General features: G+C 44.8%; 1 protein-coding gene and 1 pseudogene across 1 annotated transcript; both read right to left on the bottom strand.

Moving 5' to 3' along the window:
* Positions 1-8,941: 8,941 nt before the first annotated feature.
* On the bottom strand, positions 8,942-42,762 carry Erich6 (glutamate rich 6). The gene is made up of 14 exons (XM_048424927.3): positions 42,333-42,762; positions 41,655-41,712; positions 35,535-35,623; positions 33,833-33,895; positions 33,503-33,558; positions 33,292-33,408; positions 30,410-30,520; positions 21,241-21,398; positions 20,574-20,647; positions 19,289-19,425; positions 15,182-15,267; positions 12,702-12,857; positions 10,178-10,406; positions 8,942-9,205 (listed from the first exon to the last, which is right to left on the bottom strand). The coding sequence occupies exons 1-14, from the start codon at positions 42,754-42,756 to the stop codon at positions 8,942-8,944; spliced, it is 2,022 nt and encodes a 673-aa protein (XP_048280884.1). The 5' UTR covers positions 42,757-42,762.
* An 11,870-nt stretch (positions 42,763-54,632) lies between these two features.
* Positions 54,633-55,514, bottom strand: LOC125394068 (small ribosomal subunit protein eS1 pseudogene; annotated as a pseudogene).
* Between the last annotated feature and the right edge of the window lie 13,860 nt (positions 55,515-69,374).

The raw sequence follows: 69,374 nt of genomic DNA, 5'->3' as shown, positions 1-69,374 counted from the left end.
ATTATCAAGTTCCTTGAATAGATAATTGTCCTGGTGCTAAAGGGATTTCTCAGAGCTTTGGAGAACTTGTTGCTCTTGCAGAGGACCTGGATTCAATCCTAGCATCTATACGGTGGCTCACAAACATCTGTAAGTAACTCTAGGGCCAAGCTTTGGATACCCTCTTCTGGCCTCTTTGTACACCAGGCATACACACAGTGTGCATGTATACACGCAGGCAAAATATTCTGTTGGGGGAGGCTACTTGTTGAAAGTGACTGACAAACTGCCAATGTAGACAGAACTATCTTTGAAATTTCCTGCTTCATGGAAAAGTCTGCTGGATACTATGGGCCTGTAGGCTGAAAATGGATGCCCCAACGGAACAGAAAAAACTTTGGGTGACTGTACAGGCAGTGAGATGTCTCTGTCAATTCTAGAGTTTTGGAAGTTGCTTACAAGGCACTTCCTATTTATTTGGTAATATTATATCCTTCTGGTGTCTTTGATGGAGTTGAAGAATAGATATAGTTTTCCTTAGTTATGATAAAAGATAAAATAGGTATAAAATTGTAAGCATAATTCTTGCTTGATAACTGTTTTGTTAAATGTAATCTTACTATGTTAAAGTTAAAAACCTTCCTTTTTATTTAAACAGAAAAGGGGATATGGTGTAGGAAGTCCTTCTGTCTATGTGTTGCTTTTATTGGTTAATGAATAAATCTGTTTTGACCAGTGGCTTAGCAGAATAGAGTGAGGTAGGAAAACTAAACTGAATGTTGGGAGAAAGAAGGCAGAGTCAGTGAGATGCCATATAGCTGCTGCTGGGGACAGGACCCTGTGCTGGAGGCCACTGAAACTTTGCCGGTAGGCTACAACCTCATGGTGATATACAGATTAATGGAGACGGGTTAGTTTAGGATATAGGAGTAAGCCAGAAATACACTTAAGCGCCAAGCAGTATTACAAATATTATAGTTTCCAAGTGATTATTTTGGGAATCTGAGCAGCCAGGAATGAACTAACAGCCTCCCACCTACAAATATGATAACTGTTTTGGTATATGTAATTTTACTGTGTTAAAGTTAAAACCTGCCTTTTTATTTGCACAGAAAAGAGTAGCTGATGTGGAAGGTGATGTATGCTGTGAATATGTTTTATTGCCATTGGTTAATAAAGAAGCTGATTTTGGCTGAAGAGATATAGAGAGAGTAGGCGGAGTCAGGGAGATGCCATGTAACCAGGGCCAGGGCCAGATACCTGCACTGCAGCCCACCGAAGGTTTGCTGGTAGACCATGTGCTCGTGGTGATGCACAGATTAATGGAGATAGATTAGTTTAGGATATAAGAGTAAGCCAGAAATACGTTTAAGCTATTGGCCAAACAGTATTGCAAATAATATAGTTTCTGAGTGATTATTTTTTGGTCTGGACAGCCGGGAACAAACAAGCAGCTTCCCCAACAATACTCATACACATAAAATAATACGTAAACTCTAGACAAGAATAAATGTCTTGAAATATGATACCAATAGCTAGGTATAGATGCATATTGATTCTTGATTGTGATAGGGCTATTTACTTATATCCCATCACTAGTTGAACTATCTTAACATAAGTCAGACACGGTGGTACACACCACACCTGGGCTCGAGGCCAGGTAGGGCTACAAAGTAAGACCCTGTCTCAAAAAAAGAAATCCCCAAGTTGAAAATGCTTTAATTATGCCTAGCTCAGTCCAGCATGTTGTAAAAGTGCTCAGAACACTTGCATTAGCTTGCAGGGGATCCAACCTAACATGGAGTCAGTTTTATAATGAATTGCCTAAGAGCTTGTGTGCTCACATGGATCCACCCTTTGTAGATGTGGCTGAATGCAAACACACACCACAAAACACTGACAATATAACATGCCACAGAGCACAGGCAGATCGTGATGGTGTTTGACTCGGAGCTCCGACTTGCTGCCACTACCCAGCATCTTGAGAGGATCCCGTATAGTTTACTTACTGTTAGCCAAAAAAAAAAAAAAAAAAAAAAAAAGTAGATTCAAATCTCTAAGTATACGTTCTAACTGACCATGTTTTATTTTTGCAATAAAGCTGAAAAATTGTTAGCAAAAGCACTATAAGTTGGGACCATCTGTAAAGGTTTTCCACTTAAACTTATCATTTTTAATGAACTAATAAAGAAGGAGCATAACATGGAATTATTTTTTTAAAGACATTTTAAAATGATATTCGGTCCTTCAATGACTTGTTAAAAAATGTTTTTTTTTTATTCTGCCAATTTCAGCCTGAGACCTCATCCAGTATCTGCTGTGGGCTCGACAGCTTCCAAGTGGTTCCATAGGGTACAACGGTTTCTAGTAGGGGCTTCGTCACGCGTGTGTCATGCTAGCTCAGTTAGTCATCGTTTCTATTTCTGTTCATAGAAACTAGAAGTTCAAGAACCTAGGAAAAGCAAGGTGCTCAAGACAAAAATATAGGTATTTAGTTTCGATCAAGATGAATCAGAGGCCATGCACGAGGAACAAACAGCATCTTTGAAACTCATGGAATATGACCCGGCTGTCAACATTGACCCCGCTGGGTGACTCCTGGAAAGGCAGAACCCCAAGGACTATGTGTCCTCAGGACTTCATGCTGTTATTGAGCATAGCTCTGATTCTTGCCCTCACGGTCACCACATCTCTCATAATTAATGAGTTGTATGAATACTCTAAGGGGGTTTCTAGCTCCTCACTGGGCAGCTGTTACTGGTACTTACAATAACAGTGATTGGCTTTTTCCAAGCATTGCTGCTGGGGCAGATTAATGACTCAACTACTGTCCTTAGAATTTAGAGATGCAGACTGTTAGTAAAATTACGTTAAAATATGTTTGCTAATGGCTTTGATGTAGAAAATTTAGACCAACACGCTTTCAATAGTTGAGCAAAGGACTCGTTGAGGTCTGGGAACAAGAACAGAGACAGCTAGTTATTACTAGTTATTACTAGTTATTACTAGCTGTCAGGCCTTTCTTGCTAGGATGGGTTGGTGACCAAAGGTGATGATTAATTTCTTGTACCCATTTCTGCCCTCAGCTTCCTGATATGATTTAATAAAAAAATTGTTGATGAGTGTGCATTCACCCTGAGGATTTAAAGTATAGATGGCATTGTTTTTCATATATAAAAGTTTAGATTTGTGGTTCTTTTAACATTTTTTATAAGATTATCTTTTGAGATAAATAATAAAATGATTGATGGTTTCTTTGCAACCACAAAATGCAGCCTGCCAGTAAAGGAACTGACTGAGAAAATTACCTTGATGCTTACACTGTGTTAATCTATAACAAGCTGCCTGGACATGAATATGTGTGAGTCCTTGGGAATAGTTTGTTTTTCGCTTGTAATAAGTAAAATGTTCAATCATGTAAGAGACATGACAAACACACTGCTTTTTGCTTGTATTCCTTGTAATCATTCACTTAAAACATAGAATGTAACCACATTGTAATTTTTATATTGCTTGAAAGATTTTGCTGGGGTGTGTAAGCTGTAAGAGAAAAATAAAGAGAGTTGGGAGGAAAACACCAGGAGAAACATAGAAGGGAAGGTGTGAAAAGAAAATATTGGAGGGACGTAAAGGGGAAAAAGTAGAGAGACCCTGACGTGTTGAAGGGGTGTGTGGTGTAGCGAGGGGCTGCGGGCAGGTCTGCTTTTCATCCTGCCTGGCTCCCGCAGGCTTAGCCCCGGAAATAACAACACACAAATTGTATCCATTTAAACACTGCCTGGCCCATTATCTGTAGAGAGTTAGTTACTGGCTAACTCTCACATCTTGATTAACCCATTTCTAATAATCTGTATATCACCACGAGGTCATGGCTTACCGGGAGAGATTCAGCATGTCTGACCTGATGGCTGGCTCCATGGCGTCTACCTCACTTCCCTTCTTCCCAGCATTGTGTTCTGTTTACTCCGCGTACCTTATTTTCTGTCCTATCAAAGGGCCAAGGCAGTCTCTTTATTAACCAATGAGAATAACACATAGAAGGCCCACCGACATCAGTGTGGTCCCCCTTTGGTCAGCCCCAGAAAACTAAGTTTCTCTCTCTCAGAGAAAAATGCCGACTGTGTGATTAGCTGCCGACTCCACATCTCTTCTGTTCCTGACCTGTTGAAAGTCGGCCTTTCAGCAGCAAAGGTGTGAGCCAAGTTTGTATCCAATGCATGCTCAGGTGCAAATCATTAAATAAAGCTTTAAATTTTAACTGGTGAATCAATATTTGATCAATCATTGCCTTTACATTTATTAAATCATATATTTCTAATCCTATCTTTTTTTCTTTTTCAGTTTTACTTTTTTATTTTTTATTTTTTTTATTAATTTATAAAAATTTCCACTTCCGCCCCTCTTCCCAATACCCTCCCATTTCCCCCACTCCCTCTCCTCCTCCCTCTCCAGCCCTAAGAGCAATCAGTGTTTCCTGCCCTGTGGGAAGTTCAAGTTCCTCCCCCCTCCCTCCAGGTCTAGGAAGGTGGGTATCCAAACTGACTAGGATCCCAAAAATCCAGAACATGCGGAGGAAACAAGTCCTAGTGCCATTATCAATGGCTTCTCAGACAGTCCCTGTGCCAGTCACATTCAGAGAATCCGGCCACATTCAGAGAATCCGGTTTGATCACGTGCTCGTTCAGTCCCAGTCCAGCTGGCCTTGGTGAACTCTCATTAGATCAGTCCCCTTGTATCAGTGGGTGAACGCACTCATCACAGTCCCGCCTTTCTTGTTCATGTTCTCCCTCCTTCTGCTCCTCATTTGGACCTTGGGGGCTTAGTCCAGTGCTCCAATGTGGGTCTCTGTCTCATTCTCCATTCATCATTGGGTGTAGGTTCCCTCTGATCCTGCCTTCCTTGCTCAAGATCAACTCCAAAAAATCAATTGCCTTCCTATACACAAAGGATAAAGAAGCAGGGAGGGAAATCAGAGAATCCTCACCTTTCACGATAGCCACAAATAGTATAAAATATCTTGGGGTAACTCTAACCAAGGAAGTGAAAGACCTATTTGACAAGAACTTTAAGTCTTTGAAGAAAGAAATTGAAGGGAATACCAGAAAATGGAAAGATCTCCCCTGCTCTTGGATTGGGAGGATCAACATAGTTAAAATAGCAATTCTACCAAAAGCAGTCTACAGATTCAATGCAATCCCCATCAAAATCCCATCAAACTTCTTCACAGACCTTGAGAGAACAATAATCAACTTTATATGGAAAAACAAAAAACCCAGGATAGCCAAAACAATCTTATATAATAAAGGAACTTCTGGAGGTATAACCATCCCTGACTTCAAACTCTATTACAGAGCTACAGTATTGAAAACAGCTTGGTATTGGCATAAGAATAGAGAAGTCGACCTATGGAAATGAATAGAAGACCCAGATATTAACCCACAAACCTATGAACACTTGATTTTTGACAAGGAAGCTAAAGGTATACAATGGAAGAAGGAAAGCATCTTTAACAAATGGTGCTGGCATAACTGGATGTCAACCTGCAGAAGAATGAAAGTAGATCCATATCTATCACCATGCACAAAAATCAAAGTCTAAATGGATTAAAGACCTCAACATTAACCTAATCCTTTCTTGAAACTGGTTATTTTTGAAAAATATTTTTAATTATTTTTTTATTTATGTGTGCGTGAGTTTATGTGTGCCAAATGAAGGTGCCCACTGAGGCCAGAGTGTGTTGGATCTCCTGGGACTGGAGTTATAGGTGGTTGTGAGCCACCTGATATGGGTGCTGGGAATTAAACCCAAGTCTTCTGCAAGAGCAAATTCTCACCCTATAGTCAGGCTTTTTGGGGGGCCACCAGCTCACAAAAAAATGACATGGAGACTTATATTAATAATAAAAGCTTGGTCCTAGCTTAAGCTTATTTATAACTAGCTCTTATAACTTAACCCATTTCTGTTTATTCTCTTTCTGCCTCGTGGCTTTATTACCTATCTCCATACTGCCCAACCTGCTTGCTCTACATCTCCTGACATCGCTGACTTCTCCCCAGCATCCTCTCTGCCTGGAAATCCTGCCTTGCAGCTGGCTGTTCAAGCTTCTTATTAAACCAATCAGTGTCAGTCACATCTTCACAGTGGACAGAAAGATTATTCCACAACAGACCCTTACCTGGTGAGCCATGTCTCCAGCCCCTCTGGAGATATTTTAGAGCTAAAACTTCACAGTAACCTGCAATTTTGGTGTATATGTTTAGTTTTTTTTTGAGACATTGCATTGCTTTTGAAAATCTTGTATATTGTAAACGGTTTGATGCAAAATCTTGTCCACTTCAAATGGTCGGCTTTGACAACATACATACAAGTAATTTGATATGGACTGAACAGTTATATTTAGGAATATATATGTATATACATATATGCATACTGTGGAGGCCCAAAGAGGCCCAAGGTCAGAGAGTTCAGGACTTGTTTTTAGTTCGAGATTATTGTGCTTCTAACTCAAAGGGTCCCACTTAGTTGTAAAACAGGGTTCTGCTCTCTCAAGGCTGTTGTCAACAGGTGTGGCTGATTGTCAGACCTCCTGCTCCTGAAACAGGGAAGTAGTTGGTTTCTACCTAAAACAAAAGTCTAAGGGTCCAACTAGGTTCCCTTTATGGAAATAACTTGGGATTCCAGCCAGGGAGTGGTTTGCCCACACAGTGTTTGGATAGGGCGTGGGTCAAGGGCATGAGCGAGAATGGACCCCACGACTTTCAATTTGTCTGTTAATGCAGTCCTTTTATTCTGTTCCCGCTGTTTGAAATCAGGAGTATATTAAGCTGTTGGAAATTAAACAGGGACGAATTTTCAGTACTCACTGAAATTCCCTCCCCATACTATTCTATGTTTCTGCGTTTTATTATTTTTGTTTGTGTCTTTGTATTCTTTACAGTATTTCTAAATTCTCACTCCTCCACTCTGGAAGAAAGGTAATCTTGTCGAGGCTGGCCCCCCGACAGCATACAATAACAATTACTGAAAAAAGAGGCCACGAATTTGCAGGAGACTGGGGAGAGGCGTATGGAAGAGTTTGGAGGAAGGGGAGGGAAGGGAGAAATATCTTAATTATATTATAATCTCAAAATAAAAACTTAAAATAAAAAATAGTGGAAATTATATAGTTACAGCCATATGATTAAAAATATTAAAAGGTAAAAAAAAAAAAAGAAAGAAAAGACGTGACTCTAGGAGTCCCTTTCCCACAAAGACAAGCAGTGGGAATCAGCAAGACAGAAATAAACAGTGACAATACAACCCCAGTCGTCACAAGGTCCCCAGAATGCAAGCCAACGACAGATATTTGGGGGTGGGGGAAGCAGTTAATGAGTTAAGGGCAAGACCCAGGCTACTGTCAGCCACAGCCCGCTGGGATATACCACACTAACCTTAGAGTTAAATCTTTCCTGGCTGTAACTAAACTGTCTCACTGTGAGTTATGGGGAGAGTTCTTACACTTCTGTAGTCCGTCATCTTGGGGAAGTCGTGGCAGAATTTATATATTGGCAACTTGATCTGGGACTTAGAACCGGGCATCAACCTGGAGGCTGAGAGCTGGGGAGGGCCATCTGGCACCCACAGGCCTCCCCCCGACAGCTCTGTCTGCTAGGTCTCATGTTCTAAAGATTCTAAAAGCCCCAGCTATATCCTTTGCTGGGGATAAAATGTAGAAAATATTCAAGCCATGACAGATTCCATTGAGTTCTGCTAGAAAAACAACCTGATTTGATGGTCATTAATGGGGGGGGGGCGATAGACTTAACTCCCCTTTTGCCACATGGTGCCAAATTTGGTAATTAGGAATGTTACCTGAAACTTCTTCTCTCCCACTCCTGAAGAGCTGAGAAATCCCAGGATGTTCAGCAGCTGTGGGATCCTGATGTCCCCTGTCTGTGGTGGCTTGAATGAGAATGACCCCAATAGGCTCATATACTTGAATGTTTGTTTCTTCAGCTAGTGGACTGTTCAGGAAGGATTAGGAGATGTGGCCTTGTTGGAGGAGATATCACTGGGGTAGGCGTTGAGGTTTTAAAAGCTCAAAATCCGGCCACAGAGTTCCTCCAATCCCTGGGTTTATCCCAAGATCAGACCACATAATCCCTCCAAACCTGGTCCATCCTGGAAAGTTCTGTCCCAACCTCCAGGAAATGCTATATAAAGCCTGTCTTCTGCTCAGTGTTCTGCTGTTTCTTGTCAGGCTAAGACAGTCACCCTCCCTCCCTCTTTGAAGCAGCAGACCAGTAACTAGACAGGGTCCTCACTGATCGGCCTCCTGTTCATCACCCTGATTGAACATAGGGGACTGTGCTATTTTATCCCTAAGGATCTGTATTGCCTCCCCCCCCCCCCCCCCCCGCCAAGCAAATGGGAGATACATAGTGTTGTGCAGCTTAGCTAGCTGGTTGGTACCTGACTCCTCAGTCTGGTGTTGACCAGGGGGAGGGGGAGGAGCCATAATTCTCTCTGGTGGGATGCAGACCGCAGACCTGGCAGATGGCAGGGTTTTCCTTTTCTATATTGCAGAATCTTCTGGATTTCCTGTCTGTCCCCTCACAGGTGACTCTGGCTTTCTGGGAGTTATTCCTCTTCTAGACTTCCCTTTCAGGGACAGACAAGCACGGATTCCCTCCCCCCACCTCCCACCCTCCCACCCCCTCACCCCCACCCCCTCACCCCCCACCCCCGGTTTGAGTAGGTGCCCACTATCACATGTCTCTTGATCGGATGCTTATTTTCTGGTCTCGAGGAAGTGAGTTAAATTTCCAACTGAGAACCGACGCCAGCAATGGCTGGCAGTGTGTTCCAAATGTATACAATCAAGTATTTCTTGATATTTCCTGCTCATTTGGTCTACTCTTTGAAACCTCGTGTTCCTTAAAAGACCCATAACAAAAGAAAGCCCTGCGGCGACGACACTTCGTTACTCTTTCTCTTTTATTAGCTTCATGATTGTTGCCATTGTACTTTCCTGTAAGCCAGAATTGTCGCAGAGGGCAAGTAGTTTTAGAGAGAGCGTCGAAAGGTAGGCCGGTTGCTTTACTTTTTCCCACGCCTGACTCGAGGGGAAAGTCACGCACCCACGCAGCTTATGGAACAGCCGCCGGATCTTTATTAAGCTGGCCAGCAGCAGAAGGTCGTCTCCGCTCACGAACCGCAGGGCTGGGATCTCCTCTGGTTTGTAGCACTTGTCACCAAAGAAAGAAAGGGGCAGAGCTGAGTATCCAGGAGCAGGATGGGCAAGGGGGGAGGGAAGGACCAATTGGAGTTGGGACAGTGGGACCATTTTCCTCTGGAGAAGGAACGGAACTGCCCTGCTGTCGAGTCTTGAGAGAGTGTAGGACTCAGCCATGGTAAACTTAATGGAGGCCTGGGTCTTAGTGGTTTACCCTGAGGCAGCTTTGCTCGCTCAGCGCGTAGCCAGTGCCAGGTCCTGTGCGTGGTATTTTACATTTTCCCAGTCTCCTCCCAGCAACTGCGAGGAGGCAGGAACCATTCATTCCTTAGTTTATAGTTGAGAAACTGAAGTTCGAGTTCACTTGCGTGACCAAGGGGCAACTGCACGCTGCAATTTGATGTCTACCTTCTTAATCCCTGCGTTATGGCCGACATGGATTGTGTGCTTTGATCAGGTCGGGGAGAGAGCCTGTTCTATCCTTCGGGAGCTAATTGTTAGTGGGGAAGGCAGCCATGATGGTAAGAGAGACAGCCCGGCTCAGCCAGTGTAGGGGAGGAACAGGTTCACTGGCAGCTTAGAATGTGGTAAGATGACCACTCGGGGAAGACCTGGGCAGTCTAGCTGTATCTCCAACATGATTAGAACCGGTTTCCTGGCTCAGCCTAGAGCTGTCTGCCATAGCAGAGAGGAAACAGAAACCTCAAGACACAAATTGTAAAACAAAGTGGCCAAGGCAGGTGACTGCCATCACACAGCGAGCTCTTGGCTCACCCTGCTGGGACCTAAGTCTGAACTGAAAGGGATTTTAAGTGAGAAGAAAATGTAAGGTTTGCTTCAGTAACACAGGGCACCTTCATTGTGAATTCCAAAAAACTCTCAGTGGACACATGAGGCATCCATCTATCCCATCAGTAATCAGATGAACAAAATTAGTTTACTCTTAAAATCTAAATGATTGAAACTATTTTCTAATGCACTTACCTTTACTTTGCTCCCAACGCTGATTCTTGCCTGCTGGCCCATTGCTAGAAAATTAATGGAGACCTTGTCTTGTTCTAAGATGCGAATTCCGATGTAATGGTTCAAAGCCAGAAAAACAGGTTTAAATGAAGCAAAGGACGAGGAAGGCATGGAACTTGACCAGTTCCAAGTTCGGATCCTGTTGCCAGCTTGGTCTGAATATTGGCCTCCCAGGACGTTGATGAAGACCCTGGAAGGAAATTAGAGTCGTTGGTAGGAGGGCTGCGTGTGGTGGTTCATACTTGCAATTACAGAGGGCTGTGGCGGGACAGGGTGAGACCTTGTTTTAAAAACCAAACGAAAAAGCCCTACAAGTGGTAGCTCTGTAATTCAAGGCTAAAGTATCCCTGCCACTTCCTAGCCGAGGCATATGGGTGGTGAGGTCTCTAGGTAACTTTAGATGTGACGCTACTCACTTTACACTATTTGGAGTACCAGGTTCAAATCGAAGCATACCGATAAACTGAAGTGGGTACAAAAAGGCTGTGTGTGTGTGTGTGTGTGTGTGTGTGTGTGTGTGTGTGTAAGAGGAAGCCTGGAGGTTTCCTCTGGGAAAAGAAAGGATACAGAGGGGAAGCTGTTTCTGAGAGAGATGGGATCAATGCTTAGATTTTCATCAGGCCGAAATGCAAGACCATGGATGTAAATGTGGGGGAATGCCCAGAGTATTCCTTGTGCAAGAGAGCAGACACAGCTAAAAGCCAGATACCCTTCCTTTTCTATTTCTTTTCTTGGGGGGGGGGGTTAGAGGGTGCTGGTGGCTGAAGCCGGGGCCTTGGCCATGATGTGTTTGAGCTCTCCCACCAGGCTGCACCACCAGCTGTTAAGGACGAGGCTTTAGGGGTCTGGGTATGGAAAGCAGGGGTTCAGGGGTACTTCTGAGTGTGTGGCGGTAGAGAGGAGTTCTCCAGCAGAGTGAAGATGTGCCAGATGAGGTGGGCTCCTCCAACCGTGAGGCTTTGCTAAGGCCACTCGACTACTATGTTACAAATATCCCGCTTGCCCGGAGATTCTGTGGCACTCATCACCGTGACTGTCTACTGGGCAACCTTGTTCCCATGCTCCCTCACCGTTTTCAGCGGACTTAACCACCTCGACTGTGAGGAGAGGTCTGTATCCTCAGAGGGTTGGCTAGATTTGACAATGCACGTGCTGTCTAACTGTGTGAAATGCCCACGAGGGCCCCATGAATAAGGGAACTGACCTCTTGCTTCTCCAGCACTGACTGATCACTGATACTAACATGACAGCAAAAGAAATGAGAAACCAAGAAAACGCCCTACCAGAGCGGGAAAGGGGTGATTTCACACAGCAGTGTTTGACTGAACTGCTCAGAATCGGTTCTTTAATGATTCTTGGAGCTTATACCATAGATTTAGCTGTGTAAGGATAAAGTTTCAGGATACGCCTTCAAGGAACTTCAGACCACAGAGAAAGGAAACTTATTTCACAGAGGCAGAGAGAGGGGGCTTTGGGGAATGGCATGGACCGGTCAGAGTATTCAAGAATTCAGCTCATAGAGTTGGGGACCCCTGAAATCATCTGTCCTCTATGGGTGACAGTTATTGTAACACTCCACCAAATGTAGCCCAGACTGACTATTGAATCTCGAAGGATAACTAGAAATTTCCCATTGTACACGGTGTTAGCGGATCAGCTGCTACCGTGGACTAGAAATTACAAACACTTCACTGCATCCCAACTTTGTCACCCCTGGCAAGGCCAAGCTGTTGGCAGAGTTTCCCAAGTGAGATTATACCTACAGACAATTTAAAATCCAACTATGGTGGCTTACACTTGTAATCCAGCATTTGGAAGCTGAGGGTCACAAATTTAAGGCCAGCCTGCTCTATAGAGGGAATTCCATTCTGGCCAGGGCGACAAGAGTCTTTACACACACACACACACACACACACACACACACACACACACGCCTTTCTGAAAGGCTTAAATTGTGATTGAAGTTAGAACCCAAATGTTTTTTTTTTCAGATTAAATGAAATAATATGAACTTATACGATATATATACTGGTAAATTAAAAGGGAATCAAGACCTTTCTACAGAGATTTAAATCTTTATATTATGATGTGCGTATGCCTGAGGTGCGTGTGGTGGGGGTTGCCTGTGAGCCCCAGAGTGAGTGGGGAGGCCAGAGGATGACTTCCTGCAATCAGCTCTCTCCTTCCTCCCTTCTGTGGATCCCAAGCTTGCATGGAAATGCCTTCCCAGGCTTTGCGGCTCCAGAGGTTTGCATATTATTGTCTGACATGGCTGCAGGAAGCTCACTAGCCGGGAATGTATCTTCTCAGACAGTAAACAACGTAGCGTAGCGTTGTATGTCTCTGAGCTATGTTACTATCTAAAGACCACTAACTTGGAGGACTCTTTCTAAAGCCATTCTTATCATTGAAAAGATACAACTGAACAATTAGAGTGAAGAACAGAATCAAAACCAAAATAGCAGCACAGGCCTGACAAACTTACCAGACATTTCCATTAGGGTGATAGCAGGAGCTTCTCCCAGAGGAGTCAAGCAATGCCAGGATAGCGGGGCTGGTGGGTGTGTCTTCTTGGACAATACAAGTAAAGCCATTTGTCTTGTTGGGCACTTGGATAATGGCTAGATTTCCAGATGGATAGCTGAGGTCAGATAAGGTCCTGTGACATGTCTAATGATCCTGGACTATACGTGGAATAAAGTTAATTGATGAGGAGCTTTTTGAAACTATGAAGCATTCTGAAAAGGTCGCCGTTTTAGTACAAAAGAAATTTATGCTTTTATATGGATGAAAATATATTTATGAGAGGTAAAAATTCTCAACAAAGTGGTAAGAAATAGAATTAGAGATATGCAAGAGGATTGTGCATCGTGATAAAATTAAATTTATCCCAGAAGATATAAAGGTGATTCAACATCGAAAATCAACAAATAAAATAAACCGCATTGGTAGAATAAAAAGCAGAAAGAGCATGATCATCTCCATAGGTACAGAAAAGTCTTCTGAAAAACCAGTACCGCTTCCTGATAAAAAGACTTAGTAGTCCTCAAATAGATCGGGACATCTTCAGCCTAACAAAGGGTAGTCACAGAAACACCACAGGCTAGCAGTCTACTTCATGGTAGGCTTTCCTGTTAAGGTGAGAACCTAAGCAAAGATATCTATTCCCACGACTTCCCATGCTTAATGTTCATATTACAATTTTATTTGTTTATTTATTTATTTGTGTGTGTGTGTGTGTGTGTGTGTGAGAGAGAGAGAGAGAGAGAGAGAGAGACAGAGTGCATGCACACAGAGGCTGGAGAATGATTTGTAGGACTGGGTTCTCTCTCTCTCCGCTCTGTGGGTCCTGGCAAATTGAACTCAGGTCATCGGCTTGGTGGAAAGGACCTTCACCTACCATCTGGCTGGCCCCTTCTAATCAATTTTACATGAACGTCCTACCCATAGAAAATTTAGGAAAGGAAAATATCAAGTTTGGAATGGGAGATAAAAAACATACTTGGGGTCTGTGTATACAGAAAACCTCAGGGACACCGCCAAACAAAACTTTAGAACCAGTGAGTGAGGTCGGGGGGACTGCCACCGTAGGCTGCAAGACAAAATCAACTCGATTTCTTTATCTTAGCAGAGACCATTTGAAAATGGAATTAAGAAAACCATCCCACTTGCAGTAGCATCCAAAAGAAAGCCCACTGAGCATGTCCGGGTGTTGATCGCGTCTGTATGCAAAGGCTGTTCAGAAACAAGGGTAATCAAGACTGATTTTGAACATCAGCCACAGCCTCTAAGAGTGCTACGAATTGAAGTCGTGACCCAAAACAGTCAGTAGTAAAAGCTGGCACCTGCGTTCTCTCTCATGGGGACTCTAGCTTTGTCGTGTGCAGCCGTGAACGTATTTTCCTGGTTTGTTGTTAGGGTTTGCCTAAACAACTGGGACGCTGACCGAAAAGGACAGGAAGGACTCAGTTCATGAAAAGTTCTTCTCTTTGGGTTTTTGTTTCTTTCTTTTCTCCAGAGACTCTGCGTGGCTTTTATGTCCAAACTCTATGGCCTGGCTGTCTGAATGGCCTAAGATGAAATGGATAGTGACTTAGTTCGTGGGTATATTAACTGGTCTGTGGCTTGAGGGTAAAAAATATCAGAGCTGAACATGCCCAAATTTCTCATCTAGAATTTCTTCTCTTAGGTATTGAACTCCAGGAAGTATGTTGTAAGTGTGTAGCGGGTAAGGCAGAGAGCTGTCTCCACTGATGGGCTCACGGAGACCATCAATGTCTCAGCAATGTCTGGTACAAAAAGTGGGGTGTCTCAATGTCAATTGCATTTTGTATTCTCTTACCATTATATAAATTAGCCAGTTCAAAGTGAAATATATTATATATGTATATATAGCTAATATGGAAGCTTATGAACTCGGGGCGGTGTAAGGGAAGGTGCATTTCAAATGTCATCTGCTTTTCTCTGGATGGTAGAAGTCTGGGAGTATGTATGTGTTTTCTGTAGCGCCCCCCCCCCCATTTTCTTTCTTTTCTGTCCTGTCTTTTTTGTCTGGCCCTCACTCCCTCCTTTGATTTTCTTTTGGGATTAACACCAAGGCCTAGCACATGTCTGTCACAGACCTCCTCCCCAGCTCTTTTTTGATTATTGATTTTGGGATAGGTTCACTCTAATTTGCCCTGGCAGGTCATGGACTTGCTATCTTTCTGCTTCATCTCCCACCTCAGCCTCCCTCACCTCAGCCTCCCACACCTCAGCCTCCCTCACCTCAGCCTCTCTCACCTCAGCCTCCCTCCACCTCAGCCTCCCTCACCTTAGCATCCCCCACCTCAGCCTCCCTCACCTTAGCCTCCCCCACCTCAGCCTCCCAAGTAGCTGAGGCTACAAGCCTATGCCATCAGGCCCTGCCTGTTTTCCTTCTTGGGAAGTAAAGCTAACACAATAACGTATGGAAAGAAAGGATACAATATTTGTGTCGTCCCATCTGGAAAGGAGGTGAGAAACTTGCTTCCGTGCTTGTAGTGCTTCTCCAAGAGCTCGTTCCTCACGACCTGCGTGCATGGCAAACAACATGAACTGCTGGCTGCTGAGGTCACACATGGAGCAAACCAATTCCTTACTTCATGTGCTTAGCCCTGCTTCAGCAACACGGGACGGTCAGCAGCAACAGTTTACAGGTCATCTGAACGCCTGCAGTGTAATGTAATAAACCCCTTCTTAACGCTTACCTATTGAAAGTTATTTTTTTCGTATATATTACCATAAAAAAACAAAAGAAGACAAACCAGTCACACCACAATGGTAACAATCATATCCTTATTCTAAGGCGTTCACACATCTGTGGAAGCGCTTGGCTGAAGGGGTAAGTGTTTTATTTTTATAAATCTGACCTACTTTGTTGTGGAGTAATCTTTTCGTACACCGTGAAGATGTGTCTTTGCCAAGGTGCCCTCTGATTAGTTTAATAAAGAGCTGAATGGTCATTAGCTAGGCAGGAAGAGGTTAGGCAGGACTTCTGGGTCCAGAGAACTCTGGGAAGAAAAAAGGCGGGGTCACAGAGCAAGGCATGCAGGGGAGGAAAAAGCCATGAGTTACAGAGTAGCAGGTAGGTGAGTAGAAATGGGTTCACTTAAGTTGTAAGAGCGAGCAGAGAAAGCCTACGTTATAGCACAAACTTTCAAAAAAAAAAAATACTAAGTCTCCATGCCATTCTTTGTGAGCTGGTGGCCCAAAGAACAATTCGTCTACACTGCTTTATCACCTTCTCCCCTGTGTTGGGGTTAAACCCAGGGCCCTGCACATGCTAGGCACTTTCTACCCAGCTTCTTCCCCAGCAATAATCCAGTGAAGGCGCAGGAAGATGACCAGTATGGCTCAAAGTCCAACCCCTTTTATATGGAAGTTCAGTGTGAAAATGAATTTGTAGCTGATAGTACTGATGATAAATGGAGGATTTGGTTTAATTCGATGCATTCCTGATCTTGGCTTGGACTAAAACGGGACAAGAATTCCTGGGGTGAAGTGATCTAAGTTTTGGATGAACATTGTCATTTACTTTGAAAACTTATTGCTCCATTTGGAAATGATAGCCTCTTCAAAAGTGGGGGGGGGCTATTGTTTCCAGAAGCTATGAAATATGGAGTACTTCTAGACAAGCACCACAGGATGCTGGTTCAGCAGCGAGTAATTATGGAACAAGCGCCGTGCCGCCACCACACAAGCTGCTAAATGGAATTAGAGATCTAGTAGTCTCCTACTGTGCTCCCCCCAGGGTGAACAGCCCAGTGTGCCCACGCCAGTGTGCCTACCCTGGTGTGCACAGCCCAGTGGGCCAAGTCCAGTATCAACACTCTGCCAAGATGCATCTGACAGTGTGATTTCATGGTAATCTCTGTGCGTTTCTATATGTTCGTCATTTAGATGTTCTCTCTTTTTTTTTTAAATGTTTTATATATGGTGTGTGGTGGTTGGAATAAAAATGGCCCCCATAGTCTCACAGGGCACTGTTAGGAGCTGTGGCATTGTGGGAGTAGGTGTGGCCTTGTTGGAGGAAGTGTGTCCCTGGGGGTGGGCTTTGAGGTCTCAGATGCTCAACCTATACCCAATGTGACAGTCTCTTCCTGCTATCTCCAGATCTGGACGTAGAACTCTCAGCTACCATGTCCACCTGCACGCTGCCATGCTTCCCACCATGATGGCAACGGACTAAACCTCGGAACTGCAAGCCAGCCCCAATTAAATGTCCTCCTTTATAAGAGTTGCTGTGGTCCTGGTGTCTCTTCACAGCAGTAGAGATCCTAACTAAGATGGCTAGGATCATCTTTCTGCTCAGGGGAAGCTCCTTCTCCTTGAGCAGCTGTGCTGCAGTGACTTTGCTTTCCTCGTGGTTTTCTACACCTGTGTGTCTACTGCTCCTTGTGGGTGAGGGACCCCAGGTTTCTCCATCTTTGGACTGCTAGAAGTCCAGATAACTGGAACACTCTCCCGCATGCATGCAGGTTGGTATTAAGTTCCTGTAGGGTATGGCTCCACCGAGATGACTTCATAGTTCTGTGTCACATCCCATGTCACATGCAAATGCTGGTCGGCTGCTGTTTAGTCCGCTCCCCAAAGCTCAGCACCATCAGAGTTTATGTTGTTGCCAGTGTGGTTAGTGTGGGATGAATTTTCATTTCTCGGATGACGAAGGAAGTTGAACAGGCTTTCTGCATTTTCTCTCGTGAAAAGTTTCCGTTTGAGTCTTGGCAAAGGGCTCACTTTTCCGTGGGATCCACTTTTGCGTTTCTTTGTTTCTGAGAAAGGGTCTTGCTATATAGCCCTGGCTAACTTACTCGCTATGTAGACCGGGCTGATCTTGAACTCACAGAGATCTTCCTAACTCTGCCTCCTGCCATTGGGATTAAAGGTATGCACTGCCACACTTGGACAACTTAACTTTTTCATCTTGATTTTTAAAAATTCTCCATAATTTTAGGGTATAAGACCTTTCTATATATGTCATATGTAATTAAATGATTCTTCATTTTCTGGTTTGTTTTTCAAAATTTTAATTTTAATTCATCAAGTCCTTGGTAAATACTGCTTTAAGGTATAAGTGAATTCTATGATGTTAACAAAATACATTGTGCAGCACAAAGTGGACTGAGTTATAAAATAAAAGAGACATAATGTGGGGAGGGGTTGGAGGGGATGAGAATTAAATCTGGAGAGAATTAGGAAGAAGAAAGTTGGAGATGAATGTAATTGGAATACACTGAATGTATGTATGAAATATGATGAAAATACACCACATGTATATATGAAATTCTCCAATAGTATACATTTGAAAAAATGAAAAGAAGCCAGGCAGGGGTGGTGCACCTTTAATCCCAGCACTCAGGAGGCAGAAGAAGGGGGATCTCTGTGAGTTTCAGGCCAGCCTGGTCTACAGAGCAAGTTCCAGGACAACCAGAGCTGTTAAACAGAGAAACTCTGCCTTGAAAAATGAAACAAAACACAATAACAAAAAAAAAAAAGAAAGGAAAGAAAATCTTTATAGTTTTGTATGTTGTATTTCGGGATTTAATCTCCTCCAAAATTGTTTTCTACTTATGGTGTGAGGTAGTCTTTCCAATTACATTAATAAAGACTATGACTGGCCAGTCCAAGCTGACCCAGAACTATACATTATCCTGTTGTCAGCAGTTATGAATGTGTTTGCTGGTATTTGAGTCTAGACTGTTCTGTGGCCCTGCTGATCTCTTCCCCCCCCCCCCCCCAGCATCACTCTTGCTGAATCACTGTATTCTGCAGAGCTCTACAGCTCCCTTTGCTTTTCTCCTAGAGTTCTTGGTAATTCTAGGTTCTTTATACTTCTACATAAATTTTACAATCAATGTATGAAGATTTCCCTCAATATATTTAAAATACACTCTTCTTAGAACCCAGTTGTTGTAGGCTCCTTCGGCTAATAGCCTGTACAGTACTGGCCCATTTCTGGCGTGGTCTCACGTACTATAATAAAAGCATGCGTGGGTCTCTTGGCCGCTGGATTCGGTTCCAGTTCCCAGCAAAAGACTGGGACTGCAGATTGCTGCTTTTTCTGTGAGTTTATCCCCAGGTAAATAAACCTTTGTTATACTCCATTCCGGGCCATTGTGGAACTCTTGTATGCCAACAGCCGGTGGAGATTGCATTGGGTCATTTAAGAGAAGAGTGTCCCCTTTAAAATTCTTCCTCCTTAACTATAGAAACGTGGAGGTGCTCTGCAAACATAGAACACTTCAAATGCTAACACAATCCTGAGGAAGTAAGGTTCGACTTCAGTGATGTTTCCTCCCGCCTTTTAATTTTTTAAGAGTTCTTAATAGTCTTTAATGTACAACTATCACATTTTAAGGCTAAAAGGCTTTAACTAAGAATATTATTAATAAGACATAAAGTGTAGAAGCAGTTGCAGTCCCAAGTCTGTACCAATTACTTTTGAGAGATAGCAAAGGGCCATGCAGTGAAGCTCCGTGAGAGCTTTTATTTGTTTTAAGCAAAATTGTCTTTAAAAAAAAAAGTCAAAAACAAAATTTATAAAAGAATTACCTTTCCACACATTTTCCTGGAATCACAGCAAGTGACGGAGATGTTACCCATGAGAATATCATATGCGTCATCATCGATCTTCTTATCTGGCGTATCCACAGAGAGCTGGTAAGAGATTGTCTTCAAGTGCTTTGTTTCTGTGGGAGAAAAAAGTCGCAGGAAAGCACATACATGCTTTGACTTAAAAAAAAAAAACTTTATAATAAAATTCAAGCCCTGTGGCAAATGCATCGATTTATCACACTTTTTTAATGGAAGAAAAATAAGGATCTTTATTACATTTAAATTAAGAAGAGGTTCTTTGATTTAAAAATGATCAAAATTTTCTATTAAATAGAAAAAGAAAATTCGTCTGAGAGAGTTTTCATTATGAGGAATTTCTAGGATTTTAGTTCCTCCCTCCCTCCTTCCCTCCCACCCTCCCTCCCTCCCTACTCTCCCTTCCTTCTTTCCTTCCTCCCTCTATCCCTCACTCCTTCCTTCCTTTTTTTTTTTCTTTCCTCTTTTTGGGGACAGGGTCTGAACTATATAGCTCTGACTACCTGGAACTCACTAAGTAGACTAAGTAGCTAAGTAGACTAAGTAAACTAAGTAGACTAAGTAGCTGATCTCAAACTCCCAGAGTCTCACCAGAGTGCTGGGATTAAAGGTGTGTGTCCCCATGCCTGGTGGCCTTTAGTTTCAATAAGAAACAGTGAATTTCAAGATCCCCCCCCCCATATTAGATATTTAGTTACAAAAATACAAACTGAACTGACTACTCTAAGTACCTCTTCAATAACAGAAGGACCTTGTTGCTGACTGAGAAAATTAAGTTATTTCTTCTAAATACTATGTATGATTTCTGACGCTAAACTCAGTCCTTAAACTGCTCCTGTTCTGTACCCACACTGACTAGCCCTGGTGAGTACAAGAAGAAAGCATTCAAATGTCTTTTGACAGGCTTTCCACGTCCAAGTTTGAGAAAAGAGTGAAACGGGAAACGTATGCTTCTTGACACCAGAGACACAAGCTTGATTAACGTTCAGCCGCTGTCTAGGCAGTGCTCTGGGGATGTTCCTAGTTCACTTCATCCAATAACGATGAGACAAAGACGAAGAACTCTAAAGCCAGAGAGCCTAAACCCCAGGTTTCGTGACCCATTTCACGCACAGACACAGACTCTATGACACTTACAAACGAACGCTTTCAGTATTACTGTAACTTGTGCTGATTTTATGCCTCGGCCCAACATCCGAGCTTTCTGATGCCGAACAGCATCCCCATCCCCCGACAACACCCTTACCTTCTTCTTGTACCGGGTTGCTCTGCTCATGGGATACTATTGCGAACTGTCTGGCCATTTGGCGTTCTTGTTTTCTACAAAATCAAAACCATCAGGCGTAAATCTGAAGTGTGGTTGAAAGCGGGGATAGTGTACAACCACTTTCAACTGCTCAAGTACCACCCTTTGCTATTTTCTTCTGTTATCACTTATAAATCCAGTTTATGTCATCAGAGCCTGCGAGTGGGCTCATAGGGCAAATTTCTCTAGCGTAGGCATTTTGAATTGCCCTGATAATTTGTAATTGACAATTTCTACTTTAAGCCATTGAGCTCACTAGGTTCCATCATCATCATCATTAACAACAGCAACAACATCATCATTATCATCATCATCACCATCATCATCATCATCATCATTATTTAGTCTCTGTGTATGTGGTGCTAGGGATTCAATTCAGGACCTTATGTACACAAGGGAATCATTCTAGTACTGAGGTTCTTCTTGGAACTTTTGAGTCTCATGACATCCACCAGGAATATTATAATGAGTTTGCTTTAGTTCATTTCTATTTCTTTATATGAAACACGTCCTCATAATTATGCATTTCGAGAGACCAAGCTTCACTTTATGAGATGCTCTTTGGTTAGTGTTTCCTGTCTGGCTCAGTACCAGGCCCCTGCCTTACCTCTGTATGGCTTTTTCCTTTGCCTTCTGTCTGTCCACCTCACTACCATGGGCTGCATGAGGATCAATACTGATTAAGTCCGTTTTAGTACTTTGGATGTTTAGCCTTTCCTCATTGATATAATCAAGAAGATTTTGTAACTGAAGACAACAGAAGGCCTGGAAGACACAGAGGGTATGATCCGGTTATGGGTAAGAAATAGTTGAAGAGGATCAGAGGGGTAAAACCCCCAAACCCCCAATGAGATATGGACAACAAGAGGCCATAACTCTTTTAGTAGCTTTGGTAAGATAACGTTTACACACCGTGACACAATTCCTCTGCTTAAAAAAGCTATTTCAGCTGGTTTTTAGTATTTTCAGAGCAACCATTCCCAATATTTCGGATAAAACCTGTACCCAGGGACAGTAATTCCGCCACAAACTACTAACTTGTTTCCTTCCTTGTTTTTGAGCCAGCAACTCTTGGATCCCAGTTTACTTTCTATGTAGCCAAAGATGACCTTGAACTTGTAATCTCCCTGTCTCCACCTCCCAAGCACTGGGAATACAGCAAGGGTCACCATGGGAAGAACCAGCCTGCCTCCATCTTAGGCTTGAAAACCATCTTATCATAAAGACAAACTAGGTTCATTCCTACTTATGATTAAACCTCTGTTTCTCAAGGTTTGGTCTATGCCTCGTCTGTAACCTTAACTACATATGATTTTGTACGGTCTGTTTCAGGAATGGCAATCGTGTCTTTGCTTCAAAAAATTAATAACCATCTTGCAATCCTACCTTTGTTTCAAAAGGGTCGTTATGACTACCTTCTTTTGACTACCTGTTGTTCAGACCCCCTTGCAATCATGTTTTTGTTTCAGGAGGTCGTTATGACTAAATTGTTATACTTATGTTCTGCTCCTGTAACCCTGCCTATTTTGCCACCAAATTCCCCATTTGGGAACCCATACCCCTGAGCTATTAAAAACTTGGTCTTCCTCACATCCAATGTTGACTTCTTGAACTCTGTATTAGGGGAGTCAGCCTGTGCACACAAATAAAAAAAAGCCTGCTTTAATTCATTGCTTGTTTTAATTAATTTGGCTATGATCATTTGGGCCACTGATCTTTCCCCACCCATATTTGGTATTAACACATGCTCCCCCTCCCCCATTCAGTAGCAGCAATAAAACCCAGGGCTTTGGCATTGCTAGGAAAACACTACCAGGTAGGCCTCAGTCCCAGCCTCAGCCCTGAACCTGCTTTCTGCCTCTCCACAGTTGTCTGTTTTCACCCCTGATGCCCCTGAACCATGCAGCAGATGCTAGTTTATGACTGGTCTTTTCACTTAGTGTGGCGTTTCAGGCCTCATCCATCTTGTAGCATGTTTCAAGACTTCCATTTTGTCTGGGTGAACAATAACTGATTGTCCTGATGACTGTCTCCACGCTTGTGCACGAAGAGTTGTGAGTGTTTGCTTACAAATTTCAGAGACATAATGTCCATTTTCTTGGGTATAAATCTAGGAAAACTGCTGGCAATTATGTACGTGAGTGCAAAACAGATTGTACTTTGGGACCGCAGCTTTTAAATTATTATAACTGGTCTCAAACACATATTTATTAATCAAAATAGGAATTATTTCAATCACCCCACTTTTTCTTTTCTTCTTCCTTCCTTCCTTTCTTTTCTTTTCTTTTTTTTTCAATGAGAAACCAGTTGTTTAACCCTGTGGCATAAAAACTCATGTTCAACAAACTCTTAGAAAGCATGTTCTGCTTTATTTGGGTTGTGTGCTACATCCACGGCTGTCTCACCAGTGTAGCAGAAATGCTGACTGGACGGGCAGGTGTTGCCGGAGGATTGGGATCTGTGTTTCTCGGAGCTGTGTTCCAGGCTGTCCCTTGGCAATCAGTTGTGGTGTAATGCCACCTGAGTCGCCATTTGTACTGACTCGACCTGGCTGTCCTTGGAAGCCATATGTGTGTCCTTTTCTTTGTCTTTGTGTTCTTTGTGATCCTTGCATATTGCTAACAGATCAGACTATTCCAGGCAGTTGTGGATACAAACAAGACTGCTGAGGACATTTTTGAGTTCTGCCCCACTATTCATTAAAGCCTTTAAGGAAATAGCCAGTTCTGGAAATAGGGAAGTCATCGTTAAAATAATTCCTTAATGATGTGGAGCAAAAGGAGTTGCTCTTATCAGGAGAAACCTTAGAAGCCTTCTGTAGGAAAACAGCTGCAGCAACACTAGATGTTTGCCTGAGAATTACGTGCAGGAGGCCTATGCAGCCTTCATTATGGCCAGAATAAACCTAGGCTAATTACAACATCTGACCCTGAGAGTCGGGGAGGGAAGAAAGTTGAGATTTATGGCATGAAACCAGTTTCAGACAAGTTTGAGATCATGTCTTTAAAATTTCCTAGCAGAAAGTTTTCCCAGGAAGATAGTGGCCTTCTCCTCTCACACCCCAAGATATTCTGAGCACAAGGTCACTTAGCCCTGCCAGCCTCCTGGTACAGACTGGGTGAAAGTCCTTGTGCCCAAATCAAAGCATTTTCAAAGATTCTTTTTGTAAACTGTTTTATGCTTTTTTTAATGATCTGATGATGTATGCCTTTGCCAAGTTCTTTGTTTGTAAAAATATAAAAGCCTCACACTGAAAAAGTAAAATTACAGCAGCATTTTCAAAATACATTGAGAGTGACTGTCTGTCAATTTCCTCCACCGTATCCTGAAATCTCCTGTCCTTCGTCCTGATCCCCCACGGTCTGAGTGGCTCCCCTGAACCAGTCTGTAGCAGTTGTGGAAGGGTTTTCCTTACAAAAAATTGTCAAAATCCTTAAAGAAGTAGTAGTCAGTTGGCAGGAGGTCAGGTGATTGAGGTGAACGGGGCAAAATCCAGTAGCCCAATCCACTGGTCCAATTCATTCAGCCTTTGAAGCATTGCGTATCCAGCATTTAGGTGTTGCCGTGGAGAAGAACCGCACACGTTCTCTTGACCAATGCTGGCAGCACGGGATGCATTTCTCTCCTCCATCTCACGGACTTAGCGAGGGCACTTCAGATCCGTATCTGATCCGCAGCTTAAGCTCTAGGTTACTGTCTTCCCTGTGGTCTGGCTTTGACCTGCTGATGCACAAGGACCTCCCTTCCCTTTACCCTCCTTTCTCTTGCCTTGCAGCAGCCTGACCACCCAGACAACGTTCTGCTTTGATACTCCCCGTCCCCCTCCACTGGTTTAAAATCTATATACTTTGTAACAGAGTCTGTTTCCTGCAGGAGTTTTGTTTGTCTTGTGGGAAACGTTTTTGTCTATTTTGTAGGGATGGATGGATCTTTCTGCCTGGAAGGCTTCTTGCCGCTGTGGAGCCGTACAAAATTGTGTTAGACTCAGTTAAATGTATAAATGTAGGTGGCCACTGCATGTGTGTTTCTGACTGGTTTTGAATGTGTGAGTTTACTATTTTCAGTGTGTCTCGGTGGAAGCTCAACTGTTAACTACTGGAACTAGCTTGCCTCTGGGCTTTTTTGGCTACTGAATTCTGATGTAATAACAGAGATTCATATGTCATTTGGTTATAAATAATATTAAAGTTTTTTATGCTGGCCTACTTTATTAAAAAACAGTTAAGGAAACCCCAATTTTTAATGGTTAAGAATCTGTAACAAAAACTTAACTTAAAACTTGTAACTCCAAATTGGAGCTGATCTGGGAAGCAACATACCGTTTGTCATTGCCTCAAATGCAGTCACATGGGCAGTTGCCATTTTGACTAGGGATATCATGTTGACTTCACTGCCATCGTGATTCAAGGTGACAACAGCCTCCAAGATATTTTAGATTAGGGTGGGTTTTTGTATGATAATTCCTGTCCTGTCCTGCAAACAAGGTTTATGAAAGAGATATTTCCTTGTGGGTTATAGATCTATTTAATTTGTTTATCTGGTCTTGATTTAATTTTGATATGTGATGCTTACCCAGAATGTTGTCCATTTCCTTTAAATTTTCCAACTTTGTGTAGTACAGGGTTTTGAAGTATGGCCTGATGATTCTCTGAATTTCCTTAATATCTGTTGTTATGGCCCCCTTTCATTCCTTATTTTGTTAAGTTGGATATTCTCTCTCTGCCTTTTGGTCAGTTTGGATAAAAGTTTGTCAATCTTCTTGATTTTCTTGGAGAGCCAACTCTTTGTCTCATTGAGTCTTTATTTTGTTTTCTTTGTTTCTGTTTTACTGATTTCAGCCCTCAATTTGATTATTTCCCACCATCTACTCCTTTTTAGTTTTCTTCTTTTTGTTCTAGATCTTTCAGGCGTTCTGTTAATTCACTAATGTGGGATTTTTTTTCCAGCTTCTTTATGTAGACATTGAGTGCTATGAACTTTCCTCTTAGTATTGCTTTCATTGTGTCCCATAAGTTTGGGTATATTGTGCAATCATTTTCATTGAATTTTAGGAAGTCTTTAATTTCTTGTTTTATTTCTTTCTTGACCCACTGGTGACTCAGTTGAGCATTGTTCAATTTCCATGTATTTGTGGGCTTTCTGAAATTAGTGTTGGTGTTGAATTCTAACTTTAAGCCCTGGTGATCCGATAAGATACAGGGGGTTATTCCAATTTTTTTTTGTATCTGCTGAAGCTTGTTTTGTTACTGAGTATGTGGTTAGTTTTTGAGAAGGTTCTATGAGGTGCTGAGAAGAAGGTATATTCATTTGTATTTGGGTGGAATGTTCTATAGATATCTGTTAAGTCCATTTGAGTCATAACATCTCTTAGCTCCCTTATTTCTCTGCTAAGTTTCTGTCTGCTAGACCTGTCCAGTGGTAAGAGTGGGGTGTTGATGTCTCCTGCTGTTAGTGTATAGGGCTTAATGTGTGATTTAAGCTTTAGTATATCTTTTACAAATGTGGGTGCCCTTGTATTTGGGGGCACAGATGTTCAGAATTGAGATTTCTTCTTGATAGATTTTTTTTCCTGTGACAGATATGAAATGTCCTTCTTTGTCTCTTTTGATCGATTCTAGTTTGAAGTCTATTTCAGATATTAGGATAACTACACCAGTCCATTTGTTTGGAATTTTTTTCCCCAACCCTTTACTCTGAGTCGATGTCTTTCTTTGAGGTTGAGGTGTGTTTCATGTGTGCAGCAGAAGAATGGATTCTGTTTTTGTATCCATAATGTTAGCCTGTGTCTTTTTATAGGCAAATTGAATCCATTTATATTAAGTGATATTAATGACCAGTGATTGCTAGTTCCTGTTATTTTTGTTCTTGTTGTTGTTGTTGGTATTGTGTGTTTTTCCCTTCTATGGGATTTGCTGCTATGAGATCATTGACTGCCTGTGTTTTGGTGGATGTAGCTTACTTCCTTGGGCTGGAGTTTTTCCTCTGCTCCTTTCTGATTTGTGGATAGGTATTGTTTAAATCTGTTTTAGTCAGGGAATGCCTTGTTTTCTCCATCGATGGTGATTGAAAGCTTTGCTAGGTATAGTAGCCTGGGCTGGCACCCGTGGTTTCTTAGTGTCTGCTTAACACCTGTCCAGGACCTTCTGGATTTTATGGTTTCCATTGAGAAGTCGAGTGTAATTCTGATGTGTCTGCCTTTATATGTTACTTGGCCTTTTTCCTTTGCATCTCTTAATATTCTTATTCTATATGTTAGTGTTTTGGTTATTATGTGACTAGGGAGCTTTTCTTTTTTGGTCTAATCTATTTGATGTTCTAAGCTTCTTGCATTTTCACAGGCATGAGCCATAGGTTAGGAAAGTTTTATTCTATGATTTTGTTGAATATATTTGTTGTGCCCTTAAGTTGAACTTTTTTCTCTTTCTTCTATCCCTATTATTCCTAAGTTTGGTCTTTTCATAGTGTCCCAGATTTCCTGGATATTTTATGTTAGTCATTTGTTGAATTTAACATTTCATTTGACCAATGAATCTACTTCCTGTATCAAATCTTCAACACCTAAGATTCTCTCTTCCATCTCTGGTATTCTGTTGTTTATGTTTGCATCTGTGGTTCCTGATCATTTACCCAAACTTTCCACTTCCAGAATTGCCTCAGTTTTTTTTTATTGTTTCTATTTCAGTTTTCAAGTCTTGAATTGTGCCTTCTTCCTATTTGATTGCTTTTTCTTTTTGTTTTCTTTAACAGGTTTGTTGATTTCTTCCATTTTTTTTTTGTTGACCTTTTCCTCCACTTCTTTAACGGCAGTTTTCACTACCTCTTTAAGGAACCTCAGTCATCTTCATAAATTTATTTTTAAGGTCGTTTTCTTCTGCTTCCTCTGCACCGGGGTGTTCAGGTCTTGCTGCTGCGGAGCCACTAGTTTGGTGGTGCTGCATTGCTCTTCACGTTGTGGAGGGTATTCTCATCTTGTTGTCTACCCAGCTCTTCTTCCAGTTGGTATGGGTGGAGCCTGCGCTTCAGGTTCTTCCTCCAGTTGGTGTAGTTGAGGGCTGTGGCTCCATTCAATGCTCCTTCGGGTCTAGGCAGAGCAGAACTTCATGTGATCTCTCCTCCAGGAGCAAGCAGACCTAAGGCTCAGATGATCATTCCTCGAGGTGGTGTCAGGGCCGTCGTTCTGGTCACTCACTGCTCCCCTGTGGGTCCCTGGCTGCTCCAGGCAGGCCAGTGGCTCAGGCCTCTAGTGCTTCTGGGCGGGTCCCTTGCTCGGGTCTCCTCTGGTGCTCCCAGAGAGGTCAGTTGCTTGGGCCTCCTCCAGCATGCACTGCATCCCTATAATTTTTAATGGATTTGGAAGCAGCTTGGTCTGTTTTCTGCTTACTCTGGTAAAATTTATCTTTCTCAAATTTGATGGTGTTTGATGCCTAGGCAAAGGATAGCTTCACCAATTTAACAGCCCCCTCCCCCGAAGGTTAATATCACCTTGGTAGTTCATTAGTTAAGTTTCTTGTTTTAAAAAAATACAAACTTGTTTGCCTTGTTCACAAGCTTCACAATAAAGGAGAAACAGGTTTCAGATGTAACTTTTCACTAAAGGAATACAAAAAATGATTTAAGATGTATAACTGCAAGCTGTAAAGGCATTAGGAAATGACTTAAGGTGTATAAAGATGTTTGGGGCAATAGTCCCCCTTGTGGTGTTTGGGAGGTTCAGAGTTTTAGCACTGATAAATGGGGTTCTGATAAGCTGACAAAGCACTAACTATTGATTCTTCAGTCACATGCTCAAGGTTTCAAATTTCCTTGGTTGTCTTCTAAGTATAGACTTAAAGGTGCGGCACATCAGCCTGAAACCAGGCTCTAGACATAAGAAAAACGATCATGCCTTTGAACCCAAACCTCAGCTGTGACACCAAGGTGCAAATCTGTTCCAGCTGTTCTACAGACACCTGCATCTTCCTGGGGAAAGAATGCTGCTATTTTATCAAAAAATCTGGCCTGGTTGAAACCCTTATTGAGTCATTGCACAAACTGTCTGAAGAACTTGCCAGTACAATGGGGTACATCCCCATTCCATTCTTTCTGGAAATCTTTGCTCTTCCCATGACTAGCCCCATTCATTGGGCCAGTGGTAATAATCTATTTTTTTCTCCTAGCAACTTCCCTTCTCCTCCTCCTCCTCCTCCTCCTCCTCCTCCTCCTCTTCTTCTTCTTCTTCTTCTTCTCCTTCTTCTTCCAGAAACTGGTTCACAAGGTCTCCAGGGTGGCAGTTAACTGAATGTTTTTTTTACCCATACCTCCCACTGAGCATGAGCCCAACAACTCTTGACTCCCCTCTCCCCAAGGCGTTCCATGCTAACAGGAAGTAGTCACATTTGAACCAGCATCCATATACCCATAAAGGTCAGGATGTTCAGTCGGTACCTCCAGCTCACCCCTGTGTGATCTGGAAAGCTCCATTCCTCTCTCTCTCTCTCTCTCTCTCTCTCTCTCTCTCTCTCTCTCTCTCTCTCTTCAAACCCCACCCTCTAAGAGAATCTCCAACAAAGAAAAGATACCAAAAAGCCCAGTTCAGAATCCCTGGCAAATATTGCAACTGCTTCTCCTGTTGCCACCAGTAGCCCAAGTCCCCACCTAAACATTCCAGCTTTTGATGGACACAAACCCAGCCTATGGCAGACACATCACCACCTCTTGCCGACAGGCTATATAGTCTCCCGCTATATAATTCAGGCATGTGGCTTCTCCAGCCTCAATCTCTGGGCCTGGAGAACCTGCTTGGGAGTTGCTTTGCTCAAATACACCTTTTATTATACTTTTTTCAAGTCAGCTTGATCTGGCTTACTACGCGGGTGGAGAAACCCATTATTGGGGGACAGAAAGCCTATTACTCATCTCTTTTGTGGAACTTCTTGAATGACCACAGGACTGAAAGTTTATTAGCATTTCTTCTCTTCCCTCCCTCCCTTTAGACCACTCTGCTCAGGGCCATACACACCAACCTGGCCTCAAACCTTCAACCCTCTTATTTCCACCTTCTGAGTTCTGTGGGTGCCCACAGATGTGAGCCTGTTCCACCTTGACTACAGGTCAAAGAGTTTGAGCTTATTTTTGCTCTTTCAAAGTTCCTGACAACAGATGTGGCTACAAATAAGAGATCCTGACCTAGGGTGCGGTTAATTAGTATTTTGAGTCTGGAGGTGGATCTGCTCCACCTGGACCAAAGGTGGGAGAATTCAAGTCTATTTCTAATATCATGCGAATGAAGTCTGTTACCTCTCCCCTCCCCTTTCAGAGTGAAGTATATAAGCGTGTAGAAAATAAATGCGACTGGTTCAGTGTTCAGTGGATTTCACTCCCAATACTGTTCTGTGTTTCTGCCTTTTATTTCGCTCCTATCTCTGTTCCTTTTACTTAATAATCTACTCCTCACGCTCCTGCCCTAGTGCGTGTGAATTTCGTTGAGGCTGGACACCAGCAGTTCTGGGCTAACATGTGTGTGCCATGACACCAGGCTGGACCCCGACAGTTCCGGGATGACGTGTGTGTGCCCCAAGACCAGGCTAGCCATCAAGTCAGCTTCTTCCCAGCTTTGTCAACCCATTCCTCTCGGTCTTTTAAATGACAACCGTCCTAGGAAATGTGATGGTTGTAATCGGCATCTCCTTGACAGGTAATACACAGGCCTTAGGAAAAATCACATCAGGGAAAGAAGCAGGGGAAAATACTACATGTGTTACAGTTCCTTGGTCAAACCTTGTTCAGAACTAACTTACACGCTTCTGGTGATCAGTGTGAGTGTCGTCAAAGCAAAAGTCCATGTCAGAAAGGAGCGATCGTAGAACACTTCCACAGAATTCACACCTGAGGACTAGTTCTTCCTCCTCCTTCAGAGAAAGGGAGAGAAAGAGAAAGGAAGTGAAGAAGTGCCCCGAGGCCCAGCAGACCTATGGGGAACTGCAGTAGCATCTAGCTGGGCCACAAGGGCAGTGGGGGGATGGGCCGATTTACTGAGAACACTCCTCACAGAAATACCCGATGGGGAACTTTCAAGGGTCTGGGGTTTTGTAGCTGAAGACATCGAGCTAGCAAGGTCCTTGTTGCCTAGTGTGTGGTATCTCTTCCGCTAGAGGGCTAGACGGGAAGAAGCAAGCTGAGGTATGTTTGGAGTGCTGTTCTCTGATACTGCTCAGAAGAGCAAAGTCAAGAGTCTTGGAGCTGTGGAAGTGTAAGAGAAAAGCGGCAGAATTTCTCTTATAGAGATGATGACCTCGGAGTCCCCGGGAAGGGACAGAAATTCCTAGTCTGTAGCTACAGGTAGTTACAAAACAGTATGGGATGTTTGGATGTGTGAACTTTTCCTGTAAGTGTTAGTAGGAAGAAGCCTGCCTAAGTGACTGCTCCTCTTATGTCTCTGAGAAAGAATACCTGACAGAAACCACTTCAGTGAGTAAGGGTTTCTTCTGGCTCGTGGCTTAGAGGATACAATCAACCAGGGCAGTGAAGACGCATTAGTAGTGGCTTGTGGCTGTGGTAACAGGAATGTGGAGTGGCTGGTTAGGTCACCTCAGCAGTCAGGAAGCAGAGAGTGAGGGCCTGAATGGGACAGTCTATGTGGCCTGCTAGACCTACTGATAGTGACCCATTTCTTCCACCTCCTGAAGATTCTGCTGCCTCCTGAAATACCAGGTGGCTGAATACGTGTGCTTGTGTGGTAGAGCTCAAATTGACCAGGTCCAATTGCCAACTTTCTACAGTCAACCAGCGTCTTTCCTGATTGGGGTTCTGAACTCCACGGGGCAATCCGGGAAGAGAAGAAGCAGATGAGGGGAAACAAACAGAAGAGAAGTCTGGGTGACCCAGGTAATCCTCTGCTGAGGGGTTCCTGCGTTAAAGGCCATGTTGGTAATTCAATACTCCTACGAAGGCAGGGGATCCTGGGCAGGTGAGGACCTGTGCCTCAGGAAAGATCCTCTAGGGAAAGACTCAGAGGTGCCTTGCAGATCATAAACAGCCCTAGCACACCTGTATTTACCGTCTAAGCTGTCCTCTGAGATGGGCAAAGTACCCAGTTATCAAGGTGATGGCCTTAGCTGGTGCCGCGGGGGATTGGCCACTCGAGTAAAGGCATCTATATCTGTAGGCGTTTGAAACCGTCCTACAACAAGCTCGATGCCCTGTTAACTTGTTGACAGAGTGCTGACCAGAGTGCTGATTGGGCAAAGCCTTGCAACGGAGAGATGCTGGTGGAAATTATGGGGCCACCCTGAAATGATGACTGTCTCTGTACAAAAGACTAGGTGGTACTCCGTTTGCTCATGATTCTTTCACCCCTTCACCTGAGAACGAAGCAAGACAGAGATCCCTTGGAAGACCACAGGTGGCAGCGGAATCTTCACAGGAAGAGTGTGGGGAGAGGAGGGTTAGACAGGCCAGCTACCACCGCTCCTGAACGCAACTCATGGTAATGCTAACTGCAGTGTCTGCCTCCAGAGCCAGAGGAGCCAGCCTTGTCTAGGTCAGCACAGCTCCCTGGAGAAGAAGCCACAAGGCCCTTTTTTATGGTCAAGTCTGTCTCTGCGAGTCAGAGGAAGACTATAACCCCACTACCTCCAGAGACTTCTCTGGATAAAAGCCCTTCTGGCTCAGAGGAATCAAAGCGCTCGGTTCAGGTAAAAAAATGCAGTCCAAAGAGTCTAGTTTGCAGACCTGGGTGAACAGCTCAGCCAATGGCTGTTGGTGATAAGTTGCGTGGTGTTTAACCCATTGCCTTTTATTAGTACCATGCGGTTCAGCTGCTGTACACAACGGTGGGGTCTCATCTGTCCTGCACACGTGCTGTGATCCTGGGGCGCAGCTGGGGCTTCCTTACCCACACACAAAACACCACCTGGCATATCCCAGAAGAAGTCATCTAGGGGATTCGGATCTGGGAATGCGCATTCCCTTCACAAGGTCATCCATCTTGGTTTGGGGATGACCATTTCACCAGCCATTCCGTCACCGCGCATTAGTGGAAGGCGGTGCCCTGGCTCGCTGGAGTCACTAACGAAACCTTTGTCTAGCTTTTCAAACACAATCAGTAACTGGTCCCTGAATGTCATTGAACATGTCCAAGGTTCACCTGTGTTTGCGTTGTGACCACTATCGTTGGTTGAATTGTGTCTTCTTAGAAGATATGTTGAAGGTCTAACTTCTAGTACCTGGGAATGTGACTCTATTTGGTCTTCATGAAGGCCACCAAGTTAGAATGAAATTATTAGAGCAGGCCTTAGTCTAGTATTATTGATGTTGTCAGTAGAGAAGGACCTTTGGACCTTGGGACCCAATAAGAAGCCAGTGACAACTGAGGCAGAGACTGGCATGGTACAACTACCAGCCAATGATGGCCACACATTGCCCCTCCAGTCCTTAAGCAGGAAAAAACGAAGGGAGAGTCTTATTACAGAGGTAACTCTGTTGATATCTGGATCCAGACTTTGAACCTCCGGAGCCACAATGCTGCTTTCCAGCACTTAGGAAACCATTGCATGCTTTTCCAAGTAAAGAAACACTTTGCTTTGATTCTTTAAAGGTCTATTCACATCTGTTGTACAAATCACTATGTGGCCCCATGCAGTCCTTTACAGAAATAATAAGACATACGAACTGAAGTTACCTTGATGCTAACGTCCAGATAGGGAAGATCTTTGCTATATGACAGCATGGGCGGTGGCCCGACGCTGGGCAATGTTCTTAGAGTAGATTCAAAGAATTTTTCAAAATCTTCTTGATACTAAATATTAAGAAGAGAGGGAAAAAATTAAAGATTGAATAAGTCGCTTCACAACAAGAACGGTGCGTTAGTTATTGTGATAAATAGCTCTCACCTCTGACTCACATAAAATACTTAGTTTCGGCTCTTCAGGATTGATTACCCATCTTCCTGAAGAGAAAGGATAGGTTCAGATGAGAAATTGCGACCGTTGCTCTGTGCGTTTTGTTGTCCTCGCCCATTTTGACCTCATAACCCTACATACTCAAACACAAATAGCTGTGTATGTGCACACATGTGCACACACACGTGCACACACACAGCCTCAGTCCTTCATCTGCCTTGCCTGCCTGTATACCTTCTCAACACGGAGTCAGTCAGGCTGGTTCCTTACTGGTAATCTGTCTTTTCCAGCAAAGGGAGATGGAAGCAAGCCTCCATTTACCTCTTAGCTTAGAAGCCGGCGTTTCTGGTTGTTCCGCCTTTGTTTCTAGGGGTGGTACTTTTTCTAAAAATAGAATAAAACAGAAAGTATATATGTATTTATCATCAATCTTGAAAAAGGAGAAACAAGTTAAATAGGAAGAAAGATACGACAGAAAAATAAGTGCCTATGCTTGTTTCATTGTCAAATGTCCCCGCCCCCTTTTCCTAAATAGTAATTGAATAGAGATACACATGAGCTCAGCTCTTTAGAAAGATAATGATGCACAACGTTTCACACACCAGTGCCACTTTGTTGGTATCCTCGTTAGCTTTAACTACAAACTTAACACAGCCTAGAGTTGCCTGAGAAAGGACTACCAATCGAGGGATTGAATGGGCCAGATTCACCGGTGGGCATGCATCTTACTTTTTTATTGCTGTGCGAGGACATCATGTTCCAGACAATGTATAGAAGAATTTATTGGTGGCTTACAGTTTGAGAAACTGAGTCCATGACCATCATGGCCGGGAGCATAGAAGCAAGCAGGCAGGCATGGTGCTAGAACGTTAGCTGAAAGTTTCCATCCTTATCTGAAGCAGGAGGCAGAGACACCTCACTGGGAATGGTAGGAGTTCTTAAAAACCACAGAGCTCCATCTCCAGTGACACACCTTCTCCAACAAGGCCACACTCCCTAATTCTTCCCAAACAGTTCCACCAACTGGGGACCAAGGATTCAAATATATGAGCCTATTGGGGGCATCCTCATTCACCCACCTCAGCATGTCTATGGGGGGGTGTCTTGATTGTTAATTGAGATAGAAGGGTCCGCCACTGTGGGTGGCTCCATTCCCTGGTCAGGCTGTCCTGGCTTATGATAAGAAAGCGAGCTAAGCATGGCCTGGCAAGTAGCATTCCTCCACGGTTTCTCCTCTGAGTTTCTGCTGGGTTCCTTCCCTGACTTCCTTAAACAATGAACTCTAAAACCTGTAAACGGAAACAAGCCCTCTCCTCCCCATAATTTCTTCTAAAGATTTATGTAAGGTACATTAAATGTTGAATTTCTTTTTTCTTATAGTGCTGGGGGTTGAACCCATGGTCTTTTGCATTCTAGATGGGTACTGTTCCATAGTCTTTCTACACCCTAAACCATAGCTTATTAAATAAATAAAAAACCCAATATTTTTATTGATGGTTTATAAGCTTTTAAAAAAGTGGGTACATCCTTTCTATAATAAACAGAAGAATATATAACAAAACTATAATGGGTCTCTCTCTTTCTCTTTCAAGGCAGGGTTTCAGTGCATATTTCTGGCTGTCCTTGAACTCACTATGTGAACCAGGCTGGCCTTGAACTCACGAAGCTCTGCTTGCCTATACTTTCTGAATACTCCGACTGAAGGTAAATGCCACCATGCTTGTCTTAATGGCAGGTTATTTCTTGGTGAATACAAACACTGCCATTTATCAAATATACTGTGTACCAATGATTTTAAATATCTAATCTCAGTTTGATGATCAGCGCTTCTGTGTCACTACTAGTTTTGCTAAGAGATAAGGTGACTGAGGCTTGATGAGATTAACAGATTTGCCCAGTATCTCAATGTTGATTAACACCACCTGGATTCAGTGTCGGCTCTGCTACCCTTCCTCACTGGTTGATTGTCCAGTTTCAATCCACTGTTCCCCCGCCCTCCAGCAAAAGAAACTCAAGTACTCACTTGGTTGCTGCTTAGAAATTTGTTGAAGCCAACTTTCTTCTGTTTGTACTGATATCTGAACTCTTTCATACAAATTTGGGTACATATCTCTGAAATTTAAATCACAATGTTAGTTTAATTATATGGTTGTTAGCAAATCTACTCTCTATATTTTCAGCTGAATGACATATTCCCGTAGACAGTTCTGATGTTTTCTTTGAAATATTTTCTTCCATTCCTGTATTTTCAGTAAAGTTAAATATGACTTGTGAAGCAAATCAATTCCTTGGAAAGCCTTCCTTCCTGAGAGCCCTCAGATTTGAGGTCCATGAGAGACAGGGAGAGGACTGACCTTCTGGGTAAATGCTATATTAGGAGTTACTGAATGCTGTAGACAGACAGAATGGTGGGGGTTCTGTCTGGGTGAGCATATGCTGGGTGAGCATAGCTTGGGTACACCCAGCTCTCCCCTGACTCTTTTTTTTTTTTGAGGTTGAATATTTATTCAGGGGGTTATGGAGGGGGAAGGGAGGAGAAGGGGGTCAGAGAGAGAGAAGAGGAGAAAGAGACAGAGAAGGGGGGGAAGCGGAGAAGTGGAGAGAGAGAGAGGCAGAAACGAAGCTGCCTCTCCAAGAAGAAGACGGAAAAGAGAGCCCCTCACTCTTTCTAGATCCTAGAGGTTGCTAACATCATCTCTTCCCTGTAGGGATTTACTAGCACTGTACCTGCCTGCACATGTGTGGAATCCTTACTGCTTGTGCTAGTAATGTGCACATTTAAACATTTGCATGAGTTTAAGTTCACACTGTATCTTATTTAGTTTAAAATTAATCCAGGGCTGGGCATGTTGGCCAGGCATCTAGGCACAATGGTGAAGCCCAGTTTCAGTGAGACTGTCCCGGGAAAAACAAGGTGGAAAGCAATGAAGGGAGATACTTCTGGCCTCCACACGCTCATGCAGGCCTGACTGCACCTGCGCACAAACTTGCATACACGGACTGCACACGCACGTATGTGCACACACACACATTTTACAGACTTTTTGTTTGCTTATTTGTTTTTCAAGACAGGGCTTCTCTGTGTAGCTTGGCTGTCATGGAACTTGCTCTGCAGACCAGGCTAACCTTGATCTTAAGAGATTTGCTGCCTTTTCCTCCTGAATGCTAAGAAATTATACAAATTTTCTAAAAAGTGCTGATGTTAAGGAACGTGCACGGTAATTTAACAACTCTAGTGGTAACAAGTAAACATTGCGTTTCAGCCTCTCTTGCATCTTTGCATTTTAATCGAATGACTGTGTTTTCTAAAACGATCGAACAGCATTTGTTTCAGTTGGTGTAGCACCGGTGCTTGTTCACCACAGGCTAGCGGCGTCTTCACCTGCCTTCCTGACACTCCGTTTTCTGGCACATTGCGTCAGTGAAGTGCATTTGTTTTTCGGTTCTGAAATGACTGTGCCCTAGAATAGGCAAAGAACTCCTCTGCGGAGGCCACTTGGGCAAGTCTCCGAGGCAATCCTGTTTATCTAACCTTCCTGAGAGACAAGCTGCAGGGACTACCAGTAAAGCAACACGAGAGGGAAATCCCCAGACATTTACTGTGTATTTCCCTCGCGATGCAATACCTACCAAAAATGACTACATTTTTTTTTTATTTATTTAAGTGTCCTTGCCTTCCTTAGTCTTCCACCAAATAATTGTTTATGGAATTTGTAGGTGGCAGATAAATGAGGATGGCCACAGAATTAATTCACTTTGTGGGGAGCATCCAGGGTAGGAATGAATGCCGCTTTGCCTGTGCTGTTTCGGTTACCTCCACAAAAGCTAATCCAAACCTTGGTGTTTCCTTTCCCCGGGCAAGGGAGTGGAAGCCCGTGCAGATGAAGGGGCGTCCACGAGAGTCAGAGAGGCTCTTCTCGTGGTCCGAAGCTTGCTTTGTCACTTTCACCTGTGTCTTAGCTGTTGTCCTGTTGCTGAGAAGAGACACCAGGACCAAGGCAAGTCTTACAGATCATCCAGCTGGGAGCTTGCTTACAGTTTCAGAGGGTTAGTCCACGGTCATCATGGTGGGAGGCTGATAGGCGGGGGGCTTGAGGAGTAGCTGAGTGTTTTACGTCCTGCTCTTCAGGCACACGAGAGACAGACAGAGTTGGAGAGACTGGGCCTGACGTGGGCTTTTGAAATCTCAGAGCCCATCTCCGCTGACACACTTCCTTCAACGAGGCCACATTTCCTCGAGCAAGGCCACACCTCCTAATCTTTCTAACTTTCTCAAACAGTTCCACTCTGCGATGATTGGTCATCCCATGCATGCCAATAGGTGAGCCTTTGGGGGGGTCATTCTCACCCAAACCACCACTGTCTGCCTTCTGAAGTGCGCACCACAGAAATGACAGTAACGGTAAGGCAATTGAAAATGGAAGTTGAACTGATGTTGGTTGCATTTTTAGGGCATTAAAGAAAAAAAATCACCCAAAATCTCACCAGATTCAGTAAAGACTACTTGAAGTTTGTATGTGTGTGTGTGTGTGTGTGTGTGTGTGTGTGTGTGTTTAGTTTTTAAAACATCTTCTTAGAAAGATTTATGAGACACAAGAATCTTGTCTGGAAAAGAGCTTCCCACAGACTTGAAAACACATGGCTGAAGCCCAGGGCCACATGGCAGCTCGGTACAGAAGGCTTCTTCCCTCTGCAGATCTTACTGAAGAAAAACACACTCTAAACATCTGGCTCTTTGAAAGGACATGTCACTGTAGGTGACAGAAAGACCAGAGCAGAGGAGACGGAAACTTGAAACAAGAGAAAGTTTTTCCAAAAGGGAATTTCTGAGAAATTTCTATCTTTATACAACTAAAAACAGAAAGGAGGGAATGATGGCTATCGTCTTAGTCAGGAAATGACCTTGGGACAGCCAGCCAGGAAGGTGTCTTTATTTGTCTTTTATTTGGGGCACCTGGCAGCAGTTTTTTTTCTTTAAAAAAATTATCTTGGTTTTTTGTGTATGAGTGATTTGCCTGTGTGTATGCATGTGTACCGTGTGTGTGTGCCTGGGGCCATTTGGAGACCAGGAACTGACTGGAGTTACGGATGTTTGTTAGGGACCATGTGGGTACTAGGGAACTGAACTTGGGTCCTCTGCAAGAGCTGCAAGTGCTTTTAATCACTGGGGCCACCTCTCCAGCCCCAGTAGTTTTATTTCTAAAGCAGGGTAAAGTTGTTATTGTTGTCGAAAAGTGGTCATATTGCCTGGGCAGTTTTCCTCCTGGGTAAGAAACAGGGCAGAGAACAGTTACTGTTTCAACAAGCCTGAAGGGTGAGAGACAAAGGGCAGGGGTGAGGATGAGAAGAGGGAGAGACAAAGGGCAGGGGTGAGGATGAGAAGGGGAGAAACAAAGGGCAGGGGTGAGGATGAGAAGGGTAAGAGACAAAGGCAGGGGTGAGGATGAGAAGGGTGAGAGACAAAGGCAGGGGTGAGGATGAGAAGAGGGAGAGACGAAGGACAGATGTTGGCAGCTATGAACCCCCAGATCCTGAATTTCTTGTAAACAACGTGTTAGGCTTGCAGCTGCTCTGCGCAGGAAGGAGACCCTCAGGAGTTCCTGATAGCAGGAAAGTGGTTTCTGGTGGGTTTGGCTGGGGCATGACTATCAGTTAAGGATCCCTTTATAAGCTGCCCCTGGACACAATAAAGAAGGCATTCTTGGGGCATTTTGGCAACAAGGATGACCTCTCTCTCTCTCTCTCTCTCTCTCTCTCTCTCTCTCTCTCTCTCTCTCTCTCTCTCTGTGTGTGTGTGTGTGTGTGTGTGTGTGTGTCTTTGTGTGTTTCAATCTCCAGCCCCTTGCCCGGTTCACAAACTGTATGGTAGCCCATAGAGTGCAGATGGGCGTGGTGCGCCACAGGCAGGGGTGAGCATGAGATGGAAAGAGACAAAAGGCAGGGGTGAGGATGAGAAGGGGGAGAGACGAAGGGAAGGGATGAGGATGAGAAGGGGAGAGATGAAGTGCAGAGGTGAGGATGAGAAGGGGAGAGACGAAGGGCAGGGGTGAGGATGAGAAGGGGGAGAGACGAAGGGCAGGGGTGAGGATGAGGAGGGGGAGAGATGAAGGGCAGGGGTGAGGATGAGAAGGGGGAGAGACGAAGGGCAGGGGTGAGGATGAGAAGGGGGAGAGACAAAGGGCAGGGGTGAGGATGAGGAGGGGGAGAGACGAAGGGCAGGGGTGAGGATGAGAAGGGGGAGAGACGAAGGGTAGGGGTGAGGATGAGAAGGGTTTGAAGCAGACTGATCACTAAGCCTGGGTTCTGGGAGCTGACGAGGCAATGTCCTTGGATCTCCAAAGGACCAGGTTTAGAGACACATGCTAGGTTGTATTACTGACAAAGCCTGAAGCTAAAATAGAGACATTTCCAGGTAGAGAACAGCTTAGGAATTTGAGTACTCGTGAGAACTACATGAAAAATATTACCTAAGCAATTTCCTCAGCCAAAAGAAAGGAATGAAAGGTGGACAACTGGAAATCAAGAGAATGTGGCCACAAGACAGCCCAGAGAAAGTGAAGGCAACTGAACACAGCCGAATGGGAAATCTTAGTTTCTAGGCAACATCGGATTTAATCTTCTTGTCCATGGATCCAATATACTGGATTCTTAACATGTAACTGAGGAAATTCAAATTTTTTTAAATTTTCTCAAACTGTAACTAAGAAAACAATGCATATATTATAAAATATATTATATATATTATAAAATTGCAAAGTAATATAATATCATAGGAGTTTGTAGTTAATGTGACTTGCTTCCCTCTGTGTGTGTCTGTGTGTAATTTGTTAACTGGAAACCTAGAAGAGAAAGATAGAAGGAAGCAGTGGTGGATGTAGAGTTAATTTTTACAAGCGAACACTAACGCTGATAAGTCAAAAAACAGAGGTTTAAATTCTTTACAGTTCTAAATCCTAGGAAATTAAAACTGATATAAATACCAACCAACAAACAATGCAAAATCAACAAGCAAATAACTGGAGAGGAAGTCAATATTTAGGTCAGCGTTTGATAAGTCAAGTGAAAATATTCTTTAAAATTGTAATGGAAAGGGTGGAGACATAGCTTAATTGGTAAAAGACTTGCCTGGCATACACAAGGCTGTGATTTCCTCTCCCAGAACACGTGTGAAAAAGCTGGACATGGCAGTTAACATCTGTAACCCTAGCAACAGGGACACAAAGACCAGTGGTCCCTGGGGTTTGACCAGTTAGTCTAACAATGGGAGGCATTATCTCAAAGGAGAAAGATGAGCAGCCCCCCAAGATGATGCCTTAGGTGATCGCTGGCCTGTGCACTAACATAGACACATGTACCCCCCATGTGTGCACACACATGTAATAGAAGGAAAACCAAGAATGCCCAAATTATGTTAACTCTGTCTGGTGGCTCAGGGAAGAGATGATGTGGAGGTTTTCAATTTTATTTGTTTGTATACTCTAATTTTTTTTAAACCACACATTGCATTAGAAATTTGAATTAAATGGATATAAACGACAAGCATTCTCTCTCTCTCTCTCTCTCTCTCTCTCTCTCGTGTGTGTGTGTGTGTGTGTGTGTGTGTGTGTGTGTTAGGAGGGTGGTGGAATGTACAAGTGAGTGCAGCTGCCTCTCCAGGAGCTGGAGCCTGGAGCTGGCGTGGCAGGCCTTTGTGGAACACCCCTGAGTGGGTGCTGGAAACTCAACTCAGTACACTCTCCTAACTATTGAACCATCTTCCCGCCCCAGCACTTACACTATTGCCGACGTGGTCTGTCCTTACTATGCATTGTGTTGATAAGCAGACACATCATACTTATAGTTGGGCAATAAGATGAAGCCAGCAACCTCATTTTTCTCTCTTACAAAGTGACTACGAATGTAGGAGTTGTTGTTTGTTAAGTTTCTTGTTTTATGCTGTGTGAGCCGGAGTGGGTTGCCTCAGACTCTGGAGTGTTGGGATTACAGCATGTACTAGCAAGCTTGGGGAAAATACAAAAGCAAAAACAACCAAACTCTTGGAAGAAGTACGTCGTAAGTGACTTGCGCTATTTGTAACCAATCTAAAAATCTAAAACCAATCTATCTGCTTAAAAACGTATGACAATTGAAAACATTTTCTTACCTATCTACAGTCACTTCAGACAAGTCTTTCTTAATGGTCTGAAATATTTTTGGATAACCTGTTGAATGAAACATTTAACTATTTAGCCATTCCATGCCACGGGTTCTTGAAGTGAAATTTTGTCCCCAGGGAACATTTGGTGAGGGATGAAGACGGTTGTCACAGGGATGTGTGTGTCTGACTTTGTGTGTGCATACGCCTGCGTGTATTTACAAGCACATAATGAGGGGTAGAGGAGGCCAGGGATGTTGGTAGACAACATATCCTAGAATACGCCAGGACACCCACCACCCGTTCCCCAACTGTAAAGACAAACCCCCCAGGAAAATGCGAACTGTGAGAGTTTGAGGAGTGGTTGGTTCTAAATGTCCTGCTTTCCTTTTTCTGTAAGACAGAGATCTAGCGGGGCCAGCAAAGACGTTCAAGGCACAGGAGAGAGCTACAGAGCTGCCTACAGAACCGCTTTGGTAAGTTGCTCGGTACCCTTCAGGCAACCATGCCCGGGGAGTGAGAGACCCATCTTCAACCTTTTACTAAGCGATTCCTCTATATTCTACACTAGGAGCCATCACGACCTTCAGTCAAGACTTGATAGTGTCTGTGCAGTGGGCAGCAGAGGGAGGGGTGCACAGGTCGCCCCCAGGTCAGTCCCCCTCCCCAAGAGAAACCCCAAACTACTTCTATGGGAGGAGGCAGCGCTGCTGCTGGAAGCAGGAGAGCCCTCGGTGGGCTGATGTGACTCCACGCTCCACGTGGGGCTGGATAGATGGCTGGTCGAGGGCGTGGCGCTCAGGCTGGGGGTGACCACGCTAGTTAGGCGAGGACGAAATAAGAAGTCTTCATCCTCGGAAAGGCCTTCACGGTTGTCTGTGACCTTCCAGAGGTCGTCATCGTCCATCAACGAGGGAATCTGGTCGGGATTCTCCTGTTGATGGCTCGCCACTTCCTCCCTCCCCTGTGTCCCCTCCGCCTCCTCTTCCTCCTCTTCCTCCAACACCTCCTCTTCCTCGATTGAGGCCTCATCGGGCTCCTTCGGGCTGCCCTTCCCGGGCTCCTTCGGACTGCCCTTCCCAGCCTCTAGGATGCTGCGACGGGGGCGCATGTTTGCGGGCGGCCGGTCCGGGAGCGCGAGCTGCAGTTGAGCGGCTGTCTCCCAGGGTAATGACCGAACCTTCGGTCTTTAAAGCAGCAGTACCCCTTAACGCACCGGTGGAGGGTGGGGCGCCCAGGCAGGACCGGGGCAAGCTCCTTTCAGCCACAGCCCCTCCTAACCCGCAGAGAAGCTGCCTCCCTTGGAGTCATCCTCCAGCTTTTAAAAGAGGAAGTGGCTTCTGGAGATGGACATCCACGATGCCACTGGGCATTGAGGGAGCTGTGTGATTTGATTTTAGTAGAAAGATGCCCACTGGAAATTCTAGTCAAACTCTGTTTACAATATTAGACATCAGCCTTTGGTGTGTAGTTTGCAGACTTGATTTACGAGAATATTGCCTTGAACTGTTTATTATTATTATTATTATTTATTATTATTATTACTATCACTACTAGTACTACTAGACATCCTATATTTTTTGCGGCTGACACCTTTTGAGTCACTCTAGCCCTAGTTTGGTCTATTGTCTGATCTATCTTTTTGTCTTGAAAGTAGAAACCACCTGAGATACCTGGCCACCACGGAGCACCTCTTATCTTCCAGGGCTTTTGTTTACAACTCATGGTACTTTAATTATTTTGTAAAATATTTGCCCATCCTCAGAAAGGTATCCAGGATAACATAGTGAACATCTGGTTGACTTGTTCATCGGATGCCCAGGGTCAGACCTAGAAGTCACTGTGTGTGATTCCTGCTATGTCACTGTGGGTGAAACTGGGACCACCGATGCCTTTAAGATATTTGTGGATAGTGAATATAAAACGGTGGTCTGTAACTATGAACAGGTTTCATCAAAGACCACTGGAAACACGAAGGAAGACAGAGGTACTTGCAGCATGGTGCCTTTGGGAGGGCCTGTCAGCGGACAGATGTCTTTCAAGTGGTTTGAAAGAGGCTCTAAGGAAGAGTTTCTGTTGGGAGGCAGGACAACTCCGTGACATGGATCATGCAACGTCACAATGGCCCTAACTTCTGTTTTTATCTAGACAACCCTAAGTGGCCCTGCTTTGTTTCTTTTTAACATACGGTCAGAGTAACCCTTCTTGAGGAGTTGTTCCTATAGATAATTCCTATCCCACAGAAGAGCACATGGTCTCGGGCGAATGTCCTGCTAGCTTGTCCTAACATTGAGGTTCAGGTGTGGGTCACGGGAGTCTAGCCAGAGTCTTTCATGCAAGGGTCTTACCAGTAAGACTCTAAGGTGAATGAGAAGTTAGGTGTGTCGGTTCACTGAGCAATATTTTATGGTTGTTAATTCAAGACTGTATTTATTAAACACTACTGTGAGCCAAGCCTCTGTTGGAAGTGGGGCCAGGACAGTAGGCAGAAGAAGACAAAGTAACTGGAAAAAGTACTTAACTCCCTGGCAGGGTTCAGCGAGATGGCTGGAAAAGATTTGCATTAGGATTTAGACCAGGGAGTGAGTAGCACAAATTAGTCACACTCCGGGGGAGAGGGGCTTTGGAAAAAGGGTCAAATGTGCGTGGACAGGGACATAAAGAGCCCTGCAGCAGGTCCAAGACAGGAAGGCAGTCCAGCCAAGAGACCTGGAGAGGTGGGGAAGTGTGGTGATCTCGTGTTTGTACAAATAAAGCTTGCCTGGAGATCAGAGGGCGGAGCTAGTCACTAGTTAACCATAGAGGTCTGGAGGTCTGTACAGACAGACAGGAAGTGATATGGCTGGGCAGAGAGAGGAAGCGATGTGTCCAGAGGAAACAGGAACTCAGTTTGTTTTCTGCTGGGAAGCTGAGTAGGCAAGGTGGCTGTGGTTTGGCTCCTTCTTCTCTCTGACCTCTCTGTATCTGACTCTGGGCTTTTATTATTAAGAACTATTAGACCTCGTGCTCCAGGGAGTAAATAAGATATGTGGGATTTAAGACGAGAAAGATCTTTTGTAGTATGAGGGGGCCAGCTTGTTGGGGTTTCTGTTCTGCCCGGTACCCCAACAAGCCGGCAAGTCCCAAGGAAAATCACACACAAGACTCCATAAGGTTATAAACTGATTGGCCCATTAGGTCAGTCTTCTTGTTAACTCTTATAACTTATGTTACCCCATTATCCTTATCTACTTTAGCACATGGCTCCGTACCTTTCTCAGCAGGGCAAGTTACATGCTGCCTCTTCAGTGGTCTGCACAGGAATGGCGAGAGAACTTCCTGTGTCCCAGAAAACTCCTGTTCTCATTGTATCACCTCTACTTCCTGTCTGGTTTTCCCGCCTATACTGCCTGCCTGGCCAATCAGCGTTTTATTAAAATATGATTGACAGAATACAGACAATTCTCCCACATCAGTCTTTGTAGACAATTTTAGAACTTTGGGAACAGGTGTTAGGGGTGAGCCTAGAGCCTGGGGTATACACCCTACAACTGGGTTTAAACCCCAATAAGAGCACTCTGGTGTTATAAACAGCTTGAGGTTCTCAAATTCAACTGGCCCTCTACGTAGGGAAGTGACTTCTTTTTTTAATGGATCCAGCTGTGTTTCTGCTTCCAGAGATCTCAGAGGACAGTCACACTGTGGGGAGAGACGGGGGTCAGGGTGGGTGTGCTTAGTCAAGGCGGCCTGCCTCTGGATGGCTTCTGTGACCGCTCTGTTTCCCCAGGTCCTTTGTAGGCTACATGTAAAGAGTATTCCTTTTGGGATATGTTCAGTCTCCTTCTGGGACTCTCCTTCTAAGGGATCAGGGTCTTGTTTCCCTTGATGTCACTGTCTGTCATTCTGAGAAGCGGTCATTTAGCACTCCCCGTTTCCCGTGTCTTCTTAGGATCCGGGACTTGAGAAGTGACAAATTCCGTGGCTGAGGTGATCAAGCCTTCATTCCTTGATGCTCAAACTGGAAAACCGGCCACATACCTTTCTGCTTTGTTACTTGTTTACTTTTTCTTTTGGAAAACTGACCCCATGTTTTATTTATTTTGTTTTAGATCCACAAAATTCTGTTTAGAAAATACCGATAACTCCAGTGATCTGTAACATAGTGACTTGGGAGCGTCAGACGAGCACCCACATGTATTTAAGGAACCCACATTTTCCCTGCCACAAATATAGAGTGTTATGTAGTTGTTTTCTCTGTTGTCATGGGCTGTTTGCTTTCCCTTCTATTTACTGCCACAATACCAGGACTTTGAGAAAGGCAAGACTTCAGTTTTTGTACAATTCCCATTTCTTATTGGTGTGTAGGGTACTGTAGATATTTCCACGTTGTTGAGATATCATGGGTGTCACTTCCTTGTCCTTTCTTATGAGACACATTCTTGCGGTGACTCCTTGGTCCTTTGGCTTTAATGACCTTTCTACCCTCTCCTCTGCCATGTTTGCTGAGCCTTAGTTGCAGGAGTTGTGCTGTAGATGTATCCTTTGGGTGATGGGCCCCCGTCGAATCGCTTGTTGTCTTCCTTTTGACCGGTTATGGTTTTCTGTAATGATCTCTGTCTGTTGAAAAGAGAAGGGGGTGAGAGGTACTCTTACCTGTGGGCATAAGTATTTAGACTGCAATTAGTAATTACACTGGGTTAATGAAGTGACAGTAATGGATTCTTCTCTAAGATCTATGACCTGACTAGCCCCAGGTGGTTAGCTGGTTTCAGCACCAGGTATGGCTTTTCTCCTATTGATCAGTCCTGAAGTCCAATTAGAGAACTCTTGGTTTACATGAGGAAATGAGTCCACTATTGCACCCTACAGATTCTCACTCCGTGCTCATCTTCGTGTGGCTCGTAGCATCACAGCTGGGTGGGACCACTGGTTGCTTTCTCGCTTGGAAGCTTGCATAGCACCTATCAGTGTTCTGAAATCTCGTCCTCAGAGAGGAGGCTTTCCAGGCAGATCAGGCTGGGGTCCTTCAGAGCTGTGTGTGAAGCAGATAGCAGCTCTAGTTTATTTCCAGCCTCTGAGAGGCAGCTAAAGGCAACATGAGTGGCCTATAGCTTATGCTTTTTTGGGGGTCTCTGACAACAGCTAGAAAGGGGGTTTCTTATGCCTGATATCTGGGCTTTTGCTAGTAGTTACATAGATATTTCTTAGCAGTTTGTGGAGGAGGCACATTTCCTCAGAATGTTTTTTGTTAAGCCTTGCTCTGATTCACAGTGGAAGAGGAATATTAAAGAACCACAGCTTTGCCCATACCAATTACTGAAGAATGTGGCTGCGCTAGCCTAAGAAGGGCATATTTGTAAACATCAGAGCTTCTGTTTCCTACCAGCTCCGTTCAGAAGGTGATTTTGGGAAGGCCGCATCTGCCTCTTGATTAGCAGTGACATCTGCTGTCTTTGTTCTTGATACGGTGCTGGAGAATGCCTGGGAGGGCCGAGAGGGAAAGGACTCCCACTTTCTGACTCCCTGCATCCATTTGCTTTCTGTTCCTGGAGTCATATCTTGTCTCTAGTTCTGATGTCAAGCTCAGATTCATCAACCCTATGGCTTCAGCTCCTTTGATCTGAAAGCCTAACTCTGCTTGTTACCTTTGGGCTTTGTCTCTGCCGTCACCAAGAAATAGATGCTATTTATCCTGGCTGACGCTGGCGACTCCAGGATCATCCTTTCTCCTCCTGCCCTCTTCCAGGACACCGTACCCATTCATGGACTAAGAACGCCGAGTTGTGATTTGTTTGCTTAAAAGTCGTTGTTGAGTGTTCGACCACTGGTGCTGTTCTCAGCTTCTGGGAACCAACAAAGCAAGATTTCCGCTGGCACTCACAAGTCCCTTCACTGAAGAGAGGCCACATGACAATTACAAAATCAGCATGCTGTAAAGTGCTCTGGGATGAGACTAGAGTCTGTGTGGGAGATGGGTGTAGAGTTTATGAGTAGGGATTCTTTTATCAGAGAGGTGACGGAGAACAGAGGATATCAGGCTCACTGGGCATCTCTGGAAGGGTTACAGGTTCCTTCTCTCCCAGAACAGGGAACTGGACAGTGATGTATGGACAGTAGCAGAGACAGGGACAGCTTATTAGAACAGGATACATTTCCAAAGGAAGACGTGGACCCGAACAGGGAGAGAGGGCTTATCAGATGGACCCGAATGCACAAAGAATAACTGTAGGGTAAAAGGGAAAACTGGGGCAGGAAACCGACCAATCACTGAGCACCCTGACTCTGAACTCAGAGTCAGAGAAAGAAACACACCCTGGTTTTGAGACCTGGGCCAGGGAGAGAAATATCTTTATCCCTGAACCCAGAACTAAAGACATGTGCCCTGGCTCTGAAACTAGTGTGAAAGAAACACACTTTGTCCCTAGACTCGCCAGAGCCAGTGAAAGAAATATGCCTGGTCCTAAGATTAGAGTCAAAAAGCTAAAAAGAGCCAGTGAAAAAAACACAGTTTGGCCATGAAGTCAGAGCCATCTCTGCCCCTGACCAGATAACCTGACCAATCCCTGAGCAGGGAAAAACTAACCAATACCCCCTCTCCCTGGGAAAACTCTGCCCCTAAGAAGCCCTAACTAAGCCTCTCCACCCCTTCAGTTAAGAGCTGCTGTTAATCCCTCCTTGGCAGAGGCAGCCACTCTCCTGGATTCCTTCTTCCCAAATAAAGCTCTTTCTCAAAAGAGTCTTGGGTGACAACCTTCATTGGCCAAGAACCTAGCTGGGATGTCCCTTAGGGGACTGAGGTGAAAAACCTTACTGAGACACTCCCTAGGGGGCCTCAGCAAGGCAGAGCAGAACAGAGAACCTTGCTAGGACACTCTTTAAACTGACTGAGCAAAGTCCGCAGAGGATCGCGGGAGTTGGGAGATTGCTACATTTCTGCTAGGGGCTTCCCTTTAGCAGAGTGTTAGCAGAAGAAACATCTTGGGCTGCACAAGAAGCAGACAGCTCTGCTAGGATGCCCCGTAAGGGAGCAGAACAGAACTCAGCTGTAGCTGCTCTCCAGGAGAGGAGCAGGATCCATATATCCTGCAGGGAGACCATCCCCCACTGCACCCCCCAGCTTCAGGTAGCCTGGCTTCCCAATAGTCAGGACACCTTTCCACCAGGACTGAGCTGTCCCATTGCAGCTCCAGCCCCCAGAGCTGTCCTATTGCGGCTCGACACCACCACCCCCAGCTGTCCTACTGCGTCTCTACCCCTCCAGAGCTGTCCTGTCTCAGCGGCTGGGCTGTAAGTATATCCTGGCTTCCCGATACGTCAGGCTATCCCAACACCACTACTGTACCACATTCCTCTACAATAAGGCTCTAAAGCTTTTTGGTCATCAGCACAGCACTGCATGGCACCGCACAACACCTTACAGCACAGGTTTTCTTGTGCATGATCCGTTACATGGAGTGCTATGCATTTTGAGGCATGGAGTGTCTCCTTAACATCTGAAATCTTGTAACACGAGGGCCGGCTTGTTGGGGTTTCTGTCCCGCCCAGTACCCCAACAAGCCAGCAAGTCCCAAGGAAAATCACACGGAGTCTACATTAGGTTATAAACTGATTGGCCCATTAGGTCAGGCTTCTCGTTAACTCTTATAACATATATTACCCCATTATCCTTATCTATGTTAGCCACATGGTCTCAGTACCTTTCTCAGTGTGCCGGCTTACATGTTGCCTCTTCGATGGTCTGTGCAGGAATGCCTGAGGGAGTTTCCTCCTCCCTAGCTTTATCCTATTCTCATTGCCCCGCCTCTACTTCCTGTCTGGTTGACCCGCCTATACTTCCTGCCTGGCCAATCAGCGTTTTATTAAAATACATGATTGACAGAATACAGACAATTCTCTCGCACCAAAATCTCCACCAAAGGCTGGTTGTTTTAGACTTATCATGAACCACCCATCACCTTCGGACACCATGTGCCAACTGGTGTTTTTCATATGGCAGTTTGGCAGATGCTGAGCAAGGCTCTCCGCATATCATTCTCTTGGTCACCATATAAGACCCCACTGGCCATTTGAACCAGTCTAGAAGGAAGGGAAGACGCTGACCCTGGGCATCACCTGTGGAGATGTGCGCACACAGCAGTAACAAACATGGCTGCTGTGGAGGCAGAGGATTGAGGAGGCCTTTGCTTTCTTTCAGCTGGGGTCCCTCTGCGAAGGGTGTGGCTTGTGTTTAAAGCTACCCTCTGCTAGCTTCAACTTTAGTCAACTGGACTCTGCTGCGTTTTGGAGGGGCACAGGGGCTCGATGAACGGGAAAACCTAATAGAATGATATTGCACTAATTTACAATATGTGTGACGTGCAGCCCCGAGGCATTAAGGAAAGACTACTGGGGTTACAGACCCTAAGATAAACTAGGATTCACTTTGTGATAGCTATCAGTTGAGAAACCAATAATCAGAGACAAGAATCTATTCCAAAACTGCTGCACACAGTGATCTGAGACCATGGTGGATAATTTTCCTGGAGAACTGGCTTGAAGCCATCAGGTTACAGAGGGAGAAGGGAGGAGGCTTGTGAGAGGGTCAGCCCCAATTCAAAGGCTTGTGATGTCTGTGGTCAGCCAGTCATCCCCTGCATTCCTCTGTCGCTCTCCAGATGTGTGGGCTCGGGTCATTCATGAAATGGGAGGGTTTAGTTTCTGCATCTGGGCAGGGGAAGAGGGAAGGTAACTCATAACCAACAGTCTGTTAACTGTGGACATGCTATTTATGACATATAACAGAAATTTCTTTTTATGATACAGAGTTTAGGTGTGTCTTTACAACACAGATTGCACAAGTGTTTCTATCCATCCTCCCGTTCCCTCTCATAAGAAGGGAGGCCCCGGGAAGGGGCGTGGGAGAGAAGATGTGAGAGACGGCTCTACCAGAAACTCTTCTGGAGCTTGGTGAGACGCCTGAGTGGGAAGCAGTACTTGGGAAGGAGTTGGTCATCACCTGATGCTATCACCTGGCAGGATTATTTACAATCCAGAGCTCCAGCTAGGATAAAGGAAAGAGATGCTCATTACAGAAAAAATGGGAAATGCATAGAAGAAGCTGACAAAGAAACCCACGCACAGCATTCCTGGAGCCAATCCTAACACTTACAGATATTTTCTCCCTGTCGTCTTTATGCTTATATGTAGTTTCCATCTTGCCTTTCCCCCACTTAGCATGACTTCATAAATACACTCATCTATTTTATTAATCTTTATGTCAAGTATCAGCACCCTGAAATTTCATTACGCATTGCATTCAGTTAAGAGAATTAGTCAACAAACATTCCATCCTGTGCTTCAGGCTCCAAGGCTGTAGGGTTAGACAGACACGGCCCTTCACTCCTTGAGCCTTCTATTCTGGAAGGGGTTAAAGCAGGGATAGGTCATTAGCTCTATAGGTGAGATAATCAGGGTGTGCATTTGTGAGACACTGGGTCTGCCCTTACTATTCCACGTGTGGTGACTTGTTAAAAGCAGACACAGGAAGCCGGGGTGCCAAGCTCATGTCCATTGTAGGACTCTCATGCTGGCTCATCAGCCCTCAGTACAAAACAGCATTCAGTTTAGTTTTCCACACCTAGCTATTCCGTCCTATCGCAGGCCAAAGCAGATTCTTTATTCATCAACCAATAAAAGCATCACATATACAGAAGGACTTCCCACACCACCCGAAGAATTTTTTAAAACGTAACTTACATAGGTAGAGATGTATACAGTATACAGTCTACAACCTGACACATTTTATACATGCTGAGTCATGTTTTAATGACTGAATACTAACCATCTATCTATTAAGCTAACGGCCTCCATAAACTTTGTGGCAATATCAGCAGTCATTTTTTTTTTTTCAACGAAACACATACATCTTTACTTGCATGGCTGCTGCAATGCTATCCACACAGGCTGCCATTCTGAGACTTCAACATGAGACTTCAATGAAACCGTTCTCCTGGCTGGTAAGTGGACACAGAACATGCTTCTCCATGCCCACCAGGTTAGCCTTTTTTTTTTTTTTCTTGTGGCAGCTGCCTTGGTTGTCTAGGCCAGGCCTTGTCAGTATAGCACCTCACAGTTCTGGAATCCCAGGCATCTTCCCTCCAGGGTGTGGCACTTAGTGGGAGCACCTGTGTGGCTGGGCGGGCGGTGGTGGTGCACGCCTTTAATCCCAGCACTCGGGAGGCAGAGGCAGGTGGATCTCTGTGAGTTCGAGGCCAGCCTGGTCTATAAGAGCTAGTTCCAGGACAGGCTCCCAAAACTGCAGAGAAAAACCCTGTCTCAAAAAAACAAAACAAAACAAAAAAACAAAAAAAACCCCAACAACAAACAAACAAAAACCTAAAACAAACAAAAAAACCAACCAAACAACAACAACAACAAAAAAAACCCACATGTGTGGCACTTAGTGGGAGCAGCTTTCCCTTTTAAAGATGAGTGTGCTGTCTTTGGAGCAACTTGCCTTTCTGGACAGATAGACTTTCTGGGAGAGACACCTCTACAAGAGCTCTGTACAAGACCTTGGGGAGACTGGTACGCGGAGCAGATCATCACAGATGCCCCTCCTCCCTTCGGTAGAACTTTGCGACTTCTCCCCTCACATCTCCTCTGCTTACATCTGCTGTGGTGAAACTGGCACTAGCCGATCACAAACAAGCTGGAAAACACCCGTGTAGAGGGAAGCGTGCCTGCGAATATCACGTGACAGCCTGGGCTCGTCCTTGGGGGATGGGAGCCATGCGGAGCAGAGACCAGCGGTTGCCCGTTGCCGTGGAGGGTCCTTCGACTGAACACTGCCACCCAGCTGAATGTCGAGGAGATCTCTCGAGACCTCGGCAGCTGGTCACAGGTGTGAGCCAGCCAGCACCGCAGGCTTCAGCTATGAGGCGTGAACTAAGGCATGTGCTGTCGAGTCTGACTTTACAAGACAAAAACCACTGGATTTCGGGAGAGTTGGTTATTTCGCACTAGACGTTGAGGCTGTGTCTGATGGCTCCCGTCTCTGGAATCTTCTAGGCCTGTTTTGTTGTTCAATTTCCTGCTGCTTTTTGTTCTTGTTCATGTAGCCTTATCCCCTCTCATATTTGATTAATGTTTTTATATTACACACCGGATGTTTAAAAAATTATAGATTTTTTTTGTATTTAGCATAATTAATATTTATTTTTTTCAAAGTTTATTAAATTATGAAAGTTTCCATTTCCGCCCCTCCTCCCAACACCCTCCCCCTTCCCCCTCCCCCTCCTCCTCCCTCTCTATCCCTAAGAGCAGTGAGGGCTTCCAGCCCTGTGGGAAGTTCAAGTTCCTCCCCCCTCCCTCCAGGTCCAGGAAGGTGAGCATCCAAACAGACTGGATCCCAAAAATCCAGTATATGCAGAGGAAAAAAATTATAGAAAATATTTTAGGTCAGCATAATCAGGAAACAGAGGGGACACCCGAGAACAAAGGGTCCTCTTACTCGCCTTGCCTGATTTCCACCTCTACCTGGGTGACACCCAGGAATTCTGACAAAAACTGACTGACCAGGCTGCAAAACTGCTGTACTCCTGTTGCTGACACCCTTCCCAAGTAAGGCTGTTAATGATTTGTGAACTTGGCCTTTTTTCTCTTCTCCTTGTGACCTGTTTATGGCTAAAATCCCTTTGAGCGGTTTGTGTCCACCAGAACTTCCTTCTTCACCCAGGGACCTCCACAGTGTGTGAAAGTTTTTCCAGGCTGAAACCGAGGATAAGAAACAGCCTTTCTTTCCCTAATGTCTCACCTTATCTGCAGCCCCAAAGCATGCAGCCTGCTACTTGTGAGGCACTTGGTGCGCCCTCTCCTGACACCCCTACTTGGCTTTCTTTGTGGAGGCCTTTGCTTTCTGTTTAATTAATAAGCTTGCTAAGTTTGCTTCACTCAGTCTTGAACTTTGTTCTGGGCACCAAGCAGCAGCCTCGCCCACCCCCAGGCTCCTTGGGCCACACTGCAGCAACCTTTTGCTGTATTTCCTGCTTCTGGTGATAAACTGAGGTTGAAGATTATATAATCTTCCTCTGGAGAGACTTACACTTGCTTAGGAAGGCACGTAGGCGTACTTATAATAAGAAATAATATAGAATCTACCCAGCTCTATTTTGGTGATTGCCAGGATTTGAAGCTAAAGCAGGGCTTCGCCTATGTAACCCTGGTGTTTAAAACACAGCCCAGCAGACCCTCCACTGGCGTCATGGTGGGTCCACCAGCCCCCTTTCCCACTCTTGGTTGGAGCTGACCCTCATTTTCTGCTGTTAGCCCACTACAGATTGTAAGGGAATTTGTTCAGATCCTCGGTTACCATTTAAAAACCTATGTATACCTCAGATAAAGAACACAGAGGTACTGTCTGGGTCTGGTTTATCGTCTTCCTATCAGTTGTCTTGGTCGTGGTTCTTTTTCACAGGCACAGAAAAGTTGATAGACAAAAGGGTGTAACCCATCCCTTTTGGTTTGTTAAATGCTCAGTCCTCACTCCTTTGTGGATTCCAGTGGGATTTCTGGAGAACTACACAAAGCTCTGTCCTAAAACATCCTGTTGTTCTGAGGGTGGTGCGTTCCCGGCACCCGGCTGGTTTACACCCGAAATAATTACACGGAAGCTGTATTCATTTAAACACTGCCTGGCCCATTATCTCCAGCCTCTTATTGGCTAACTCTCACATATTAGTTTAACCCATCTCCATTAATGTGTATGGCCACTTGACTGTGGCTTACTGGCATGAGTCTAACCAGCGTTCGTCTCGGAGAGGAGAGCCATGGCGTCTGCCTGATTCTGCTCTTCTTCCCAGCATCCTGTTCTGTCTACTCTGCCTACCTAATTTTCTGCCCTATCAGAAGGCCAAGGCAGTCTCTTTATTCAACCAATGAAAGCAACATCTTCTTTCTATATGTTGCTTTCATTGGTTGAATAGAAAGAAGACCTTCCCACACCAACATCCTCTGCAACAGATTTCACTGTGTTTTTTTTTTCTCCACAAATAAGACTTTATTTGTCACTATTAAAAATCTGGATTTCACACAGATTCTTGAACTGGTGGTTTATATCCATCAGCTCGTTCAACCTTAGCACCTGTCTCATCGCCAGTAGTTTTTCCAGAACTACCTACCACCTTCACCATGGAGCTCCATGAGTTTTCCCAATTCAAACTTGGGTTTCTTCAGCATTTTCACTTTTCTAACGAAGACATCATGAAGAGGATAAATGGATTGGCATGCCTTTTCTATGTCTTTCCCAATGCTGTCTGGAATCAATTTATTAACCACCTCCTTCAAGTCATTTGTCTGCACTTCTCGGGTCATGATCTCCATCATCTTCTTCCGGATCTGGCGGACCTGCTGGTGCTGTGCATATGAGGTCTTACGGATCTGATTGTTGCGTTTTTTTTTGTGAAACCAACACAGAACAGACGGAGCAAATAACCATCGGTTGTCTTGACATCAACGTGAGCTTCAATCATGGTCTGCCACTTTTTGACCATGGAACACATTTTGTCCCGGGTAAGATCCATGCCGTGGAAGTTAGTCAGACAGTTTTTGCCCTGAACATCCTCAGTGATTAGCTTGAATTTTCTAAATGCAACTTCATCGTTCTGGAGATCAGCAAGGCTCACTTCAAACACACGACCTTTGAGGGCATCAGAGGCAATTTTGGTTCCTTGAGTCCTCGTGACTAGTGTCTTTCCAATGTTTCTAATATTGAACATGGCCGGGGCTTTCACATCATACCAATCTTTCTTCGAAAATGGATCAACCACTTTCTTCTTGGCTCCCTTCTTGCCTCCTTTCATCAGCCGCTTGTTCTTGCCGACCGCCATGGTGCTGCTCAGGGAGTCAAAAGGGTGGAAGTACTCACTGTGCTTTTTTACTACCTAAAACTGTATGCAGCATGGATTTTTATAGCTTTTAAATTTCTTTAGTGAGGATTTTATTTATCAATTTATAAGATTTATATGTTTTATGTGTATGTGATTATGTCTGTCTATATGTGTGTATGTACATCACATGTGTACCTGGTGTCCACGGAGGCCAGTGGATGGCTTCAGATCCCCTGGAACTGGAGTTACATAAAGTCTTGAGCAGCCATATGGGTTCTGGGAATTAAATCCAGGTCATCTGGAAGGGCAGCTAGTGCCCTTAGCTGTTGCAGGCTATATGAGCACACTGTGAACCCCAAGTTTGTGTTTACATTAAGTAAAATTGTCTATGGATCAGGAGGTGGAGCCAGCAACTAGCCGACAGGAAGTAACCATGGAGAATCAGAAGGAGTCTAGAAGATGGATAGAGACCCACAGGAAGTAGGAGGGAGGGACTTTGACCATGTGTGTCAGTCCTTTATGGTTTGGAGTGATGCAAGAGTCCCACCTCTAATTCCATTGTCATATGGCCGGGGTAGGATATCCACATATACATTTGCAGAAGGGACACAAACATGCAGTCTACGGAGACCTCCTTCAAGTCAAGCATTGCTCATTGGCATATGACAAAGAATGGGCCCTACTCAATGACAACAGTCAGTGTGGCTTTGGAATCCCGCACCTGTAAAGTGACTCTATCCAAAGTTCAGCCTTTCCGTACTCTTTCTTCCTCAGCCTTCTCACTTCTTTTTTCTTCATTTACAGACGAGGGAACCGGAGAGCTCTGGTATTGCACTCAGAACCATATGAGCTTGGGATGGCAAGATGGTTCAGTGGCTGATGTGTTTGCTGCGAGGCTCACAACCTGAATCGGATCTCTGGGGCCCATATGATGGAAGGAGAGAACTGACCCTCACAAGCTGTCCTCTGATCTCCACTCACCTATGCACACATATACATATACAAAGAATAAATAAATGTAGTAATAATAGTTCCTACACAGGCTCGGGGAAGGGGCTGCAGTGGAGCCCAAAGGCTCTGGCTGCTGAGACCGAGCTCTTTGTTACCAGGCTATTCTGTCTCTCTGAATCTCCCTCCTGGCCACGCCAAGAGAGCATATCTTTCTTCCCACATCTAAGTGGGCCTCGCTTCACCATCCTACCTCGTCCTTGGGCTCCCTCCTCTTTTAATCCCATGCCTTTCCCCTAATCAGTCCATCTTCCCAATGGCACACTTGCTCTCTGGATTTGGAGGATCCATCTGTGGACCCCAAGCTTTGCTCTGACTTGAGAGGTACAGACTTAGTCATCAAACCACCCACTCCACTTTTCTACTTAGTGTTTTCTGAGAATGTAACCTTTTTTTTTTTCTTAAATAAACTATTTTCTCCCACTCCCAACTTGCTCCTTCTCTGGTGCTGGGAAAGAGAACCTATGAGTTGTCTAATTGAAAAAGTCATCTTTGACACCTTCTGACTTCTAGCCACAAATCTAATTGTTCACTAAGATTCTATAAAAATTTCTAATTTTCCCTCAAATGCCTTCATGTCTCCAAGTCTAGACTTGAATTAATTATGTCCATCCTGGATGTGTTAAATCACTTCCTGAAGGACTTTGATATGTATCTTTCTGCAGCCTTCAGATTGCAGCTGCGGTGATAATTCAAATTGCAAATACAATCTTAATTCTTTTTTTATTTTTGAAACAGTCTCACTAGCTAGCCTGGAACTTGCTGTGTAGAACAAGCTGGTGTCGAATCATCGGGACTGTTCACTACCTTGGTCTCTCCAGTGATGGGATTAAATAGATGACTACCACACCTGGTCCCAATCTCAGTCCTTAGTCTAACTTGAAACTAAACGTTGGCGTTTTATGGGAGCAAAGTTGAAGCCATGAACACAAGTTGTGATCCCTTGCCGGAGTTGGCTCGGCTCTCCAGCCTTTCCTTCCCTTGGTCTCTGCACTGTGGCCACACTGGTTAACTATCTGACCCCCAAACCTGCCCAGATCTGTATGTCCACGGCCCTCCCCATCAGTACCTTCTCTACATTGCCCCCATCCTGAACTTCTGTGGACTTCCACTCAGACGTCGCTTCCCTCCAGGGATCCGGGGTTGCTGCTGTGTGCCTCAGAGCTTCCATGACTGTAATCATGGAGTTGTATAAGCAGCTGCTTAGAGACACCCTCCCTGATGGAAACCTAAGCTCCATGAGGGCAAAAGATCACCCCCAGGTGGGGTTGCCTGACCTTGCTCCCAGCCCTTAGCACTGCCTTTGCTTCATTACAAACTAGAAAGACCTATCTTCCATCTTGTTCTCCTGCCACCCCTGGAAACTTTCTTCTTCCCAACAGTCCCCCTCACCCCACACCCTCTCTAACTGACCGGCTCTAATTAGTATTAGCCTCATGGACGTGGTTGTGGGGTATTTTACTGGATTATGGCCAATTTACCAGTGGCTACACCACTGAGGACCGTGCCTTCTCTCCTAGCAACCATTGACTGACAATAGCTTCTCAGCTAGGGGCTGGGCGCTCGCCAGCCCCTCTCCTGTCAATGCGGGGATGCTGACAGCTGTGTCTTATGAAGATCTCATGCATGCAACCATGGCTGCTGTGACTTTGAGTGCTGTGGCCATGCCTCAGGCAGAAGACAGCCTTTTCGGCACTCTGCCTCATTTCCCAGCTCTCCCCTCTTCCTGCATCCTCTTTGGCCATGTTCCCAGAGCCCTCTGGAGGGCAAGGTGATGTAGATATGTCATTTCAGACCAAGTACTCACTCTATGTCGTCACTTCTTCCAATTATGAGTTTCTGGACTAACGACCACTTGATGCAAAAAGAAATTCCTTTGACATGGACTTTGAGAAGAGTACTAATCCATGGTATAAGCATAAATATTTAGAATGCAGTTTGATGTATCTATTTAGTGAAATAACAGAGTAGGTTTGTCCCCACTAGAGTCTGACTTCACTAGTCACAGGCGTTTTGACCAGGTTTCTAGTGCCAGACATGGGTTCCCTTCTGTGTAATGAGCCTCAGAGTCCAGTGCAAAAGTGACCAGTCACCCCCATAATATTCATTCCCCTGCTGCACCAGGGGGCACGTTTTTATCCAGGAAATCAGTTCTGTGGAATGCAGGCCCCATCACTGGGTCAGACGATTGCTGAGGCTTCTTCTCCAGTGGCCTGCATAGCATCTTCCAGCACTGCAAGTCAGTCAGCAGGGAGGAAGTTTTCAAATTGGTTCCAAGCTGGTTTATCAACCCACAACCACAGTGTACCATGTCTTCAGCAATAGGGTGTCACAATAGTGACGATGTGGTGTGTGTGCACAGTGACGATGTGGTGTGTGTGCACAGTGACGATGTGGTGTGTGTGCACAGTGACGATGTGGTATGTGTGTGCACAGTGACGATGTGGTGTGTGTGCACAGTGACGATGTGGTGTGTGTGCACAGTGACGATGTGGTGTGTATGTGCACAGTGACGATGTGGTGTGTGTGCACAGTGACGATGTGGTGTGTGTGTGCACATGACGATGTGGTGTGTGTGTGCACAGTGACGATATGGTGTGTGTGTGTGCACAGTGATGATGTGGTGTGTGTGTGCACAGTGACGATGTGGTGTGTGTGTGCACAGTGACGATGTGGTGTGTGTGTGCACAGTGACGATATGGTGTGTGTGTGTGTGCACAGTGATGATGTGGTGTGTGTGTGCACAGTGATGATGTGGTGTGTGTGTGCACAGTGACGATGTGGTGTGTGTGCACAGTGACGATGTGGTGTGTGTGTGTGTGTGTGCACAGTGACGATGTGGTGTGTGTGCACATGACGATGTGGTGTGTGTGTGCACAGTGACGATGTGGCGTGTGTGTGCACAGTGGACTTTTTCTCAGCTGTAAAGAAAACATGAAATTTGCAGGTAAACGAATGGAACCGGTCCCTTCCCTCATTGTAGATACAAGTTTCAAATTTTAAATGCATGTGTTACATTTGGTGTGTCTGCAGAAATCAGAAAATTAGAAAGAAAGGGCCGGTGGGGGCGGAATAGGCCATGAGAGTAGGGGTTAGTGAAACACAGGTGATGTGAAAGCAGAGGTGGGCGTACTGGTGGTTAAAGGGTTAAGTCGGGTGTCTTAGTCACTTTTCTATTTCTCAGGTAAGATATCACGACCTAGACAGCTTATAAACAGAAGCACGTAATTCGGGGTTCACAGCTTTGGAGTCGGTCCCTATCGTGGCAAACAGTGTGATGTCAGGCAGGCAGGCATAGGCTGGAGCAGTGGCTGAGAGCTACATCCTGGTCCACCCACACAAGGCAGGTCCTCCTCCAGCGGCACAGCTCCTCCAGCAAGCCCACATCTCCTGATCTACCTATACCAGGGACTTCCACCAGCAGGGACCGAGGATTTAAATCTATGAGCCTTTGGAGACCATTCTCATTCAAACTACTACAGGAGGACATCAGTGAAGGGGGGGCGGGAAGAAGGGTTTAGGCTGGAAGATATGTGGGGGTGGGACTGAAAAGGGGATAGGGAGGCTCACCAAAGCTGGGGGTACATGAAAAGCTTTATGGAAACCTACTACTTTGTAAACTAATTTTAAAATATATATTTTTTTTAAAAAAAGAGAGAGTGAGAGAGAAAATTTAAACAGAATTAAACAGAAACATTATTATCCTGAATGCATAATAGTGCTCCCAGAAGCCATGAGTTATTAAACAAAAATCCCAGGTCTAGGCATGGGATACCTCCCTATGGATTACTGGTCAGAGAAGACCCAGAGGTTCCTAAACGATACAAGTTATTGTTGTCCATTGCTCCTGTTTGCCAACCAGGACACACACACCACATCGTCACTGTGCACACACACACACACACACACACACACACACACACACACACCACATCGTCACTGTGCACACACACACCGCATCGTCACTGTGCACACACACCACATCGTCACTGTGCACACACACACCACATCGTCACTGTGCACACACACCACATCGTCACTGTGCACACACACACCACATCGTCACTGTGCACACACACCACATCGTCACTGTGCACACACACACACACCACATCACCTTGTGCACACACACACCACATCATCACTGTGCACACACACACCACATCGTCACTGTGCACACACACACCACATCGTCACTGTGCACACACATACCACATCGTCACTGTGCACACACACACCGCATCGTCACTGTGCACACACACCACATCGTCACTGTGCACACACACACACACACCACATCGTCACTGTGCACACACACCGCATCGTCACTGTGCACACACACCACATCGTCACTGTGCACACATACCACATCGTCACTGTGCACACACACCACATCGTCACTGTGCACACATACCACATCGTCACTGTGCACACACACACACACACACCACATCGTCACTGTGCACACACACACTACATCGTCACTGTGCACACACACACCACATCGTCACTGTGCACACACACCACATCATCACTGTGCACACACACCACATCGTCACTGTGCACACACACACCGCATCGTCACTGTGCACACACACCACATCGTCACTGTGCACACATACCACATCGTCACTGTGCACACACACACACACACCACATCGCCATGTGCACACACACACCACATCGTCACTGTGCACACACACACCACATCGTCACTGTGCACACACACCACATCATCACTGTGCACACACATACCACATCGTCACTGTGCACACACACCACATCGTCACTGTGCACACACATACCACATCGTCACTGTGCACACACACCACATTGTCACTGTGCACACACACCACATCGTCACTGTGCACACACATACCACATCGTCACTGTGCACACACACCACATCGTCACTGTGCACACACATACCACATCGTCACTGTGCACACACACACCACATCGTCACTGTGCACACACACACTACATCATCACTGTGTACACACACCACATCGTCAACATCCATTCATCAGTTCGTGGACATCTGGACTGATACAGCTCCTGGCTATTGTGAGCAGAGCAACAGCGAATGTGGACAGCAAATGGATATGCTCACGCAGATATCTCTGCGTAGGAGATAGTAGGAGATAGACTCCTTTGTGTATATGCCCAAGCCTGATAGAGCCAGGTCACATGACAGTTCTATTTTTTACTTTTTGAGAGCCCCTACACCAGTTTCCTTGGAGCATTTGTACACCCGGGAGTTGATGAGGATTCTCTTTGCCCCACATCCTCAACCAACACCTATTGTCACTTGTTGTCTTGACGGCAGCCACTCCGACTGGGGTGAGATAGAATCTCTGTCATTCTAACTTTCATTTCCTTAATCCAGCCATACATGACTAACAACAGCCAATAGAACATCTAGCGTTGTCCCCGGCATCGTCATGTGGTCCTGTGTCCCAGCATTCTCCTTTGGCCCATCACATGCCTTTGGCTTTTTTTTTTTCCTCTGATGCGATATTTCATGTCTTCATCCTTTGAACTGGATACAAGCTCAAAGAAACTAGTACTATTTAGGACGTTGGGAGAAGCAAATGATGCAGTGTATGCAACGAACCTAATATTGTGCTCGTTATTAGCTATTATCCTAACCAAAATTTACCCTTTTATTCTTGGAGGAAAAAAGAATAATGGATTACATTTGATGGTTTATATGGCAGCTATTTGTATGTTTTTGGAGTTCCAACTCATGACCAGTTTCTTTCTTTTTTCCCTGAGTTCTCCCTCCCTCTGGTCCTCCCCATCCCCTTACAACAGGATGTAGTAATACAGACGAACAGGAGGGGGCAGCATACTGTGGCACTAACAGCTCAGCCCATAGGACTTGACTGGCACCAACGGGATATTCTATGGGAGGAAAGTACTCTGGGAAGTTACTCTGGAGGACAGCTGCCGCATTGCCCCCTTGCACGTCTGCCTTAAGGAGGTCAGAAGACCTTCTCCTCAGTTCTCATGGATACCCTTCGCACTTGCTGCGAGCAGTTTTCCTCAGCTGAGAGGCTCCAGTCTGGTAGCCTTCCTTTGGAAGAGCTGTCATAGAAAGTGTTTTAATAGAGTGTCTTGTTTCTGGGGCACCCAGGAGAGTTCTGAACCTAGGGATTTTCTCGCAGCATCTGCTGAGCTTCTGTTCAAGTGTAACTGTGTACTCCCCGAGTCCCTCGAGGCTAGAGACTGTACCATCACGTTTGTGCCTCCGTAGTTTACCACAGTGTATCCTAGTGAGGTAGGGCTACGATGCACCAAGGGCAGGAGCTGGGAGAAGAGGGACAGCTAGGGTCACGATGTTCGGAAACAGTAGCGCCCTGCCTACTGAACTGTCTTGAGTAACTTCTTTCTTTTCTCGGTTTAAAAATTTCATGGTTTTGAGCATCCAACACACAAGCACTATATTTGCATTATCTCCACATCCCCACCTCCACCTCCAACTTCTCCCTTGTTCCCACCTCGTCTTATGAACTCACTACCTCCTCTCCCATAGTTACTGTTATATAAACACACACATGTAGGCACAAGCATGCATGTGTTCGCACACACTCACACAGAGAGCCTACTGAGTCCATTTAGTGATGCTTGTATGTACATGTGTTTGGGGCTGACCACTTAGAAATGGATAACATATCAAGGTCCCTGGAGAAAACTGATTCTTCCCCCCCAAAGCAGCTACTGACTGCTTGTAGCTCATCATTTAAGGATGGACCTGTGAAATGTCCCCCATTTACTCTGCCATGTCAACTGGTGTTGTCTTTGTGCAGGTCTTGTTTTGGCAACTATATTGTTGAGATTTTAGGGGTGCAACAACCTTGTCATGTCTTGAAGACACTATCTCACAGGTAGCATTGTTTAAGAATATTTAACCATGTAAGGATGTGCTACATTTGTTTGTGCTGTGGAATATTACTTTAACTGTGTAAAGGTGTGTTACATTTGTTTCTGCTGCCTTTTTAATTACGCAAAGATGTGGCTTTTGTTTAGGCTTCATTTGTTTAACTATGTAAATTTTGTTACTGTTTTACCTTGCCTGTCTAAGGCACCTGATTGGTCTAATGAAAAGCTGAATGGCCAATAGCTAGGTAGGAGATCAATAGGCAGGGTTGGCAAGCAGGAAGAATAAGTAGGAAGAGAAATCTAGGGGAGAGAGAAGGAGGGAGAGAGAGAGAGGGAGGGAGAGAGAGAGAGAGAGGGAGGGAGAGAGAGAAAAGAAAGAGAGAGAAGAGAATGAGGGAGAAAGAGAGGGACATACCTGGGGGCCAGAATACCAGTAGCTGCCAGCCAGCCACAGAATAGAACATAAAGAAAAATAAATAAATAAATCCATCTTTCTGCATCTGGGTTTCCTCACTCAGCATAATGAAGAATACGTTTTTAAAGTGTTCTCATAATATTCTGAACGTGTTGGTGTTTTCTGTAATGTTCCCCTCTTTGTCTCAGATTTTTGTTTATTTGGGTCTCCTCTGTCTTTCATTTCGTTAATCCAGCTAAGGGTCTATCAATCTTTTTTTTTAAATTTATTTATTTATTTATTTATTTATTTATTATGTTTACAATATTCTTTCTGCGTGGATGCCTGCAGGCCAGAAGAGGGCACCAGACGTCATTACAGATGGTTGTGAGCCACCATGTGGTTGCTGGGAATTGAACTCAAGACCTTTGGAAGATCAGGCAATGTTCTTAACCACTGAGCCATCTCTCCAGCCCCCAGGGTCTATCAATCTTGTTTGTGTTTTCAAAGAATCAGCTCTTAGATTTATTCTTTGTATTTTAGTTTGTTTCTATCCCATTAATTTATGCTTTGATTCTCAAGGCATAATTTTGATTATTTCTTTTCATCTTCTGGGTTTGAATTTAGTTTTCTTCCCCCCATTCTTGAATTCCCTTATTACATTGTTTCTTCATGTGTGTGCGTTCCTATTTTTAAATGTAGGAATTTAGAGTTATATGTTTCCTTTTCAATACTTCTTAATTTGTTCTGGAGGTTTTGGTATGCTTCATATTCATTTATTTCTGAGAATTCAAAAAATATTCCTTCATGATTTCTTCTATGATGTGTTCTTTAATCTCCTCGAGTTTGTGTGTTTTCTAGATATTCTTTTGTTGTTGATTTCAAGCTTTATTGCACTATGGTCACATAAAATACATGATATTATAAATTTTTCTGTTTGGGGATTTTTTTTGGTGTGTGTCCCAATATGTGGTATATTTTAGAAAAACTTCCACAGGCTGCTGAGTCAATACGTACTCTTTGGTGTTTGGTGGGATGTTCTGTAACTATCTACTAGGTCCATTTCATGGATGATATTTAATTCTGATGTTTCTCCATTAATTTTTTTGTCCAGATGGCCTGTTTACTGGAGGGAGTAGAATATTGAGATCCCAATGTTACTAATTTGGGATTAATCTGTGTCCTGAAGTCTAGCTGTATGGTTTTTATTAAATTGGGGGTGCCAGATTTGGTGCATTGATGCTTAGGATTGTGATGTTTTCTTGGCTAATTGCTTTCTTGATCAGAATCAAAAGTTTTTACTTTTTGGATCGAAGCCTATTTTGTCAGATATTATGATAGTAATGCCCACTTTCCACAGGTACCGTGTACTTATCCTTTCTCTCCGAGTTGATCCTTATCCTTGAAGGTCAAATGCATTTCTTCTTCTCTTTTTTAAAATCAATTTCTTGAACACAACAAAAAGATGGATTTTGTTTCTCTATTCAATCAACAGACTTTTGTTTTAGGAGTTGAGACCACTGCTATTTAAAGTTGTCTCTGAGAAGTATGTGTTGATGGCTATCACTTTGTTGTTGTTTGATTGCAGTGTGTGTTCTTAGTTCTATTTTTGTTTCAGTACTTAAGACAGTTCCTCTGTCTTTCTGTAGTCTCATGGTTGAACTTTTCATCTCTTTCACCCTGAGTTGGTGGCGCTGTTTGGGGAGGTTATGAAACCTCAGAGGGTGGCTGGAGCCTTGCTGGAGGAAGTGTACCAGCGGGTTTGCTTTGAGAGTTTATGGCTTTGCCTCCCTTCGCCCTCTCTGCTTGTGTTTGTGGTTGAAGATGTGTTTTCTCTAATGTGTTTTCTTGCTTTGGATGCCTGATGCCATATGGGCCTCCTCCTCTATTGTGGATTCTTTCCCCTCAGAACTCTAAAACCAAAGCAAGCATGTTGCTGCTTAAGTTGCTTTTTGGTCATGGTATTTTGTCATAGCAACACAACAGTAACTAATACAGTCTCCATCATTCCATTCAGCTGCATTTGTGTTTTCTTGGACTTTAACCAGGAATTTATTCCTCTTTTCTTTAAGTTCATCCAGGTAGTTCATGCCCTCTTTTAAATCATTGAATTCTTTGACCATATTTATAATTTTTCTTTTAAATTCTGTATCCTGGAATTCATCTTGGTAATTCTCATTGAAGAACAATTCTATAGGACTAGTGGGTTTTGGAGGTGGTAGTGGTGAGGGACATATTGTCATAGCCTTTCATCTGGTGTTTTGTTTAATATGACATGTGCATGTGGGCTTGCTACATTGGCTGTGTGTCTGAAATGACAATCTGGCTGCCTCTGTTGACTGGACGTTTTGCCGTTTCTCAAACTTGGTGGATTTCAGATGGGAAATGAAGGTTTGTAGGTCAGCCCTTTGGGTATTCGGGGTTATTTTTTGATTAGAGATGCTGAGTTGATTCTAAGTTAGTTGTAACTGGGAAAGCCTGCAGTTGTAGCTCTGGACTTGGTCTAAGCACAGAAGAGCAGCGATAGCCAGGGCTCGGGGGCAGATTCACGGGTAGTGCGTATGAGTGTGACTCCCTGCTGCGTCTGAGCAAGAAGGGAGGTGTGAGCATGCTCACCGTGAGAGCATGTGTGGGTGTAATCTAGGCACGCAGGGATGCAAGCAACATCTGGACTGATGATGACAGGTGTGTTCACAGACGTTGGACTCCTAGTTGGGCCTGGGGTGGGCCAGTGAAAAGACTTAGGGGATCCATCCAACGGGCACATATAGTGATGGAACTTCAATAGTGATCCAGCTGAGCATAAGGGGCAGCATGGGAGAAAGTCCTATGTATGGCGTGCACACTCGTGGCAACGTGGACCATAGCGGTAGCCTATTCATGATGATGCTATCTTTAGCTAATTCCCTTCTTTTGGGGGGAATTTAAGTTGTTTCTGAGTGTTTGCACTATTAAAGAGCTGCCTGGAGACTATCTCTGTCTTAGCCTACATATTTAAGAGTGCTTTAGGACCAATTCCCAGAGGAAGCATTTGTGGGTGATGGGTAATTCACACCGTCACCGGTAGTGACCGTGCCCTTGATCAGACAGAAAGTTTGAACTAACCATCACACCACAAAGCCGTAATCGTGTCTCAGTGCCGTCGTCGCTGCTCACAACACTGGCTGAACTCTGTGTTTGGTGATCTCAGCCGTGACTCACACGAGAAAACAAACCGTCGTCTCTCCTGCTGCCCTTGCTCTTTGACTCTTCTGGAAAATCTGATTTACCATGAAAGCCACCATGGAGGATATGCATGTCGCTGTGTCACCAGCTCCAGGAAGGACAGTGGCGCCTCGCTCTGCCTGGAGCCGTCACTGCACGGCAGAGAGATGCTCAGCATTCCCAGAGGCTCTTCTTGTATCGGTGCGGACGGAACTCTGCAAAAGTTCTCCCACGCTGTCCAGGGGTGTCACTCGGCTGTTTAGACGGAGGTATCCTTGACTCTTTCAGTGGTCATTTTGTTAGGCTATTTTAGAGAACAGAGCACACCAGCGGACCCCCTGGGTCAGCTGCCTGCACACCCGCTGAGCTTCCATGGCCAGCACCTCCTGGAGCCCCTCTTCCTTCAGGTCTGAAAGAACCGCATACACAGAGAATGAACGTTTTCACATTTAAAAAGTGGGCTTCGTGACAGAGCGAGACCACAGCCTCTGGCTGTGGCTCAGTTTTTGCAGGGAGGGCCAAGAGTGGCTCCCGATTGGTGGAGCAGGGCTAGGGGTTGCATTGTTTTTGCCTGTCGTTGTATGCTTGCCCTGAGAGTGTTGGGGAGGAGCTGGCTGGGTTTCTTGAGGGAGGAGGCTAATACCAACCCATGCCCTTCCTCGGCGCTGTCATTTACCTTACTGCAGCACACAGACATCCTCAGTGGCTCCTAGGGACTTTCCAGACAAAGCTTCAGGTTGTTCTTCAAGACCCTTTACCATATGATCTTAACCTTACTTCTCCAGCCTCGCCGGAAGCAGGGAGCTGTTCCACAGTGGGCAAGCACTAAGGGCAGGGAGATAGTGAGGCTCTGGGACCTCAGTGGGGATGCAAGCTCATCCCTTTCATACTTCCTGCAGCCTGCTGGCGCGTGCTGCTGCTGCACATCGCCGGGGAGATGGGGGGGGGGGGCGGGAAATGTCACAGCTTCCCTACACATCCAAATACATCAGTGTCAGGAGATGCACTGCCTGGCCCTATGGACTGACTAGGCAAGGAAGTGGCCACACTGGGCCTCAGTTTCCTCATTTGTAAACCAGGCTGATGCGAATGTTCCTTCCCAGGGCTGTTGGGATGACCGGATGGGATGACGAACATAAAATAAAATATGGAGAAGAACCCGGCGTGTATTAGGTACACTGTCGACAGGTAGCAGATCAGTCAAAAGCGGTGGTTGAGAAGTGGAAAGGAGACTACAAAGGGTGGGAACAGATAAAGGCCATTGGCAAGGGAGTCTCTCAAGCCTGGGCTCACAGGTCTCATGGTGTGATATGGTATACACTGCAGTCTCCGTGGAGGGTACAATGGTGATAGCCTACTCAAACCTGTCCCCACTCCAGCCCACACACCCCATTCCAAAGTTCAGTCCAAGCAAAGACCAGAGGGAAAGCGGGGGTGGAGAGGGGGACTATGAAGTCGTAGAGCAGCCTGCCAGGTAACAGAGCCCGAGGCACAGTGTGGAGGGGCAATGTGGAGCCAAGGGAACCCGCTCAGCACAAATGCTGGCCGATAGTGTGGTAGCTGTCCTTGTAACAGTGAATAGCTGTCAACTGAGGATTGCCAGAATCTTCGTTCCTGGCGAACGAAACAGCCCAGCATGGAGAAGAACAGTGAGAGACCAGGCAAGTGGTGTCCCGAGGTCGTGCCAACCTGGCCGTATCTTGATAAGTTCCTCCCATTTTCCAAACTAGCTGGGAAAAATCCCTTTTTGTATCCCCAGTGCCACGCAGGTCCAGAGGACGTCACCAAGGGCTCTGCTGGGGCTCTAGTTGTCGGAAGTCTCATTGAAGAAGCATCAGGAAACCCAGAAATCAACTCTTTCCAGCAGCAGGGAAACCATTCAGGATCTCAGACAATGCTGAGCTACAGAGAGAAGCTCGCTGGGGTTTTGAGTCCTCACAGAAGCGGTAGCACACCCCTCCACAGTGTGTGTTTGTGCGCGCGTGCATATGTGTGTGTGTGTGTGTGTGTGTGTGTGAGATAGAGACAGAGAACTCATGATAGTGTGGAGAAGTTAGGGCCAGAATCACCTACTACAAATATAAGTTACCATTACTATAAATAAAAGGAAATCCCTGGTCTGTACTCTGGAAGTCTCCGATTTTCTTTTTTAAAATTTTATTTTTATTTTATTTTTATTTATTCATTTGTGTGCAAGTAAGCTATGCGGATGTGTGTGGGAGTGGGAGTGCCATAGCATGGATGTGTGCCTGGAGGTCGGAGGACAACCCGTGGGAACTGGGGATTGAAAAGGTTATCATGTATGATGGCAAGTGGCTTCACCTGCCGGGCCATTTCCTGGGCCCCCGCATTCCAGATTCTCGAGCAGCACGCTCATGAAATAAACCCATCCCT

The sequence above is a fragment of the Myodes glareolus genome, chromosome 20 (assembly GCF_982192425.1).
Source record: "Myodes glareolus chromosome 20, mMyoGla1.1, whole genome shotgun sequence".
Taxonomy (NCBI): domain Eukaryota; kingdom Metazoa; phylum Chordata; class Mammalia; order Rodentia; family Cricetidae; genus Myodes; species Myodes glareolus.
Note: the sequence above shows the minus strand (reverse complement) of the source record. Positions and strands in the feature narration are given on the sequence as shown.

What these genes read in the sequence shown, in the direction of transcription:
- Erich6 (XM_048424927.3), bottom strand. Translation starts at nt 42,756, where the DNA reads ATGCGCCCCCGTCGCAGCATCCTAGAGGCTGGGAAGGGCAGTCCGAAG. An exon ending in CCAGGAAAATGTGTGGAAAG is followed by an intron (nt 15,268 to 19,288) that starts GTAATTCTTTTA and finishes CCATGCACGCAG; the next exon opens with GTCGTGAGGAACGAGCTCTT. An exon ending in GATGGGACGACACAAATATT is followed by an intron (nt 12,858 to 15,181) that starts GTATCCTTTCTT and finishes ATCTGACCTCAG; the next exon opens with CTATCCATCTGGAAATCTAG.